A 72,089-nucleotide genomic window follows, 5' to 3' on the forward strand; every position below is an offset into this window, starting at 1 on the left:
GCCTTCAGGTGCTGTCGAAAACAATGGTACTTCTGAACTGTACGTACAGGTCACATACAGTTAGTGAGCATGCATGGCTCTGATTTTTCCCTTCTTGTAAATGTTATTTTTGTTAAGGTTAGCCATACTTGCTTTTTGTCAGAAACTGTATTGAGTAAGAAGATGATTTATGCACATTAAGCAGTTTATTGCAGTTTACCTGAGTATTTACATTTGACTTTATTTCCACAGGCAAATATTTCACCTTTTATAGTCTTTATTTGACTCACTTGTTATCACTTGCATTATATATTTAGTTCAAATTAGCTCCACCTCAACCACCTATAGCACTGAAACACTGTATGTATGTTCAGGCATGTGTACTTATAATATACTGTAAATAGGCTTTTCTGCAGTACTTTTATTGTGATGCCTAAGTACATTTTCCTGATATTTTATGATGTTTTTGAATGCAACTTTTACTTGACTTAAGTGAACTATCTTAATATACTTCCAGCACTGTCTATGAAAATGCAGAAAGAGACCAACAGAAATTCCTCTGATTGTCCTTCTCTCATTTGTAATCATCCTCACAGCAGAACAGTCTGTGCTTAGTAAAGAAATCCCCTGAATGTTTTTTTATCAGAGTTTCAACCACAAAAACAGAAATGTTCTGTGTAAAAACGATGACCGCTTCATCACAAAGCCAACTTGAGCATCTTCACATCTGCAGCCAGTTAGGAAAACCTCAGTGTAACCCAGTTAACTTGTGTTTTGACTGCACCATTTGTGCATATGCTGCATATTTATACAGTAATAGGTAAAACACAAATATGGCCATGTTTTGAGGAGCATTGGGCATGTGTAAGTGTGTTATTAGCCTGGAGGCATAAAAAATGGTGGACTCAAACTTTAACTGAAGAACCATTTTTTTCTCCAAAAAAATATTCCTGAGTTTAAGTGAAGTTCCCAAACAAACTGATGGGAAAAGAAAAGAAACAAACAAACAAACAAAAAAATCCAAAACATTTACCTCCAAAACAAATGACACAGAGCTTACAAGGAACACTTGAAGGCAGCATCTGCTTTCTGAGAAAACATGTTGAATTCTTTGAGAGGGGAAGAACGAAGAAAAAAAGTCATCACCACTAAATGTGTTGGGTTGGGAAATGTGTTTCCAGGAAATAGACGGAGAACACAATGATCGTAAAAACAGTCCGAGCAACACGAACAGCTGATCACACGCACGCACGCACGCGCACACACACAGCTCAGTACTTATCATTTAAAAAAGTGAAAATGTGACTTTAATAACAAGCACGTGCACTGAAATAATAACCTGCCCCTCTCTTTTTTTCTAAAGGAGGAAAAAAAACTCATCCGTGTGTAAATCTGGGAGGAGTTAAAAGTTGTAGTGACTCCAGCTGCTCCTCCAACCCGGGTCACAACAATCAGACTGCTGAGGGAGGAGGAGGAGGACAAGTTGGATTCTGTGATGAAGGAAAATAGGGGAAAACACACTCACACTCACACACACTCTCTCCGCTTATTTCTCCTGATCCTGGAGCAATAAATCCACATCCTATCCGTCTCTGTTTTTTGACGATGAGCTCAGGCAGAGCAGCCCGGACTCACTTTGTCCAACTTTTCCCCGAGTTTGGAGGAGCTGAACTTGAAGCTTTTCATTCCTAGAGGTAAGAAGATCAAACTTTTTTTCCCCCAACTCAACCTTTGCATGCAGATTTCCACCAGATTGAAGTTATAATCATGTTTTACGCACAGATGATGCTTAAGCAGGTAAAAACGAGCAGCTTCTACAGGTGTTCAGGGTTTTACAAGAAAGAAAAGAAAAAGACTCAGTCATCCAGTAATAATGAAGGAGATAAACAGTGGTGGTAAAAGCAACACCATAATGTAAAATACTCCATTCAAAGTAAAAAACCTGCAGTTTAATGTGCATTTAAGTAAAAGTTGGGAAGTATGATCAGAAATGTGTACTTATAGTATTAAAAGTAAATGTTGTCATTATGCAGCAGGATTGTCCCCTCTTTAACAATGCATTGTATTAACTATAAAGTACAATATTTCCCTTTTTAAGAGGAGTGAAGTGGCATTAAATGGTCATGTTCTTTGATGTGTGAGTTCAGACTAAACATAGTGTAGGAACGTAATGGAATATATGGAAACTAGATTAAACACTGGATATAACAGGAACATGTATAGGCATGGTTTTAATAGATTTTTCTGTGTTCTGTTTGTCTTTGTTGTTTGAACTTGCAGAGTAATGTAGAGTATGTAAGATTGGACTGAAAATGTATTGATGAGAAGTTTGTGAGTAATTTATAAAGTACAACTGCCAAACAAGTGACTGCTTCCTACAAATAATGACCATTTCTTCCATATTTGACTTATTTTTTTTTACTGTTGGCCGGACAAAATTGGACCATTTTCAGACATGACTTAAGTTTTTGGTTAGTTGATGAAGAAATGTCTTACTATTTTCACATTAAATCTACTAAATAAACTTTACACTAGATATTTAATGCTTAAATGGAGAGCTGGGCTATATGACCAACAGGGAAAGTAGGATGAACCACCACAGAGGTCTGCTGGTTGATGTTCAAAGTTTAGACATGACCTTGGAAACAGCAGTTTTAGAAAATTAATCTCACCATATTGTAGCTGTTCTGAAGCTTTCAATGACATTACATGATCTTTGCCAGCAAATTTAGAGGTTTTTGAAATGTTTTATGTTAAAATTTTTGTCTTTTTCTTGTGTTTTTTTCTCATCGATGTTGGCTTAAAAGCAGAGGTTCAAAGAATTAAAATTATACTTGACAATATTGACAATATGCTCCACTAAAGGACAATATGCACTGACTGATACTGAGGGCTTTAATGTAGAAACAAACAGGTTTTATTATTTAATCTCAGCATCATCTTCCTGTGTCAAAATCCATGTTGCATATTCTTACATGTTTATTCAAATAGAACTCAATACTGGGGTATATACATTAAAAAAATACAGTGCACATGGCAGCAGCAGGGGGTAGAGGGGGAGGTCAAGGGGCCCCGCAGCAGAGGCCCCCCTCCCAGCAGGGTAATCTGTGATGACTGTACATTCAGTATTTGTTCTGTGATGCTCAAACAGTTCAATACTAGTAAATGTACAATGTATCTGCAGCACTACACTGATCCTGCCTCCTATGTCCTGTCGTGTATCTGCAGCATGTATACAGACTTCATGTAACAGACTGGTGTGTGTGTGTGTGTGTGTGTGTGTGTGTGTGTGTGTGTGTGTGTGTGTGTGTGTGTGTGTGTGTGTGTGTGTGGCTGCAATTGTTATTTTAATGATGATAATTCAATTAATCATTTCATTTCACTTAAAAAAAAAAAACTTTAGAAAATAGTAAGAAATCCCGAATGTGATGTCTTTTAAATGTCTTTATTTGTTTGATGCACCAATCCAAAAGCCAACGATATTCAATTTACAGTCCTATAAAACAGAGAGAAGCTGCTATCACAGTTTGTCCTTGATAAACAGCTTCAAAAGTTATAGATAGATAGATAGATAGATAGATAGATAGATTATTTAAATTCAGAGGTTGCAGAAGCACCACCCAACTAAGAGCTACTAAGCAACAATTTCATGAAGAGAAAACAAAATCTAAGAAAACACAACCAAAGTTTCAAGTAGCTATGATTTAAAACTGATGAAGCCATTAGTGCATAACTGTTGATGCTGGTCAGATAAGTGGAAGTGCCTTAAAATATTTGATCATCCTGAGAGGCCAGAAAAATGTGCAAATTTACTAAAAACCTGCCAAATATGCTGATAGGGAAGCTGTGCAGATAAGAACTAAGAAGTAAATATAACAGCAGATTTTTAAATGAGTTTTAAGTAAACTATAATTTTTGTTTTCAACCACATGAACCTCCTGAAAGTGATTCTAGTTTTATGGCCTGCTGCAACTCTTCACTGATGTTTGTTTGTTCTTCGTAGCGGAGCTCTCCAGGTGGTCATCATGTCCCTGTGGATGATCCTTCCTGTCAGCCTGCCGGTCTTCACCATCACTGGAATATGGGTTGTGTAAGTACCTCCAGAGTTATGTAAATAAACATAAACATGTGCTGGGTTGCAGGAGCTTCTTGTATTCCTACATCTCAATATTCCAGTTTCTCTATGCATTAGTCAGGCCGTGTGTTATCCCTGCTCTGACCATGATGACCTCAAACGACTGTACAAAGGTCACATATGTGAAACCGTTTCCTTTTTTGGAAGGAAAGCGTAATGGCTTTCTGTTTATTCTACAATCGTGTAGGAGTGCACTCATCCTTGAAATTCCTGCTGGCTTGTCTGGTTCATGTGTCCCTTCATCTGCCCACCCCCCTTCTTTTTCTTTTTTTCCCCTTCTTTTTTATTTCACTTGTCACTTGCCCACACACATCAGTCACATCTGTAGCTCTTCACATGACAACAGGAGCAATAAGAGCTGCTTTTATGGTGGAAATGAGCGAGCAGAGCTGTTCCTTGTTTGAGCCATTCAGCATCTGTCACACTACCAGCGGGAGTCAACAGGTGGTGGGACTAAAACGACCTCGTCTCCTAGAAATCTGGTTCATATGTGACTGAAATTCATCAGCAAATATATTGTGCTGGAAACGTAACACTGGCTGAATCATGTTTTCTCTCACAGAATGAGAAAATATCCATTAAAGCATCTGGCGAGTTGCAAAAATGTTGATACTGAACATATGAGTGAAATGATATTACACCAAAACGTTGGATCTTGCAGCAAAATATCTGCCAGTACAAACTACAGCATTATTTTTTATGTTTTATGTTTTATGTTTAGACACTGCTGCACTTGGTTGAGTTTCAGGAAAGATCAAGTTGTTGGCATAGGCACAACATGTTTATTCACATTTAAATGAAACCACAATCTTTCACTAACTTGAACCAAAGTGCTTCTGTTGCCTAAACCTGAACATGAGTTATATATTAATGTTCATTCATTTGAAAAAAAAACATTGCCTCCATTATATAAACTTGTCACTGGCTTTATGAGTAAAATCTGAATCCGTAAAACAAAGCTGTCAAATTAACGTATAGTGCAGTAAAAACTGCAATATTTCTTTTTTGAGACATGGTAAAGCAAAGTAAGTGAGTAAATGTACTTAACTTAAATGTTTACACTTAAAGGCACTTAAATGTCTATTCTGCTGAGTATTTAATGTTGTGTTTGTCTTTTCGACCAAATTTTATGATCTATGGTCAGATTGTTAAGAAGTCTTATACCCCTTTTCCACCGAGCTGGAGCTGGTGCTGGTTTGGAGCCAGAGCCTGACTAAGCACCGGTTCTTTGCTTTTCCACCGCCAAAGCTCCAGCCCCAAGCCTCAGAACGGTGCCAGAGCGAGCAGTAACTCTGGTCTAAAGCAAGTTATACGTTATACAGTGACGTAATCGCGTGGCTCCTTGCCGGTGGAAAAGCAACAGGTTCGTAAGAGGTGCTTGGATTAGCACCAACTGAGCACTGACTCTAGTACTAGCTCTGAACCAGCACTGGCTCCAGCTCGGTGGAAAAGGGGTATTAGTGGTTTCTTTGCGTGTTCAGGCTTAAAATAGCACATAAACACACAGAATGTAACAGAGAAATGTGGGCATATTCATTCTTTAAATGCTTTTCTTATCCACGTCTTATTTTCTGTCGGTCTTCATGATTTGAACTGACAGACGATGAAATTGAAGGAACATGCTGTGATTGAAGATTTAGACAGATAATGAATCTATGACAATTTCAGGTCCCAAATCTAAAGTTGAGACATAAAAACTTGTACATTGAGTTCTGATATCAAAGACAAGAAGCTTTAACCACTTTTAAAGTCATCAGCAGTCATTCCTAAGACATCATTTATTATCTTAACCTTGATGAGATTAATGGAAGAAGGCTAAGAAAAAAGGCTGCAATTGAACCTGAACATTTGTGTGCAAGCTGATGCATCAATAGACAAAGAGTTGCCTGATTCTTCTTGAGTGGTCTGTGGTGAGTGTTTTGGACTTCTCCTCTTCATCTGGAGATAAAGAGAGTCTCCTTCACTCACCTGGAGGAGCTCTGAGTAGGAGAGCACTGTAGTAAACTGTCCTGTGAAGCTCAGAGAGAACAGAGGTGCTGATACCAGATCAGTGTAGCTGATTGATAAGATTGTGTTCAGACAGACCTCAGTGTTGCATGAGAAAACACAACAAATGTTACAGTAAGAAGCCTACAGGGTCTGGGTCTGACAGCGCACCGTGGAAGCCCATCAATCCTTAGCTTTCAACATCATCGATAAAATGATCGTCTCTGTGATTCCTGACTCATAATATAAACTTGTGCAGTGTTTTGGCATCTAAAAGCAGCTTCTACCGTTAAGCTGTTTATGATTTTGTCAGCCAGTGTGAATAAAATCATATAATGTATGGTGTTAACTAAATAAAAGAAGAGAGAGCAGCTGGAAAACTGAGATGGAGAAAAAGTTGATTGAGCTGTAAAGAGAACAAATGTCCTTTTTTAACTGTAGGATTTAAAACATGTATTTACTTTAGCCCCGTTTCCACTAAAGAGGTTCCTGGTTTTATGGCTACTTTTAACTTAAGATCCCCTTACATACTTAAACATACTTCAAAACATACAAAAGAGTATAAAGTATAAATGGTTAAAATGGCATCTACTCCTTTTCCCTTAATAAATGAATATATGAATATGCACATATATTTAATTTCAGAAGTTTAACAGCTAAACACTCAACCACTAAATCCCTGTAAAGTATATATATTGTTAACTTGTGTAGTGTTTTGGCATCTAAAAGCAGCTTCTACTGTTGAGCTGTTTATAATTTTGTCAGCCAGAATGAATACAATCATGTAATGTATGAAATGCAAAGTTTCAAATCTTAAATCTCCAGATCCACTCACTGCCAGTCGAGAGTTTTTTTTAAACAGGGTTTATATCTACAGAAGAATGCTTTGGTGACTAGATAAAAGAAGAAGAAAGGTTTGTGGTGTGGGAAACCACTGGAGAGAACAAATGTCCTTTTTAACTGCACGATTTAAAACTTACATTTTACTTTGTTTTATATTATCCAAAGATCCCAATACATACTTAAACACATACAAAACCTACAAAAAAAGTATTATTACCACTTTTAAATGGTTAAAATGGCATCTACTCCTTTTCCCTTCTATGAATATATGCAAATAATATATTTAATTTCAGAAGTTTAACAGCTAAACACTCAACCACTAAATCCCTGTAAAGTCCAATGTCAGTGTTTGTGCCCTGGAGGCTTCAAGTTTCCACATCACATTTGTCTAAGTTGAATATTGGACCAAGATTAACTTCCAAACTTGTTGTGATGTCACAAATGACGCTCATAGGTCTGCCCTTTTTTTAAATCAGATGTTTTAATGATGAGCTCAGAGAAACTTTCCACTTCCAGCAGATTAATGTGAAAACGTCCTCCAAGTGTCAAACTCTGCACACGTACATCATTCGGCACAGTGAATCTCAAACATCCAACTGTAGAGTGGAGAGTGACTTTAAGTAAATAATCTGGCTACTTCTTCTAACACTGGCAGCCATAAGATATCACCACTTGCTGGGAACATGACGCACAGCTTTTCACCTCAACTTCTCTCTCTCTTTACGTTGATTTCTCGACTGTTCCTTTGTTCCTTTCGCTCCTCGGTGTGAGTGGATTGACACAGTTTCCTCTCTGTTTTTAAGAAGCCTTTCACACCTCTTGTAAAGTAGGTGCAAGAATTTCTCACACCGGGCCTCCAAAGGTTTCACTGTCAGAGACGAGTCTGTAACCCCCACCTCCACCTTCCCCCCCACCTCATTGTTACAGACGTGTTGTTTCTCAAACATGTTGACACCTGCCTGCTTGTGCCATTTCAAATGATGCATAATGACCCAGAAACACAAGTGCAGGATGTGGCCTGAACTCTGGCAAGCCTGTGAAGTTTTTTGTGGGACTGAATGATGAGCTATGGCTGTAAATAAAGTCCTCTTTTAGATCAGTTATATCAAACTGCAACTAATGATTATTTTCATTATCGATTCGTCTTTCAGTTAAATTCTTAAGTGATTAGTTGTTTGGTTTAAAAAATGTGAATCACTGTTTCCCTAAAATCCCAAGATGTTGTCCTTAAATGTCTTGTTTTGTTCAGAACAATCATCCACAACCAAAAAATATTCAATTTATTGTCAAAGAGGACTAAAGAAAACCAGAAAAGTCCAATTTGATAAGCAGGAATCCTTGAACCGACCTTCAGCTTCAAACTTCGATTCAGTTTTTTTGCATCCACTGAAGGAAAATGTCACATGTTCAGCATCTGACTCTTTGAGCACCTCAGTGAAGCTTTATGACACTTCAACAAAGTCAAATATTCAAACCCTGAGAATTAATTTCGTCACAGCTGCATCATTAAATCAAATGGAAAAAGAGGATCTAATCTCTGCAGCTCTATGTCACACTTTACAGGAATGATCAGTAAGTAGTTAAAACCAAAATGATGTGATCCCCTCTGCTGCTGTTAGTGAGTTCAAACTAAACCTTTTGTTGATTCAAGTAGAGGAATATCACTTCTTAGGACCTGACTGTCCCCTTCTTATCAGCAATCAATACTCTACGTCTATTTCTCAGTTTTCCTACGTTAACCTCTGTTCTGTGGATTCCTGTGTGTATCTTATCTCTAGTACAGTTTGTCTTTTTAGCTGCTCTGAAACAGTCTCTCCTGATATATTCAAGCCTCTGATAGCAGACTGTGACCATCTGCCTTCAGCTGACAGACAAATCAAAGAGAAGAGACGCCGAACGCCTCATGCTCTGTCTGTCTGTCTTCTTCTGGACAAGACACTCCACCTGAAAAAGTCTGATTCAAAATGTAATCAAGTGTATAATGAATTATCTCAAGTGGTTATTGTTTAGTTGGCGTCACAGTGCAGGTTAAAATACAGCCAGCAGGCTCTGTGTGCACGTATGAGGAAGGAAGGCTGTGAAAGCAACAGTGGGAATAATCATGTGACGTGTGTTTTGTTAGTGGAAAAAATATGTTGTACTTTACAGCCTGAGCTGGCATGTATCTTATCTGTACTTTCAAATACCAGTATAGATATTGTATGAATGAATGTGTAGTAAATACATATCTGTCCTGTTCAGTTCTGTGACCAAAGTGTCTTCTGTCCTTTTTCACTTTTCAGATATGCGATGGCCCTGTACAACCAGCACGTCTGCCCTGTGAATAACTGGTACAGTACACACACATACACACACGTACTCACACATACACACATGTATACACACACACTATGTAATGTAATGCTGGTGACACATACAAATGTGTAAATGTTGAAGGATTTATCATGCCTGTCACACGGTGTAACTGACAGGGCCTGAAGATGTTTCTTTGACAATTATTAATAAACTGATGCTGTGGTTTCACACCCGAGAGAGCCTCCCACCCCCCAAATAACTCAAAACCAAAAAAATTCATACCCATTCTCCTGCAAAATCTTTTTTTTTTTAGATCTGAAAAACCCAATTTTTAAATGAATAATAGATCAAATGATCATCTAACTCTACAGTTCCCCTCAGCTCTTCCTTTTTTAGATGATTGTTTTGGTTTTAGGACCCACAAAGTAGCCTACTTCGTGTTCAGAAAGAATGAGAAGCAAATATTCAAGGCTGTGTGATTACACATAAAGTCGATGGAAAGACTTGAATTCGCCCAACGTGGTGCAAATTGACGCCAAGATGTGTGTGTGTGTGTGTGTGTGTGTGTGTGTGTGTGTGTGTGTGTGTGTGTGTGTGGAGTTGAAAATAACTCACTCATTATGAAAATAACTCGTTGCCACACATGTGCCCTCAGTGAAAACTGTGAAAAGTACAGAAGTAAAAACATGCTTTCTCAGCTGGTATGTTTATTTAACACAGATTCAGGAAAAAGGTAATTTACTTTGCACGAGGATTCTTTTCTCAACCTACATCAACAAGATCCCGCTCCCCACTTCCTGCCAAGTCTGTCAAGTCTCAATTCAAACACGGTGAGGCACGGGTCGGAAAGAGGAGGAAGGGGAGTGGACATAAAGAAAATAAAGAGCTGTGAGGGGCAAATGTTGGCATGAGGGGAGAAGATGTAAAGAAGGATTGTGTGTTTTTAAGAGGGAGTGACATCGAAGTTTCAGCAAAGATGAGGAATGCAAACAGATTGCTGCAAATAAAAAGTCGAAGCCAAACTCGTGTCAGAGCTGCGGCTCGATCAATCTTTGTTATCAACTGACTTCTGTGGTATGTGAAACTTAAACATGGATTAAAATCATCTGCTTGTTTAATAAAAGTACATTCCCAGAATCAAAACAGGCAAACAGGCCCAAATATATGAATAACAGTTTATCTTAGAGCAAGATAAAACCTTATCAGTAAACATCTGCAGAGACAAAACACCTGCACTACCTCAGTTAACCTGTCAGACACACTGTGGAGACTGTTGATAATAATATAAATAAACTGTAAATGAAAATGCAACACAAAATACTTTACATAAAAGTAAAGATTCACAATATTTTCTATGAATAACAGCGTTTACCATGAAGCAGCTGTGACTCAGGAGGTCAAGCAGGTCGTCCACTAATCAAAAAATCAGTGATTTAATTCCCAGCTCTTCCAGTCCACATGTCGAAGTGTCTATAGGGCAATATACTGAACTCCAAATGACTCCTGAGTGTCTGTGAATGAGCATAGAAACATTGTGTGGAGCTTTGGATAAGAAGAGCAGTATCACTCCTGATGAGCAGGTTGGCAGCTTGCATGGCAGCTTCTGTCATGTTTGAATGTGTGTGTGAATGTTGATGGTCTAAAGTAGCATAAAATTAGTTCATTAGACTAGGAAGATGCTATATAAATGGAGTCCTGTATGCATTCTATAAAAAAATACAATAAGGAAACCTATATCAAATACAATTGTAATTAGTCCAGTTTGAGACTATGCAAGTCTGCAAAATAATGTGGACACGCCTGTACATGTAATTTTGTTCTCGGGCTGTTTTTATATCTTTACACTGTGATTTTGGGGCTTGTGAGAGAAATGTAGTGAAATCTTTGAGAAATTTAAGACTACATTCTCACAGTTCTCACTGCTACAATACAGGACTACAAACCAACTCTGAATACAACATATATGACACTCCTTAACATGTCCACTCTATAAGTCTGTTCTATTAACATCATTCATCACATAATCTGACAGCCTCAAAATGATGTAATGTGAAATAAACCGACACCACTGTAATTGTCTGTAGATATCTGAAGACGTTTAAATTCACCTTTAAAGGTCTGCCACTCAGAGTTTCCCTTTCTGATGATGGCAGCAGTGCCAAAATGTGAAGGTTTGTAATGAAAACCGCACATGCAGCCGAGCATTTAACTGTTATCTAAGAGTCCTCTCACCTACAAATATTTTGGGTTAATTTTCTACCGTGTTTTGCGTAGAGCAGCAGCTATGATGCTCCCAATGTGAGAGCTGATACTCAACCATTAACAGTTTTAACTCAGCTGTTTGCTTGGTTTAGTCGCCCTGCATATGAGAAATTCATTATGCATCATTGTGCTGGCTCTTAGTAGGTAAAGGTAACATTTTAACCTAAAATGGGGATTTTTAAATAGAACCTTTAAACCATCTTGCACTGCCATGTTTCTACAGTAGCCTCGCTTTTAGCAAGTTTCGTGGCCACTATATGCTCTCCTACATGCTTAGATGAGGAGGGGGAGGGGTGATCAGTTGGTCGCAATCTGCAAACTCACCGCTAGATGTCACTAAATCACATTACACACTGGTCCTTTTTAATGGATCCAATTTTGAATTTGGTTTTCTATATCAGTGCTGTACATAAAATATCCGTCTTTAGACTGAAGTAAAGAAAACATTAGAAACATGTAAACACCTGAACATTAAACTCATGTGTGATTGTTGAACATCTCTCTCCTAAAACCATGAGCTTGCTGCTTAAACAGCCTCCACTCTTCTTGGAAAACTGGCTGCAGGGATTTACTCCCAATCAGTCACTGACTACTTGAATCATATTTGGCATATATAGTGTTTTTAAATGCAACATGACACACCTGGTTATTCTTATCCCTATTTGATAATTCGTCTGCAGGTATGTCTAGATTTATCCAAATCTCAGCCGCTATGTTTTTGTACCAACAATGATTGTTCAGAAACCTGGATAAAGTGTTTTTAAATGCAACAGTGTCCTGGTTTCTATTTTAGTATTCCAAGTAGTATATCCATGTTTCTCAAAACTGACATAAGGCCTTATCCAGTTTTCTGAAAGCAGGATAAAGTATTTATTGGAAGACTGGCGTTTCGATTCCCGGCTCCTCCAGTCCAAATGTTAATGTGTCCTTGGGCAAGACACTTAACCCCAAATTGCTCCCGTTGCTGCACCAACGGTGTATGAATGAGAATTAATGGTTAACTTCCTCCTGATGAGCAGGTTGGCACCCTGCGTGGTACCTCCTGCCATTATGTGTATGAATGTGTGTGAATGGGTGAATGACATGTAATGTAAAGCGCTTTGAGTGGTCTAGACTAGACTAGAAAGGCACATATAAGTACAGTCCATTTACTCTACCCAATCATAACCAGGATGCTAAACAAACTACTTCATTTGATGTAGCAGGGGAATTAAAAGGCCTATGACTAAGACCGTTACACACACAAAAAAAACAAGCTAATCATTTCAACCCTGCTGCAATGTTTTCTGTTTACATTTTATTTCACCATCTCACCAGTGCCTAAAAACATTAGCCAGCTATTTGTGAACACTAAGTTGTGATCCAACAGATGATGGGTGTTCCAGTTCATCCCAAAGGTGTTGAATAGGGTTGAGGTCAGCGCTCTTACACACCCAACTGTGGAAAACATTTCTTAATCATTTGGCACAGATAATAGCTTTGTGCATGGAGGCATTGTCGTGTTGTAACAGGAAAAGGAAAAAATATGATTATTTCCTGTTATTGGAAAAAGTACATGGACAGTTTGTTAACTTGTGTAACTGTGTTTGTTTGTGTGTTTTCAGGCTTTATAATGAGTCATGCGCAGAGCAGCTTCCACTACAGAGGGGTCCCGTACTCTGCTGCACCCTGGACAACGTACCACTCATCAGGTTAGTGTCTAGTCAGATTTTCCACTCTAGTATCCCACACTGTAGTATTTGAGTAATTGGCCTGGTTCCTGCATGTGACCTTTTATGAACCAAACAATGGTGTATTGTTGACACTGAGCTGCTGCCATCAGTGAAGCTTCTCAAAAACCACGGTCGTAAACTTCATCATAAAACTGACCGATATATGCATGATGTGATGTGAAGAGAGTTGTTTGGCCTCGCTGCGGTTTGCGGTTTCTTCCTGTGCGCTCTGCTATGTCTGGTTTCGTTTTCTTAGCAATAAATAGTCGGATTATTTTTAAGTCTTTTCTAAAAATTCTTGCGTGTCATTTGTTTGAAGACTGAACCAAAACAGGAATATTTAAATGCTCATTGTGTTTTTTTTGGACAGATTGTACTGATACTAATACTGCTAGTGAGATTAATTGACAAAATGTGCACTAATTCATCCTCAAGTCTAAAACAGCAGGCGGTCTTTACAGTCTTTCTCTTGTGTTTTGAGTTGTTAAACTGCTCTGATAGTTAGCGAGCATCTTGCAGAGGAGAGCGTGTTTCGCTGACATGTGAGATAAGCCCACACTTGCCCGGCTGTGAGGCTCGCAGCCAGCGGGGAAGGGGAAAACTCTTCACCTAGACAGGAAGAAGAGGTTTTTGTTGTGTGCAGTGGATCCTTCACCGCTCTTTGAAATGTTGACACGCTGAGTCGCAAAATCTAAACATAAGGAACCCCCGTCTTACCCCCTCTAACTCACCACCACCACCGCTTTCCATCCGCATACAATGAAACCTCAGAATGATGAATAAGGAGTTTTATCTTGCTCCTGAAGACATGGGAAAATAAGCGTTGTAGTTTACGAATACTTTTTATGGTGCTAATGATCTAAAGATAAAGATGTCAGCGTCTTTCTTTCCTCGACCTCCCAGCGAGACCGCTCTTTTCCAATTATAGACAATCGTTTCTCCAGCTAGAACCACGTTCCAAGAAAAAATTGCTGGCATGGTTTTGATGCCACAGAGTCACAAAAGACACATATATGGCCTTTCTACCCCTTGTTACTATTTTGAGGAATTCCTGCCTGAGAATACAGCAGTTTAGTCATCCGCAGAGTACAAACAACGAGAGAGGATATGTAACAACTAGCACTGGTGGTCACGGATCTCATTTGAACTTTAAACTCACAAGAACTTGATTGAACGTTGAACTTTGGCCCACTGAGTGTTCAGGCCAGCACATACTAACCACCTCTCCTCTCTTCTCCTGTCTTGTTTGTGTCCATTGCAGTAAATGTGGAACCCTGCCACCCGAAAGCTGCTTTTTCAGCCTCATATGCAGCACCGGATCCTTTATGGGTAAGTATCAGTACGGGGGCAGTTGGGAAGAGTTATTGAAGAGTTGGCGGAATAATCCTTTAAAAAAAAACGTAGTTACATCTTTACCTTCAGACACATTTAAACATCTTTGCCGCTCTCGGTTGAACCGGGTTCTCTTCTCTCAAGATTTCAGGCTTGTTTTTTCAGCTGCAGTGACTCCAGCCAAGTCTCTGTTCCCCCAGTATGCACTGCCAGGTCCTGCCTCACACCCCCCCACCCCCACCCCCCCTTCTGTTTCTCTCTTTCCCTCTGAGGGGAAAATTTACTCTATGCCATGAATAGTGCATTTTTATGCCTCACATGACCAACAAGCGTTCACCCATGAACCATCAGGGCAGCTCCTTTGCTTTTCAAAATACTACTTCAAACCATCAATTTTGGACAGTTGACTCAGGGTTCACTGACATATATAGATTTTTTTTTTTTTTGTATGTGCCTATAGATTTTTTTTTTTCTCAGTATTTGCTTCCCAAAGTTGGTCTGGATTCTGGGAATTTACCATAGTAAGCTTTGGTCCGCTGAGATCGTTAAATGGGCTCGTATCTATTTAGTGGTGTAACTTGGCAAAGTGTGTTCACTCATTCTTGGAGGTTTGTTGGGATTTCACACCAGCAAGTGCAAGTTTAGCCATGAAATGACTTCCAAAGAAGAGAACAGTTAGCGGGAATTTCTGGTTTTGCATCCAAAGTTAATTTTGTGCATCTCTGAATTTACAGTAATATAAATCCAGGCTGCATTCCTAACAGAGCTTGAGTTAAAGATGAGAGTATTTATAAGAGCGGGACAGAGATATGAGGTTAGAAAAATAATATAATAATGTGTGTAGCATCCCCAGAAAGAAGATGGTCGGACTCTTTGACTGATGTTTTGTGAATTTATTCAAATCCATTCCACACCGTAAGAGCTGAGTGAAACAAAAATAAACATGAATTCACTACGCATTTACAACGATATTTCTGTTAAAGAAAACAGCTTGAATGTCCTTTAAATGCTTTCTTATGCACTAATATACACAATCACAATGACAGCACATTTACATATGTAGGAACTCAAAGTGCATAATACATGTTAACAAAACAAACTGGCCTTGAATCCTTGTTACAATTAGTAGTATTCATGCTAGCGGCCGTTTAACATTTAAACTTCAAAGAAAGTCATAAAAATGTACCTTGTTCTCTCTCCAACTGAGGTGCTAAATCCTAATTTGTGTGTGGACATCTCCGTAGTAATTGCAGCGGCATTTTCAGCTTATTTGATGACAGTTCTCATAAGTTTCTCACTCGTTTCTGGTGGGTCAGGTAGACTGTATTGGCGCAAAAAACGCATTGTTTACTTCCGCCGGAAGTTTCAAAATAAAAGTCTCAATTACAAAATAAAATACCTTCTGTGCTTTATATGCAAAAATAAGAAAATCATGTTATATTAATAAACTAAATCATGTGCATTGATATACACTGTTATTTACAATGTGATTATTTACAATCTGTACGTATTTTGGAGCTGCTTTGGAGGATTTTGATGTTTTTCATTCTTATGCTCTTCCTCATTTTCCCTCATGGGGTAGCTTTTTTCTTTAACCCTTTCTAAGAGTGTGATTTTAAGCTGTCATAATAGTGAGAATGAAAAGGGTGAAATCTTTGGTCGTCAACAAGTCTGAAAATATGTGCTGTTATCATCGCGTTTGAATGAAACTGCATTTGTGGCTTCAATGACTTTTCACTCTTCCCCCAATTGTAGTTTTAAAGAAAACCACAAACACTTATGATTTTCACAAATTATTTCTGACTGAGAATAAACCAACCGTGACAATATCCAAAATTTAGCATCAAATTCTTGCTGCTCACTGCTGCTACGACGACCCACATCTGGAAACCGACCTCATCAGAATGTGGCGTGAAATTATATAAATAATAATACTCTAACCAAATTCAAGGAAAATAAATTTTGGCTCTGCTGTGGACAAGGTTTGTTTTTTTTAAATTCTTTTTCAAATCATGAGAGCCGCACAAATTAAGTTTTAAAAATATCAGTTTTCATTGTAGAGTACAGAACAGACTGTACTGTGATGTTTTGTGCTTTGTTTAATTTGTCTAAACAAAATTCTAGCTGTTTTAAAAAAAGAAAGCATTTGAATAGAAAAGGGGGCGTTGAAGGTTGAAGTGGTTATTAGATAATAGTTTTATAGAGTTGGTGTTTTGTAATTTGTCACACAGATGTGTTTGTTGCAACGGCGCTGTCTGACTTTTTGATGTAGTTTTTCAGAGGAGTTTTGGGGGCGGGGGGGCGTTTGTGGATGAATGTGGTGTGAAGTGCTGCGGATCACGTAGGCTTATCACAGCACGTAACACAGCTGATGGTAGACTTCCATCATTACAACGTGAAGGAAGATAATAATAATACACACAACAGAAAATCACTCATCATTAAAACTAGCTAATAAAACACAACTATAGAAAAACCAAAATCACAGTCTGTGCTCAGTTTGCATGTTGGAGTATTAAAAACTAAAAAGGCATTTTAATGTTAGAATAAATGGTTAAAGGTTGACTTCAGTGTTCTGACTCTCTCTCCTTAAAGGTTCAGTGTGTTTACCGTCTAGCTGACCTCTCACCGGAGCACACCTGGTTCTTTTTCTGAGAACATGCTGGAATTCAGGAACGTTTAACAAGCCCCATTAACCTGTCGCAGCTCAATATTTTTTCTTTGTCAGCTGACTGAGTGTCCTGCCACTTCTTTTTAAGACTTCACAAGAGTTTAACACTTACATTACATTACAGTGCAAAACAGCAATATTTAAAAATGGTATCTTTTGTTTTAAAGCAGTTTATATTTAATTTGTCCAGGCAGCAATTCATCAAAATAGCTTAATTTTTGAATGATACGCAGCAGTGTAAACAAAACCTGTGTGTTGTGGTTGCGTCACATAGGGTCAAAGGTCAAACTTCTTTCATAAAAGGGGAGAAATAAGTGAAAAATACACATCACAGTTTTTCAGAGGCTCACCTTGATGTCTTCATGTGTCTTGTTTTATCCAAAAATATTCAGTTTACATCATATGTGGCAAAGAAAAGCAGAAAGTCTTTTATTTTTAATTTTTCTTTATTTTTTCACTTAAAAATGACCATTAATCAATTGTCAAAATATTTGCTGATTAATTTTCTGTTGATGGACTAATTACTTCACCTCAAATGAAAGTTCATGCACACACTCTAGACATTTCTCCAACATCAAAAGCTTTCCCCTCTCTCTAGGGTCAAAGGTCACGTGTCAAGCAGTACATGACCAAGTTCAATTTGGAGAGGCAAAAAACTTCTTTCATAATGGGAGAAATTAGTGAAAAATTCACATCACAGTTTTTCAGAGGCTCACTTTGATGTCTTCATGTGTCTTGTTTTATCCAAAAATATTCATTTTACCATCATATGTGGCAAAGAAAAGCAGAAAGTCTTTTATTTTTTATTTTTTCACTTAAAAATGACGTTTGCTGATGAATTTTCTGTTAATGGACTAATTGCTTCACCTCAAATGAAAGTTCATGCACACACTCTAGACATTTCTCCAACATCAAAAGCTTTCCCCTCTCTTTTTTTTTTTTTTTTTTTTTAAATTCCACTCTCATAAACAATACTCAGTTTATGTTTGTGGGGCAGTTTATTTAACTCAGAGGTGTGGTGTGAGTGGAGATGAGAAGAATGGTAATTGTTGGAGCCTGCCGGATCAGAAAGTACATCCCCTCGCTGTGTCGCAGCAAGTGAGCCGGACAGATAACCCACAACCCAAAACAAGGAGTCTTATCGCTGCGTACACTCAGTCATCAAAACCCTGACCACTGAGCCTGCTGCTGGTCTCCCAATATGAACATCAAAACACTCGCTCTCTGCAGTTTGTGGCCTAGTGAGCGCCAGATGTGCTCAGATGGGAGAGAGCAGCGGAGCGGCGTGAAACTGCTGTGAGGCTTTGATGGAGCGTTTTTGGTAAACAGACGTCAGGAATCTGCTCACACAAAGATTTGCAGCGTCATCATCATCGTCGTCTTTACATCGCTCCCCCTCCCGATGTTAAAGGAAGAGTTAAGCTCTCTCTGCTTTAGTGCTGGGAAGTAGGTTTGGGTCATTTGTGGGTTTCCATTTTCAGGAAATTTGTTCAATGATTAGTTAATTAAATGATTATTTGATCCACAGACTATTTTGCTAAGTAATTTATCGCTTTATGTCATTTAAAAAAATAAAAAAGCTAAATTTATCTTTTCCATTTGGATAAAACAAAACATTTTAGGTTGTAAGTTGGGTTTTGAGTTACAGTAACTAGAGCTGGGCGATTATGGCAAAAATAAAAATCACGATTAATTGAACTTTTAACCTCGATTACGATTAATGGACGATTATCTCCACCCTTGATGAGCAATGATGTATTTTCACAGTTTCTTTTTCTTTTGTATTTTACACTGCTGCCCTCACACATGAGTATCTTTAGGGAGTGAAAATAATGATGTTTTAAGGTGTGATGCTGTGGTTAATGTCTAGTTTACTTGATTAGAACTATGTAAAGATCATGGTTTGGGTTAAAATGAAGGAAGGAAGGGAGGAAGAAAGGAAAAGTGGAAGGAAGCTGTGGTTAATGTCTAGTTTACTTTATCAGAACTATGTAAAGATCATGGTTTGGGTTAAAATCATCACTGGAGACAAGTCTTCAAATTCCTTAAAGATATGCAACCTGTGTTGTCATGGCAACAGTGAACACCATGATACCATGATTAATTGACATGAGCAAGATTAAGTCGATTAGAGTTTCTAAATGTCGGTTTTGATTATTTTTCGATTAATTGCCCAGCCCTAACAGTAACCCACATTTTTCACACATTTCTGACATTTTATAAACCAAATAACTGTTGTTTTTTTGTCAAATTAATGATAATGAGTTGGTTGAAGCCCATACATTTTTAGTTTGCACACAAAAAATACATTTTAAAACAGTTTGTATTTTCATCTTATTTCTGTGACCAAAACCCTCGAATATTGCAGGTTTAAGAAAAATAATGTTTTTAAATTTCCACTTTGTTTGTTACTTGCTTAACTTGAAGATGCAAATCGTTCTTTCCAGCTGCACAAAATCTCCATAGACGTCACCAATCAGTTGAATGTGTAGGTAGCCTGAGAGGTGAAACTCAGGGAAAAATGCCCATAAAGCGCTTACTGCTGCTTGTAAAGCTTCTAATTGTGAGTGACAGGAAACAGATGAGCTGGTTGTATAATCTGCAGGTTTTTGTATTATAGCCTCTAAACTGGACAGAATGAGGATTTTGAAAAGTGAGGCAGGAAGTAGAAATGACACTTGTGTACTCTGCAATCAACACTGTAACAGGTGCTTCTCCTTTTGAGAATAAACAAAGATGATGAAAGGTGGGCAGCAATATAAAATATAACTCTTAAATCTAAATGGCTTGGTTCTTTTTCTTCTTTTTGGAAAAGAAAGGAAAAACTTCTACCATTTTAGATGCAGAAGAAGAAGAAGTGCCAGCTGTATAATGTGTTACCCTCTCTCTCCTAACTTTCATTTCTCACCTCTGTCTCTTTACATTTGTTGTTCCAGTGATGATGATCGGCCTGCTGCGTTACGCTCATGTGATCGAGAAGCACCAGAACTGTATTCTGAACACAGCCGGCCTCTCCACCGCATGGATCTGTGCCGCCGGTCTCATCATGGTCGGAAACTTCCAGGTAATCACAGTTAGTCAAATTATAGGATATAAAACAGCAGTCAGGTTTCCACGTGAACAGTGAAATTCCTCCTGTTTATACTGGCTGTTAAAAGATCTCCTTCACATGTGCTTATATGAAGCTTCTGAGTTAGTCATATCAAGTGGATATCTGACACTTTTACAGTCTTTATAGCTTCAAATTCCCTCTTTGTGTTTCCCTGTTGAGCTGTGGTGGAAGTATAGTAACAAAAAGAGGGATTTGGGCATTAAAAAGACTGTAACATTGAAAGATATCTACTTGATTTGACTCATTTGGACGGATGAAGCTTCATATTAGCTTCAGATAAACTTTTCAACACATTTCTTCACAGGAGGAGGACTATGGGTTTTGTCCTCATCACTTTTATTGTAAGTGCGTTATAAATTGATCTTCTAATGGTCAGTATGAACAGGAGGAATGATTACAGCAAAGAAGAAAAACATGTTTCAATGTTGATTTGGATTCCTGACGCTGTGTGAAGCAGCTCAAAGACTTCCACAGAATAAGCTGACACACATTTTTATCATTATTTTTAATCTGTTATCTAAAGGAGATTGATTTGAAGGGTTTTCTCACTGATTAATTGTCCAGATTTTATTAAACTGCTTAGCTTTCCACACTGCTGGGTTTAATAAACCCCCTCTGCAAGGGTCTCAGGACAAGTACGGCGGACACAACTCGGTTCTCCACACGACTTTATTGCACACATGCATCAAACATTGGCACTAATTAACTTGTGCTATGGCTATCCTAGTTAACTAGTTGTCCCCTAGAATAATTCATAAAACTAGTAGTAGTAGTAGTAGTAGTAGTAGTAGTAGTAGTAGTAGTAGTAGGTTGTAAACCTGCAACATAAACACAAAACAAGGTATTATTCCCCAAATAACACACTTATCCTTACACTCTTAATTTTAACTTATACATTTCTACCACTACTGTTCCTTACTCACCGACAAGCTTACCGGTCCTGACAATTAGTGTAATGACAAAAATGAAACTTAAGCACCTGCCCTTAGTAACGTACAGCACATGCCCCCTCCCACACAGAAACTGCCTACTGGAAAATCCTACATTAACTAAGCCTTCATTATGTATTTGTCTCTATTTATTTTTTCCAGATTATGTTAGTAATTCATTACAGTTTTTAAGGAATCAGGAATCAGATCAGGCTGAAAGATAGTATGAAAAAAATGGTTATGAAATGCTGAAATGTTCCAAAGTAAACTTGGCACAAGAAAAAGTGTTGTTGTATAAGAATAAATCTTTATTTCACTTTAATTACACCTTTTTAAAGTTGGAGCGAACAATCAATCTTTGTTTAACAGCTACAAAAAAACACAATTAAATACAAACAATCAAACTAATAATTAATAGATCTCCTTCCAAAAAGGGCCACATTTTCTAAATAGTTAGTTACATAATTTCTTACATAATATCCAGACATTCACAGAGGGGGACTGCTATCTCACTGCTGGTGATTTTCACCACCTCCGGCTATTGTGAATCACAATTAAAGTGTTTGAACTTGAGTTGGATGTTTGATCTTTTCTGCACAGTATCTACATTAGTCAGGGAGAATATTCTTACTGTAGGAGTGTAACATATGTCCTTTGTGCAGTCAATATAACATCTATTAAAGGCTTTTTCAATTTTGCTCTTATTATTGTCTAGAATAAACTAGAAATTGAATTTCTGACAGACTTCGTACAGTGATGTAAGCTTGCTTCTTAGATAAGACTTCACATGATTTATGGGTCAGCGCCATGGCAACTGAAAGCAGGGGGTCTCCATGTGATATACACGATATGGAGGTCACATTAGAGAAGAGGCACAAGGGAGCTGAGACCATCCTGCCTCTCTCTTTTAATTAGCACACAGACAAACTCTCTGCTGCAGGTCAGAGATTTGTACTAAATCATCTTTAGTGTTGGTTGCTACTCTCTGCATCACTTACTGTACCATCACCATCACAACTACTGCTATACCCGGAGTGGAATTACTGCAGCCAAAAACAGTGATTTATTATTTAGCGAATGCAAAGTCTTTAAGCCAAGCAGTTGCCTCCTGGTCTGCTGTATGGAGGGTGACTAATCCTCCCTTCAGTCTTTGGAGAGGACAAACTTCTATGATGTGCTCCATAGTCTGCTCCTCTCCACAAGCACACAGTGGGCTTGGGCTACTGCCCCATTTGTGAAGGCAGGCCAAGCAGGGGCCATGTCCAGTCCTGAAATGATTTAGCGTAGACCACTGTCTCCTTGGGAGTTTGGTGCCAGGAACCTGTTGGTTGGGGTCACCAGATGTTTGTTTGAAGTTGTGATTTATTGATATCACTATTGAATTTGAAAGAAATAAAAGGGAATTTGTTTTAGCTACTTAAGACATAAACGCAATTTAAATTTTGCATAATCTGCATTGTTTTAAAGGGGATTTTCTGTCATTTACATACTGTGGTGAAGTCTGATGTTAAACACGGTCCAAGTACCGAAACTTAAAGTCAATGTATGTGTGGAAAAAAAGCTTCCTCCATCCTGCTCTGAGTGTTTCATTCGCATTTGCTTCTTCTATGATGCCCACAAACAGATGCCTGTCCTCTAACTTTGGTTGCTGAAGTTGTTGATACAGTTGTTTCACTGGTTGGTCGCGTTGTCGACTTGTATATTTTGAATCATATTCAGGCCTGAACATGTCAGGATGTATTTAAGAGGTTTCTATTTTGAGTAAAGAAAGATATAAATAATTAAAATCCACTTTTAATGAATAGCTGGTTGTTGGTGAGTCACTCCATCTGTCCAAGACATCTTTTCTCCATCACATCAATTTTAGTTACATAAGAGTAATCTATCTATTAGCTATTGCCATGAAACAACTGAGCATATTATTTTGTCTTTATCTCGCTTTTTTCTTCATTTTCATCCAAGTTGTGCTTCTCCCTTTGACGCACCTGTCACAAATACAGGTATGGATGTGTATCTCACAAAATCAGAAGATAATTGAACCAATTGTTCACATTGTTTGGTCTTGTCTTTACTATCAACAATCTTCACCAGCAACAAAAACAAGGAGCACAAGCTGTTCAGTTCTCATGTTCTCCGTGTGGTATTTCAGCAGATACCGTCTACAGCCCTGACTTGTAGTTACATATTTGAGGAGGTGAACATCAGTTGTGGTCTAGCCTACGGCGTCTGTGTTCGAAGGCGTCCAAGTCAAAGCTTTTGTCTTCTTCACAAAATCAGGAAGCTTTTATATCAGTAAATTAAAGTAATCCATTGGATTACATCCTAAAAACACATGTATGTGACTCCTCTGTGTGGTGGCTGCTCAGCCTCTCTGATGTGCCTCTCCCCTGCAGTCTCTCAGCACTTTGTAGACCTTCCAGGCAAATTTCTTTTGATGTTCTGTTTGTTCTGTCTGGAAATTGTCTGGCAGCCTCTCTGTGGTAGTATGATCTTAAAGTGCAGCTTGCAGCTCTTCGTAAAAACATCTCACAGTGGCTGTTTCTGCTACTCTTCCCTGTTTTACTTCTCACTGCACTGCTGAAGAAAAAGCGCCAAATGTCTTCATGTTTTGTTGTGTTGATGGTTTTTAGCACTGCTAACGAAGCTCCGCTAATTTGGTGTGAAACATGTTTCATCTCCTGAAGTAAAATGGTAAATGTCGGGTTTGCATCGGCAGTAACGTAACGCGACTCTGATGTGGCTGCCCCTCTGCAGAAAGCTGACCAATCAGGAGGGGGACTTAAGGAGGCAGGAGCTAAAACTGGCTGTCAGAGACGGAGGCTAAACTGAGGGTCTGCATAGAGGGCCAGTATAAGAAAAGAAGTTTAAAAAAGGAGATTTTTGAACTGTGAATCAAGCAAAGCTATTCTATTACAGCTCCAGGATTAAATATAGATGTTTAGGCTGATTGTTATGTCTCTGTTCGTTACTGCAGTCAGGAGAAGTTCAATTTATGGACGTGCCCTCATGTGCTGATTTGTCATAGTTGTAAATAGCTGTTGAAATAAAGACAGATTTACAGAGATTTACTGCAGAGATTCAGAAACACAGTACGTTGTACTTCGTACTTCTGTACTTCCAGTGTTGAGAGTTTTCATCGCCCCAGGTTGCTGTCTGTGCTAAACCAGTGGCCGAACATGTGCTAACTGTGGATTTTAGCCAGGAATGTAGCTCAGCATGCATGTGTTTATCAACTGAGATTTGCAGTGACACTTATGTGTTCAGGCATGTGCAGTGATAGTTTTCTAAGTACATTTGCAAGACGCATGCACTTTACTTTAGTCTTACTTACTTTCTTACTTCTACTACATTTCAGAGGCAAATATTGCACTTTTCACTTCACTACATGTATTGGACAGCTATAGTTATATGTGGTAGATTAAAGTTTTATGAAATAGAATACACTGATATAGATTAAAATATCAAACCGCATCATCAGTATGAACAGGAGGAATGATTACAGCAAGAAAAACAGGTTTCAGTGTTCATTTGGGCTCCTGGCTGCTGTTTTAAGACACACTTGAAATATTGTGAACTCATCCTTTTAAACACTGTATAATTCACACCTTTTTATGACTTTTGTTTTTAGCACGTTAGCCATGCTAACTCCCTGAGTTTCTGTTTACAACCCCACCCACACTATTTCCTGTCCCCCATGCTCTTGGCCACACCAAGAACATTTTGCCAGGCGGATTTCAGTCAGACTGGATCTAATCAGGCGAAATACGTTAAGACACCTGTGCAGGTGGATCAGGGGGCTTTCAAAAAATCTGTTGATTTTCTTGTTAGAGATGCCCTGATGTTTTTCCCACAGCTGTAAACATTATGAATGATGTTTCTAGTGATATTTGATAGATAGAGGGAGATTTGGCGCAAATAGTCACGCTCCCCTCATAATTAATTGTATTAACTTGCTTTTTTTTTTACTAATAATACTCTATATATAAATGTACAAGGTATACTTTTACTCACATAAGGGATTTGAATAGATTGACTACTGTGTGTGTGTGTGTGTGTGTGTGTGTGTGTGTCTATCCTGGAGGGGACCGAAACCTGACATATTACTAACCCGTGGGGACCGATTTTAGGGTTTCAATCCAACATTTGTTCAAATACTGAATATGAATTGTACTGTGGTCAACAGTGATGTCAATTGTATGCTAATAGTTGTTAGCATTATGGGTCCCAACAAGGGGGACAAAGTTCAGGTTTCAAATTTATGTGAGAGTTATTGATATTTCAAGTCATTGTTTTGTTCAAACTGAATTATGATGAATTTAGGAGTTAAAATTACGTCTCTAGGCCCTTTAGAAAGGCTGGACCCCACGGGACATCATCCAGTCGGGTGTCCCCACGAGGTAGTAAAAACGTGTGTGTGTAGATTGACTAGTGTGTGTGTGTGTGTGTGTGTGTGTGTGTGTGTGTGTGTGTGTGTGTGATGTATCAACCATCAATCTTTTAGGATCTAAGAAGTATACTCAGGCATTTGTGTGTGTTTCACTTTTGTACAGTGTGTGTGTGTGTGTGTGTGTGTGTGATGCTGCCGACTCAGATTCCTCCTGGTGTGTCGGTACACGTCTGGGCCCCTTCAGATACATTGCGGGACACAGTTCAGTCTTTTAGGGGGTTCATCATGTCATTCCCCCCTCTAGTGGTTAAAGCCGACCCTCCTCTTCTCTCTGATTGGCTGCAGGACTCTCTCCTCCCTGTCTGCGCTTAATCTTATATAATGAACCTCACTGTTTGCTTCACAGTAAACATAGCAGGAGTCCTTGAGTTGAGTTGTGTGTGTGTGATGGACTGGATAACGCCACATCTGCGGTGCGATGAACAGCCATGAACACACACACACACACACACACACACACACACACACACACACACACACACACACACACACACACACACACACACACACACACACACACACACACACACACACACACACACACACACACACACACACACACACACACACACGAGGACCACTGTTTACAACTTGGAGATTCAGTTTTGACGTTGAATGAAAGTTTCAGGAAATCATGAATGAAATGTGTAAAGGGAGGCTGTAGGAAGTGAATGTATTGTAGTGTTATGACACATCAAGTATTTTTTGAATAAGAATCCATTAAGGCTAGAGTCAGTAGTGATTTGCTCAAGTAACTTCTTAACATGCAGTTCTTCCCTTTTGTCACTTTAAAGGGTTTAAAGGGCTCATTGAGGTTTTCTGTCATTTATACTGCCACAATGTTGGATGTCTCTATTAAACAAAGTCTAAGGTCCAAAACTTGAGGTCAACATATGCTTTTAATGCTCCCGCTCCATTTGCAAAGCTACCTCTATTTCCTCCATGTGATGATGTCAGATCATTAGCACCTGCTCAGGCTCAAACATGTACAGATGCATTTGAGAAATGTATAGTTTGAGTAAACGATGAGAAAAAAAGAAGTGAAATCTGTTTAGCTCATCAGGAAGGGGGTATTAAAGAGGGATGAGCTAAAACGGCTTGTTTCAGACAGAGGCTGAACTGAGGGGGTTGCATAAAGAGCCAGTATTAGATAAATAAGAAGATTTTAAACTGTAAATCATGTAAAGATATTCCAGTAGAGCCCCAGATTATAAATATAGACCTGGAAATGTGCATGATACGTCCTCTTAAACCTTGTCAATGAACATCACATCTTTCCAGAGCCGATAGTGATGTAGTTAGATGGTACATTTGAACCAACAAACAGTCCAAAAACTCAAAGGTATTCAATTTACAGTGATATATAGATAACGGAGAAAAGCAACTAATTCTCATAATGAATAAGCTGGAACCAGAGGAAGTTTATTTTTGCCTGGTAAATGATTTATAATTATATTTATCTGTGGATTGACTGTTCTGTCAATCTCTTTGTTTCAGCTCTAGTTCCCACTTTTATACCTTATGTGTGTCATTTTGCATATATTTCCCAAATATTCAGCCAGACATATTTGATATCTTTTGAAACTTTGGGATGTTATATGGGTTTGAATAAAATTTAGCTGCACAGCATGAGGTTATAATTGTTGGGAAGATGGAGTCAGCATATAATATCTGCTCTGTAACACATGTAGCCAACGCTCTGTAAAATACTGAACGACGAACTTTCGGGTGGTTTTTGTGGAAGCAGCACACATAAATCGAGCAGGGTGTACTTTGTCTTCGTCTTTGTGTCTCTTCCTTGTAATTACGCCGCTTTAAACAGCTGTGATGTCTCCCACAATGCACCTCTGCCATTCATTTTAAAATCCATGTGCAGGATGTGTCATCATCATACCAGCTGCTGCATTTGAAAATACATGTACAAACACAGAAGGTTTTTATATTTATAAATGTAGGGGAGATGAGCTTCCTGATGTGTGTGTGATGTGTTAGTGCGCATCTCTCTGCTTATCAGCTCTTCAGTTCAAGTTGACACATGCGTCATTTCTCTCATAGTGAAAAGTGATAATGGAGATGTTCTTGTTGCTTTTGTAAATTGGTATCATTACGTTTTTTTTCTTCCATTTTTTCTCTTTCTCTCTCTCTCTAGCTCACTCGCTCTCTCGCTTCCTCGCTCTGTCTCTCCTTTTCTCTCATATTTTGTATTTTAGCAGTGCAGATTGTCCTGTCCTGTGTCATTCTTTGTCAGATGATATTAAAAAAGAGTGTAGGGTTAAGGTCTAGATGACCGTGTGTGTGTGTGTGTGTGTGTGTGTGTGTGTGTGTGTGTGTGTGTGTGTGTGTGTCGTGCCTCCAGATCCACAAGAAGTTTCCACAAATAATGATGCTCACATGTGGCAGATTGTTTGTTTGATCCCATCATAAAATAAATGATTCACAGGGCTGAGGGTTGGACTTGCTTTTTAGGTTTTTGTGCATGTTTTGGAAGGTTATGGTTGTGGTTAGATAATCCTTGTCTGTGAAGAGACTTTTATTAAATGCATTAATGTTCTGCTAAAGAGGAAGAGGAAGAGGGGAAAGCATCAATATTTGGGCAAAGCACATCTGAGAAAACTTTCAAATTTTTCAGGAAGAACAAGACAGAAAATGTGTTTCCTTTCACTGCTGTAAAGACTAAGAGTTAAACACCAGGTGGCGCTAATTCTCCAGTCAGTGCCATTAAACCATTGCAGAAGTAGGGGACAAGTTTTAGCTGAAATGATTTGTGGAAAACCCAAATCAGACACAGATTATTATTCAAAGCATATTAGATAGGATCTTCAAGTCAGATTTTAAGTATATCATCATTTATTCACTGTCTGTTTCAACTGTACCTTGTTGCATTTTCTTCCTTCCTCTTCATATTCTTTAAATATTTTAAAAAGAGGAAAAATAAGATAGAAAAAGGAACTAAAAATGCAAGAAATTGTGCAGACATAGTAACTAAAGTAAGAAACCAGAACAACTGATATTGTACAATGATGCTCACATGTATGAAAGACTGTTTGTAATGTTAGTATATGTGCTATAATATATCCCCAAGCAGACAAAGTTTGGTGATAACAGAATAGTAAGACCTAAATGTTGACCCCCAAATCTCAAAAATGTATATTTCTGCTTACTTTCCAACATATATCAGTCTTTATTCTACCTCTCTGATGTATCAACCTTCACTCAACATATTTCTAGATTGACGGTGAGTTGAAATTAAATGTTTTGTGTGTGTATTTGTCTGTTTCTCAGGTGGATTTTGCCAAAGTCCTCCACTACGTCGGAGCTGGAGTTGCTTTCCCCTCCAGCATGCTGTTCGTTTGTCTGCAGTCGGCCCTGACCTACAGACTGGCCAAGACTCAGGAGGAGTACCGGATAGGCCACCTCCGTGTGGGGATGGCCCTGCTGGCTCTGATCGCCCTGGTGCTCAGTATCCTTCCAACATGAAGCAAATGTAAATGCTCAGGCGGCAGCTATAGGAGCTGCAGTGTTGGCAAAAAGTATCTAGATATGATTTAACCTGATTACATTTACACCTGCTATTAATGTTTCCAGCATCCATAACAAGATCCAATCACTCTGTCCAAGTCAAACATCAGAATGTCACATCCTCTTCTTGTTTGCATATGCCCTAAAAAAAAGATACATCCATCTGTGAAGTGAAAGTGAGATATTGTACAGAGTTTTGTTTGCTTTTCCAAGTGGGAAAAGACGCCGATACTTGGTTTCATCTTGCCTCCATCCACGAATGTCTTGAATATCCACAGCTTTATCTTGCTGTCTTGTCGCTAGTAGCTTAGCTCGCTAAACTAACTACCGGCTGTTACCTTGCTTGTTTGGAAAAGTTGCACACGATTACCAAACCATCTGTTGCAGGACTCCTTGTTCTTCTTGTTAGTGACGATATATTTCTTTATGACTCTGGCTGTATGTTTGGACTCATTGTCATGCTGTAGAATAAATTTGGGACCAATCGGACGCCTCCCAGATGTTGCTGCATGATGGATAATAATCTAAACATCTAAAGCGCCTAAAACCTTTGTAGAGTATTGCATATTTATCATTTTTATGAACATAGCATGACTCACATTCACAATAATTCATATTAAGTTCATATGAAAGAAAAGGGAAGGAGTAAAAGTGTTGAAAATGACTTATAATGTTTAAATTTATGATATATAAATTATGTTGCCAGTGGATTGAGAGGTCATGTAGGTAAATTATGATGTGTTGCATTGCCCCCTGCTGGTGAACCAAGAGTTTAACATCCTTTCACAGAATATTTTGGGTTTTATGTGTTGCTGCCGTTATTCTCCTTAACCTCCGATCACCAGGTGGAGTTTTCTTTTGCCAGGAGAGCTTCAGCCTGCAGCACGCCTCCGCCATCTTTGAGTGGGTCTACTGCTCGCTCATCATGCTCTTCTATGGGACTTTTGCGTTTGAGTTCGGGGGCATGTCGGGGGACACCCTGATGGTCCTGTCCAGAGGAGGAGGAGTGCACAGCTTCTCCACCTCCGAACACAAAAGAGAGGTGGGCGGAGGATCCAACTGCCACCAGCCAGAGAGTTTATCAATACTGTAGTTGAACTGCAGCGTGCTTCGGCGCCCCTGGAGGTCAAAGGGCAACACATGGACCAACGTCTAGAGCCGGGAAGCTGCATCCTGCATATCACCACGCTCACTATTGCACAAAGCCAAAGCTGCTCTCCTCAGTAGTGACCAAAGACTGACAGACAGACTTTATAGACTTTAATGCTGCTTTGTAAAAAGTGCAGGCGACACTGCAACGCATTGCACAACATTTGAAGTGCCTTTTTTTTAACTCAAAGGCCAGCAAAGACACACACAGTTCCTGGATGTTTGTTTTAATTCTCTTAATGTAACAATCAGTGTGTGGATTCTTGGCCGCAGTTGACTTTTTTTATCAGATGGAACATCCTGAAAGTGCCTCAGATGTCGCTCCGCAGCGTCAGTGTCGGTGTTTGTTTTTCATGTTAAGACGTTCAGACACTGAACTACGTTTTTTGTTTTTTTTACTCAGGAAGTTTTGTTACGTCATCAGCTTTCACTCTTTACCTCAATAGGGTGAGGTAAAATGAGGTGAAGTTTTCCAAAAATCCTGACAATAGAGGAACAAATACTGTGTGCCAAGAATAAGTTTATCCATTAAAAGTGGTTCTACTTTGATAAGACATTTTATGTGTTCGCCAAAAAAACTATGGCAGGATTATCTGTCGTTGTGTTGAACAATTTTAAGTGTTTTTCTTAGTTTATCTTTATAATTAATTTGAGTTCAACTCGCAGTATCACCCAAAAAGCTGTTATTGCCTAAATAAGCTCTGTTGTATATTTGGTTGTCACTTCAGCTCTTTGCCAAAAAAAAAGTTGTATCATTGCTCTCAGTAACAATGACTTATTACAGCTTTAATGGGACCAAAGTATAAAGAATGCTGTATTTGATTATATACAGAAAATATAATAATGTATGCAGAGAACAAAGAAATAAATAAATGGGGAAAAAAGAGTGTTTCTTTTTGTTCATAATTTTGTGTTTGTTGAAGAAGAATTAAATGTTTTTGTCATAAAATGTTTTGTAGTTCAAAAATCATTTACATCATCAAGATCTTGAGGCAGGTTTTCTTTGATTCCCGACTTACTTACTGACATTTGAAACTTCTTTGGGAAATCTGCTCCTGTGTATCTCCCATCTTCGGTGATCACATTTCATCTTTGCTGGAGATCATGTGTCTGCAGGTCTTGATGAAATTCATAATATAGTAACACCAAATAGTTTAAAACCTAAATAAGTTTTTAATCTCAAAGATAAAGTAGAGTTAAAGTTTTTCCAATTATTTCTTACTGAAAAACAAATAAACCTCTAAAACCTATGACTAACGGTCAGCACTGTAATTTTTAGACTTTTAAAGGCCTCCAATCATACCAAGTAACACTACACCTTGCTGTCAGCTATCTATCATATAAAAACTGTATAAATGTTCAGAAGCATGTCTTTAATTCCCACTTGATGAATCACTGACATTTAAAATGTCTTTGGGATCTCTCTGTTTCTCCTCCTTTTGAGATCACATCTTATCTTTGTTTTGCAGTCACTTCTTATATACAAGTTTTTAAAGGTCTTTAAGAACTTTAAGACCTTTTAAAAGCTTTGTGTTGCACTGAAACTTGCAGACACCCTGCTAGCAGCCAGCTATTTATTGTATTATATAAAAATACAGACAACAATAAGAAAAAAAAGAGTAAATGTTAAGAACCATGCAGCAAAGTCACCAATTGTTTCCCACATCTTGAGTGAACTTAAGACATTGAAGTGGCTTTGAAATGTCTCTGCAAATGTATGCATGGCTACTCTTCCTTAAAATTTGGTCATTCACTTATTTCTGGACAAAAAAAGCCTTTCTAAACCAAATAAAGCAACCTGCATGCATGTGATTGCACACTGAATCTAAAGCACTAAAATGCCAAGCACATCACTCAAATTTCAGGTTACCATTACGGGGCTTCAGAGTCATAAATTACAGACGAAAGATCTGCACCCCATCCAGTGACCGGAGTTGATCTGCAGCCCACCCCCGACCCACCCCTCCGTCCCCTCTCCTGTTCACTGGCAGCTGCCTTTCTCTTATTGGGTTACAGGAGCATGAGGGCAGCTGTCGATATATCACTGACACTCTGCTCGTTCGCTCTCGCACACACATATATACACACACTGGTACATAGAAACTCTAGAAGTTGAGGTTTTTCGGGATCTCCCAGGGAAAGTCCTTTCTCCCAAAGTGTCCATAGCAGGCCGTCTTTTGGTAGATTGGTCTCTTCAGGTCCAGGTCTCTGCAGCACAATCAGATAATTCATTACAGGTGCATGTTTTACAACCACAGCAGCAGATATAGAATTAGTTTAAATGCCAACCTGACAATGATGCCGGGTCGGAGATCAAAGTTCTTATTGACGATCTGAAGCAGCTCCATCTCGGTTTTGGGAGAGGAGCCGTATGTAAACAGGGAGATGGAGAGTGGATGAGCCACTCCGATCGCATATGCCACCTGAAAACACCGATAAGAGACACACAGTTAGCCTCTGAAGACACGTGAGTGGAAAAATAAGTCTCAGTTACACCAAAAATCTGAGGTCAGGGGTCGACTTGTTCCACACCAAACTGGGAATACTATTTCTTTACGGGGCTGGCCCTTTGCAGAGGGGTATTGTTGTGTTGACAACAGGAAAGAGACAAACTGCTGGAAACATATGATTTATATTTATTAATGTATACTGTGGCACTAAGATTTCCCTTAATTGAAACTAAATGCACCTTTGGACTGCAACACAATGTTCATATGGGTCTATTACATGGGTCACATTGTGCGAGACTGTACCTATAATAAAACCACAATCAGAAACTATTGCCCAAAATATTATTGTATTAGAATCAGAATCAGTTTTATTCCCATGTATCCTTGGTGTTGTGGTGCATATTGAGAAAAATATACACAACAAGAGAAAATTGCAAGAGAGAAGTCATCAGATATGATATAAAATAGAAACGTACTATATGGGATTTGCAAAATATATTGAAAAAGAAGAGGATGTGCAAAATAATCAGGAATGTGCAAATATACAAAAGCATTTCCAAATACAACAAATGCAATTTAATCTTCTGAAATTACCTGGTGTTGTGCATTAGTCATCTAACAGATTAAAGAAAAGCTGAAATAAGACCCACTCTAGATCTAACAGATGCCTGGTACATGTTGACAGGATTTAATGGGATTTAATGGTCTCACCTGCACCAGCACCCTCCTGCACAGTTTGGCCTTCACCAGAGACTTTGCCACCCAGCGGGCGGCGTAGGCAGCCGAGCGGTCCACCTTGGTGTAGTCCTTCCCGGAGAAGGCCCCTCCCCCATGAGCCCCCCAACCGCCGTAGGTGTCGACGATGATCTTCCTGCCCGTCACTCCAGCATCACCCTGACAGAGAGGAACACAAACATGGTCTTGAAATGCTTGTGCAGGAATTATGAGCTTTATATGTGCAGCTGCATGAAGGTAATTGATTCAGTTACTTCATATGATGCTCAACATAATTGCAAGATGACAAATTAAAACTGCTTGTTCAAAATTTAGGTTACAATAAATACAATTTTTGTGTTTGAGGTGCCAAAAACAACAAATGTTTGGCCTTTTTTTGTGATAATGTTATTCAAATTATAGACAGTTCTATTAGAGTTTTAGAGCACTACACTAAATCATCATATTATGCAAAGTTGCTTGTATACTCCACTAGTGAATCAGGTGCTAAAGTAACAAAGGACCAAAGTGAAACAATAACTCGCCTAACCAGCTGGAAGAATCTTTTTTTTTACACCGATATCTTGGCACACGGCCTTTGTGAGGGTGTTATACAGAGCTTGTGAAAATACAGCCCACACATGCTCTACAGGATACAGGAAGGCTGAGACAAGATATTTGAAGCCTCCAAACAACACAATACAATAAAATATGACATAAACATCATCACACAGTCACAAAATCAACCATAAAGTTTTGAGACATTCACTGTAAACTCTGTAAGCTTCTAGGTAGGGCAAAAATCAAAATCACGATTAATTGAACTTTTAACCTCAATTACGATTAATGAACGATTATCTCCACCCTTGCCCTCACACGATCTTTTGTGATATTTTGGCAGATGAGTATCTTTAAGGAGTGAAAATAAAGATGTTTTAAGGTGTGACGCTGTGGTTAATGTCTAGTTTACTTTATCAGAACTATGTAAAGATCATGGTTTGGGTTAAAATCCTCACTGGAGACAAGTTTTCAAATCCCTTAAAGATATGCAACCTTTGTTGTCATGGCACAGTGAACACCACCATTAACTGACATGAGCAAAATTAAGTCGATTGGAGTTTCTAAATGTCGGTTTCGATTATTTTTTGATTAATTGCCCAGCCCTACTTCTGGGACACCTTAAGGCTTTTACCTGTGGTCCACCAATCACAAAGCGTCCGCTGGGCTGCAAGTGGTAGACGGTGTCCTCGTCCAGGTACCTTGATGGAACCACAGCCTTGATGACCTTCTCCTTCAGCACCTTCTTCTGCTCCTCCAGGCTCACGTAGTCGTCATGCTGCACTGAGATCACCACAGTGTGAACCCTCTTTGGGATCACAGCGCCGTTCTCCTGGCCGTAATGAACTGTCACCTGCAGCGAGTGGAAGGGAAGAGGGAGGACAGACTTTATAATATGCCAAAACTGGGATGTAACACATGTGAAGCAAAGAAACTAAAAACAAGCTTTTTCATATCTCCACATTTCCAATAGAGCCAACATTCCTCTTTTCATGTCTGAACTTTTGTGAACTTTTGCGGTGTCTCGTGTACAGTGAGCTCACAGGGAGCGCACATGCTTGAACTGTTGGTGGATTATTGGAAAGGCTTCTCCCAGCTCACATGTTGCATACCAGCTTTTTCTGGTTGGTGTCTGCTGGTAAGCACATTCTAAGGGTCACTATCACTCTCCCAATTACTAGTGAGCAGAGCATGCTCTAGTCTAGAAACTCAGATAGAACACCTGCAGATGTGTTTGAAGACAGAAAAATACTGTGCCTGGCAAAATGTGTGAAATAGGTAATGTTTATTTTGTTTTTTTTTTATTTTGTTTTTTATTTTACAAAAATGTTCTATCTGACCTTCATCGGGCATATCATGACCGAAACGTTGTAATCTATCAAATATTCCAGCTGTAAGTGAGACGAGTGTGTGGGAGTTTTTTCTCATTTTTACCAAATCTGTTGAATATTTAGGTGCACAGAGACTTAAAAAAAAAAATCAACAGTTTAACTGCTGTACACAAGATATCTCCTGCTTCATTCTCAGTGCACTGGAGGCTTCAAGTTTCCACGTCACACTTGTGTAAGTTGCACACTGGACCACAATTAGTTTTCACACTAGTTGTGATGTTGCATGCTCTGATTTAAGGTGAACACAGAGAAACCACTTTTAGCAATTAAATTACAACAAATTACTGAAACTGAAACTACTGAAAACTAACTACATCACAAACTGAAAAACAAGAAGAAAAACACATTTTTTAAAGGGGGGGGGGGGCGGTTTAAAGATACATTTTTAGACCATATGCAAACTGGATACTTACACCAATTCTGTGCATACTGCTTAAGTGTATTGTAATCCTACTAACCTGTGTCTTGGAGTCTGGGCGGAGCCAGGGGACCGTCCCATTTCGTCTCAGTTCGGCCATCTTTGCATTGAGTTTGTGAGCGAGCATTATGGTGAGGGGCATACACTCTTCTGTCTCATCTGTGGCATATCCAAACATCAGACCCTGTCCACACAGAATAGGTAGAAATTAAGCAGAGTGAATAGTAAGTCTGTGAAATGAATGTGGGTGTTGAATCAGGCATTTCTGTGAGTAACAGCTTGATTTTAGGATCACGAGTTATTGAAATCTGAGTTTAGAAGTTTAAGTGAAAAGAAAATATTTGTTCACCTGGTCTCCAGCTCCAATGTCATGCTCCACGCGGTCGATATGAACTCCCTGTGCGATGTCAGGGGACTGCTGCTCCAGGGCCACCAGCACATTACAGGTCTTATAATCAAACCCTAACAGAGAGAGAGAGAGAGAGAGAGAGAGAGAGAGAGAGAGAGAGAGAGAGAGAGAGAGAGAGAGAGAGAGAGAGAGAGAGAGAGAGAGAGAGAGAGAGAGAGAGGACACATCAGAATCAACTTATCCACATCAATTTGGACTTAAATGGTAAAAAGTGTAGTCAAAGAAGGAGAATCAAGCTCACCTTTCTCTGAGCTGTCATAACCAATGTGTCGGATGGTTTCTCTCACCACTCGCTGGTAGTCCACGTTGGCCCGAGACGTGATCTCACCACAAAGCAGCACCATGCCGGTCTTACACACGGTCTCTGTTTCAGCACACAGACAACATCACATCACTTTATTATGTTTTACATTTTTAATTCATCCTGCCTGATTGTTTGTTGTCTGGTTTTATATATTGTAGCCTATGTTGTTTCTTGCATGATGTTGTGTGGGTGTCTGACAGTAGCTGTGTCATGTTCTTACATACATTGATTGTTTGGTCATGTGTTTGCTTATTGTTTGATTAAAGCTAAGTGCAGCACTTTTGGCATGAACGCACTGCTGCATGTATTCATTAATCATTAATGTGTTGTGTGATTGCAGCCGAGTGCATCACTTTTCCTTTCCATTAGTGCACCACTGCATTGCTTTGTCAGTTATGTAGTTGACTATGTACTATATTGTCTAGATTTGCTTGAGTGCAGATCTGTGAACACTTTAGCACAAGACACATTTCCCTAGGGACATTGAAGTTGATATATAGGTATATATCAGCTCATATCAGGTATATTTTGGGGGGAAACAACTCTATAAGATTGATGTCATGATGTCAGTGTAGGTTCTGCTGTTATCATCTACTACGAAGTTATCTCAAACCACATGTACATTTATTTTATTTTGTTTGTTTATTTCTGTTTGTTTTCGATAGTTTCTTACATCAGAAGCACAGACTGTGCCAGAGTGACGTAAAGTGGACATATGATGCACATTTCCAGTTAAATCATTTTCATTCTTGGGCTTCACAGAAATACCTTTGCATTATCTACAAAACACTGCTTAAAGAACAGTATTTGGCTTCTTTTTCATGCTATGTTTGTGGAACAATCTTAATCTTAATGACAACTTGATGGCATCATTAGGAGAAAGTAGAGGAAACTTTGCACATAAAGTATTCAGAGGAGGTTGAAACTCTTTTGACTTATAGTGAGAATTTCTTCTTAAGGTAAGGTAAGGGGTAAATATACTTTATTTGTCACACATACAGTTGTACAGTGAAATTTAGTATCTGTATTTAACCCATCCTAAGTATTAGGAGCAGTTGACTTACCATAACTTTGACCATGTTAAACATCCCACATCATAACAGTATATAAATGACTGAAAAACAATACAAGCGTGATACTGTATGTCACCTTTAAGGAAGCCTACAAACCAGATTAGGTTCAAACAGTGCTTGCAGATAATTACCAACACTCTGTGACAAATTATTGGTCTTAACTTTTATTCTTGCATTTTTCTTTTTATTAAAATCAGTATTGAGTCCAAATACGCAAAAGCTTCTAGATCTGCCTTCCACACTGAGAGTTGGCACCACTTTTACTCCAGAGTGTTCTGCATCTTAATGGATATTTAATATCAACACAGAGATAGTTCCCAATAAATCTGCCAATAAGTTGTATCAAGAAGTAATAACAAGAGGGTTTGCTGTCAGCTTCAGTGAGTTTGTTCTGCTTGCTTTCCCAAACTTGTTGCAACATGTAATCATGCTGTACACTGTATTTCTTGGACCTTGGAGTTCTTGGATTTCTCGGTATGGATTACTGCTTCTCTTTGCTGGAGGAAAACACATTATTACTCACCACAGGCTACCTTAGCATCCGGGTCTTGCCTCAGGTGAGCGTCCAGCACAGCATCACTGATCTGGTCGCATATCTTATCTGGAAAGCAAGAATGGGATATAAATATATACTGTAAATATATCTGCATCTTTGCATGTGCCAGCTGGGTCGTTTCCTCATGCGACCTTCTGCTGCACATCAGATTCCTCATCTGGGCAGAGCCTGAAAATATCACATTTCACCGCTCCATCAGAGTACTACACATCATTCCTAATAGGAGCGATGAGCCTATGAATAACCCTTGAAGGGCAAATGCATGCAAGTGTGACATGGTGCACTGTAACCCTATTAGCTTACTATAGTGAAAGTGAATTATTTTTGAGCAGAATACTTGCAAATGACTGAATCACCTCCTCAAAGAAGACTGAAGCAACAGCATTTTTGTGAATAGTCAAATAGTTAATAATGTAAAGGTTTGTTTTGTGTGTCAGTGTGAGTGAAAGGGGAAGAGAGGTGCATATTTACCTGGAGAAATGTGGTTACCTCTGTTTTATGCAACAGCACCATTGTTATGCATGTCAGCATCAAACTGAGAATCTGCATACTGCACATGCAACACATGTAGAAGTCCAATCAGATGTGTGGTATCTGCACGATTATTCTCACCACACTGCAAACTAGCTGATAATGTGCTAGTTTCTTAAAGGTTAGTGGCCTTTGTGTCAGCTAACATGTTTAGTTAAATGTCAAGTACATGAGAGTGAAGCAAGAGTCACGTGTGGCTATTAATACCAGTCAATCAGACACCTGCAGCTGCTGAAGCCCATGAGAAAGTCCAGCTCATAGGATCATTGCTACTGATGGTTTATAAAGCACTAACTTGTCTATGATCTGCTCTCCAAAAGCTGTCCAAAAACCGCCCATGTGGGCTGAGACAGATTTGGTGTACTGTCTCCAGAAGATGCATCCAGGAAATTAAATCTGGAGTTCTTTCCCAGAACATATCTGGAACAAACTCCCAGAAAGCCTGAAGATTTACTCCAGCTCTGTTTTCTGTTTTCCTCAGCATGTGATTAAATTAAATTTGGAGCTTTTCATTCATATCTTTCACTATATTGTTTGTTTTCATTCAGTTACAGCTTATTTGCACCTTTGACCCTTTAAATCCTCTTGGTATGTGTGTCTTTATATCACCACGTGTTGCTTTTATACCTCTTTATGCCTTTAATGCACTTTGAATTGAATTCCACGCCACATCATGGATACAGACCGTGACCGCTTTTTCAGTATGAGACATGTCAACACAATACTTCAGCCCTCCAAAACCATCCATAACACTTTGTCCACTTGGGTTTAAAGTAATTTTTAAAGCTAGAGTAAAATTTCTATCATGTATGTCTGTCCTGGAAGATTAATCTCTTCTCCGTTGCTTCTCCTGAACTTTCTCACATGTTTTTCTCCTTTAAAGGGGTTTTTCTGGTGAGTTTTTCCTTCCTTAAATTAAGGATGTTGTATGCTGTACATATTGTAAACCCCCTGAAGCACATTTGTGATATTGGGCTATATAAGTAAAAACTACTAGAGGATGTTGAAAAACAGCAAACTATACTTCCACACCACATGTGCATTTAGGAAATAGAAAAACACACTATTCAAACTGCTTTTTTATGCTGCGGTGCCTTCATGCACCGCTCGGGATTCTGCACATTCCACAAAATCATCAATGATCACTGAAACATAAAAGTGTTTAACACATGATTAGCACTACTCTCCAGCTGCAGGTGAAAAGCACGCTTCCACATGCTGCATGGAGTCCTCTACTCACCAGGATGTCCCTCTCCCACAGACTCGGAGGTAAACATGAAGGAGCCATCCTGGAGGAAGCACTCGTAGTTCCCTTCCATTGTGCCATTCATTTTGTCCCTCTCAAAAGTTTCCTGACACGGTGTGAACTGGACACAGATAGCAGAAGTGATGGGAGAGTGTTAAGAGCACGAGATGCGTCCTTGTGTTTCTTATCAAAACTTGATAGTAAAGACGGGCAGATTGTGGGGCAGATTTTAGCTGCGGTGTAATCTCACAGTCCCAAAGCAGTGCAGCGGGATAACTCTGCACTATATAAGGCAAAGACAACATACACTCATACACACACTGGGGGAGGGTGCCATGTGAACCAGAGGGTTAGACCATTCAGAGGCAAGCAAGGGGAGGGTGGGATTCTGTTTTTTTTCTTCTTGGAGACACTTTTTTTAACTCCTCCCGTGCTGAATGTTCCCTGATCCTCAGATGCTCATGTTGAACTCATCAAACTCCCTGTGACAGTCCCTCCAGTTGTCCTCGAATCAGAGAGCGTAGCATTAATTTCATCAAAGGGTTACTTTGAAGCTCCTCCACCGATTCATTCATGCTTAGTCTTTGTTTCTTTGTACCTGGGGGCCCCTGAGGTCTCTGATGGGGCACCCGTGGCTGTGTACACACAGAGTTGCCTGCCAATGGAGTATTTTCACCACTAAGTCAGAGCTCAGATATAAAACCATTAAAAAAAGATAGAAAGTAATGAAAGTTATATATGATAAACAAAGGATCTGCATTTTGATTTACTTTGAATAATGATAATAATAATAATAATAATAATAATAATGATAAGAAGAAGTAGAAGAAGAAGAAGAGCACATTTCATACTACTTTATTATTATTATTATCATTATTATTATTATTATTATTATTAATAATAATAATAATAATAGTAAAAACCAATAATAACAATAATAATAATAATAATGATAATAATAGTTGTAACGGTGCAATTATTATTTTTTTCTTTTCTTTTCTTTGGTCACTGTTACTTTTTTATAGTTTAAAGGACAGGTTCACAGTTTTTCAAAGATCTAGCAGTGAGGTTGAAGAGTACCCCTCCCCTTCCAAGTGTGTAGGAGAACCAACAGTGGCTGCGAAACTCACTTAACCCCCCCACACACACACACACACACACACACACACACACACACACACACACACACACACACAAAGGTCCTCAAAAGTCCACAAAACTGCCTCAATGTTCATTTAGTCACCTGACTGCTGTTTTGAGTTTTAAGATAGAGTTGAGAAACTGTAAACCAATCCTTTAAGCTACCCGATTACAAAAACAACAACAACAACAAAAATCACATCTGCAAATAAATGCAGGGCGTCTGATCAAATGCTCACAATGTGAAAACAATTTTTTAAAATATCATTTTTTTTTCTCGTTGCGAAATTGGGTAAACCACACAACCAAGAAATTCTCTCACTGAGGTTTTATTGATAAATATTATAATTAATATAACTTACTTAATCAAACTAGCTGACTAGTGCTCACACCTAGCTAACACAGACCCTAGCTTTTGACTGTGCCTAACAAATAAAATAAAATGAAATTAAAAATAAATAAATAAAATAAAATAAAATGAAATTAAAAATAAATAAATAAAATAAAATAAAATAAAATAAAATAAAATAAAATAAAATAAAATAAAATAAAATAAAATGAAATAAAATGAAATAAAATAAAAACCAGCTCAGGTATTTCGCCTGAGGTCTCCATAGGTTTGTGCTGTTGTCACTATGTGCTCTTCTTCTATGTTACCATGCACTTTTATTATTAATATTTTTGTAGTATTTTCTTTAATCATCATTCTGATTTCTCCTTATTGTATTTGTTTTTTTCTTTGTGTAAAGCATGTGTTGTGTTAGAGTGCTGTATAGATAAAGTCGCAGTTGAAGAAGTTGACCACTAGATGTCAGCAGGATGAGGAGACACTGTTAATGTCTGCATGACACTAAACTGAGTTTCACTACTGTGGAGTCATTTTCCATCAGAGAGGCAAATTATGGCAGAAAATTAAAAACTGATTAGTTTATTGTCATAATGAGAAACCATATTTGTTATTTCTAGATACTTAATTCTTACATTTTAATAAGAAATTTCTTTTTTAATAGAAAATCTGATCTTTAGGCACTGAGTGGGCCTTTATCGTGTTCTGACGGCATGAAAAACAATTTGTTTAAATGAGACATGTTTATTTTGATATTTTGTTATTACAAGAAACATTTCTTGCAAAACTGAATAATTTAGTGTCTAGGCTGCTTATAACCAAAAAAGGATGTCAGTATAACATGAAATTGTTAAAATGAAAATGTTTCTGTTTATCACAAGAAACTGAGCAGCAGTCCTAGTGGCAGAAATACGCTGCTGTAGCAAACTTGAGAGCTTAGTATTGCTTTCTGTTCTGCTTTGAATTTCTTTAAAAATGTTATTCACTGTGTTTTCATGCGTTACAGTCTACAATCTGTTAGAGTGTGCTGTGATTTTACACTTTAATCTACAAGATTTGAGCAGAAAATTCAACAACAAACTCCAACAGTGTACAGTAGACACACAGCAGCACTACTGGAGGAGTGAACAAACAGCGTGGTTAAGCCAATTGATGCAGTTGTGATGTAATATCACATTTCCAGAGCTTTACAGGCTTTGTCACTCATGAAGAAAGCTTGCATTTGTCTTTAATCCTGTTAGTCCCTGTTATCCTGTTATTTCTGACAAACCCAACGCTAATGAAATTATATATTTTAGGAACTTGAACTCATCATTTAAAAAGTAGCACAACACAGCAACAATAACATCTTGTGAGAACATTTAAAATCCAAGTTAAGAAAGAGGTCTTAGCACTCTATAAGACTTTATCAAACATTGTTTCAGCACTTGTACGGGACACTTAACAACCAGATAAATTACTGACATACCTATTGGCTGACAGTATGAATAGCCTGTTACCAGGAAGGAGCTGTACACTAATTCCAAGCAGAGCTGAGTCCTCACGCCAACACGCTCTGGAAACACAGCAAACATCATTTAGTGAACTCCAAACAGAGGGATCAGCAGCAGATTGGAGCGAATGAGTCTTCTGAGCAGCAGATGACAGGATGAAGGAAGAGACACAAGTCTTACCTGTACAAGTGAGTCATACTCTGGTTCACCTGTGTGGCCTTTGTCTTCTGAGCAATGATCCTGCTGATGATCAGGAAGACCATGGTTAATCTGAGGATCATGAAACATACAGAAGATACTAAACTATGGTGGGAAACAATTATGCACATAATCCTTAACAAAATATGCATCTAGATTAATTATTAAATAATCAGCTCAGGCGTCTTTTTTTAATTTTTTAACTGGTTGCTGCAACCTGAAGATATTGTAAAAAGTTGCAGAAGAAAACATGAATGCTTTCTGTCCTGTTTAGTACAAGAGGTGGTGGTGTAATTAAGCCCTCTTGTGGCTGAAATGAGAATTACAACAACAAACACATGGAGAAAAAAATCACATGGCAAAATGTTTTTTTTCCACCTGTTTCACAGATGAAAAAAAAAACACACAACAAAAACAGAACATGGAAATATTATCCTGGCAAAACCTTTTTTCCACTTGTTCTTGAGTCATAAACACAGGAGAAATTGGGTCTCCAGGAAAAAAACTAAAAACATCACTTGTCTTTCAGGGCTCTTGCACATTTAACTATAAAAAAATTATGGTTTGTTTTTTGTCCCCTGTTGAAAGGTTTTCTAACTTCAAAACAAACCTGAAGCAGCAGAAAACCAGAACAGTGCTGAGGAGAGCAGCCAGAGATACTCTACACACTATCCAACACTGTAGATCAACTTCAGAGTATCAAAGTGATTTTTCTGAGGCAAAAAATCAAAAGGAGGAGATGTCATTTTAATCATCTCTAATGAGGTAACTCAACTATTTGTGGAAGAGTAGAGTATTATATGTGTCTTTTAAAACATGTCAGGATGGGTTGTAAAGGCAGCAGCAGTGAGTGAGGAGTGTCTGAAGGAGGTTTAATGTGGAACAAGAAGACACCACTGATGCTGCAGTGTCTCCCTCTAGTGTTTGATATCATATTTATTCCTCAACAATCAGCCCAGTCAGGTTATTGTCCTCATTCATTGCAGTAATCCAATCTGTTAGAAATAAATGCATGAATAAGTTATCTAAATAATGATCATTTTTCACTATAAATACCTATTGATAATGGAAGTTATTGTGCAGGTGCAAGAGGAAGGTCAAGTGATGGTGGGAACGCGGAGGTTACTGCAGGGCATGTGGGAATGTCTGGATCTGGAACAACAGGAGCACATAGCAGGAGGAAAAAAGCAGAAAAGGAAATGTGAGACTAGAAATTGGCTGTGATTCAAAAATACTGAATTAGAAGAGCAAGTACATAGTTATAGTAGCAACACTAATTCTACAACAGGCATATTTCTGCAGGTATGCTGATAGAAATAAAACATTCACACAGGATTGGCTGTTAGGGTTTATTTTATCTTTGGATACTTCCTGTTTACATAGCTGGTGGCTTCTTATTTGACAGCGCTACAGATGTTTCTAAACAACTGATTTACATGATGTCACTTAAGTGTGAAGCGATTGAGTAAATCAGAAGTTTGAAACTAGCTTGTGGTTGAACTGAGGAAGAACTTTACACACAAACTTAGGGATGGATGTGCAAACAGCTGCTGCAACCTGGTGGTCCCTCCTTGAACTTAACTTTAACTGGATTATATTACTTACAGAGACATGATGGGAGTGAATGTGAGTTATTTAACAGCAATCCAGAGGAATTATCACTACTTGTTAGTCTGATTTGGATAAAGCCGTGTTACACAACTTTCTTTTTTTCCCCTCCTCCTCTCTGAGTTAGGGGCAGATGGTCAGTTCGTCTTGATGTATTTTTTTTTAAATGATACCGACAGAAGAGTCTGAAAACCAACCTGGCATCCAAAAAACTCTTAACTGTGATGTGAAGTGCTTTGTACAGTCCTCACTGATCTGCATCTACTGTCACAAGCAGCTCCCAAATACTTAAGCCAAGTCTTTCACTCTGGCGTCGCTTCAAAGAGTCAACTGTTGGTATCTAAACATGCCTGTCATGGTTAAAAGATGTAATTATCCAACGGCAGAAAAAGTTATCCGTGCAGCATCGTTTCACCGCAGGACTCTAAACAGAAACATTGTGGGAGAAATCCAACTAAATTTTTATTTTTTTTTTACAGTTTGAAAGAAGAAGAAGAAAAAAAAAGCCTGTAAATCATTCAGCCGTAAACAGCACATTCATTCTTACCATGCGGGCTGGTCTGTGTTCACTTTATAAAACAACACAGTTTTCTTTCACTGGAGTTCTCACTGGCTTCAGGAAACAGCTGATGTTCCTCTTTTGCATGTTTTAGGCCATCTACAATGCAGTTATACATGAAGCTGTGCATATTATACATAAAAATATGTCAAAAATCATTCTATTATTTGTTTTCACCTTAAATAGTTCAGTCAAGCGCAACTGGACTGGAGCCATATCTGTTTAACCTCTGCAGGCTGGTTGGCACCTTCGGGTTGGTTGAGGTCACACGAGGTTCGTTAGTCCTCTTGTTTGTTATGTGACAGTTGTTAAAGTCATTAGAGTCACACGAGTCCAGGTGTGAATTGGTGTTAAAGGAGAAATTCACAATTTTTCATGTGTGTCTTAAAACAGCAGTCAGGTGTCTGTATATGAACAGTGAATCCTCGCTGTAATCCTTCCTTCTGTTCATACTGACTATTAAAAGATCTCCTTTAAAAGAGTTTAAAAGTTGATGTGACACTTATATGAGGCTTCAGCAGTCTGAGTCATATCAAGTGGATATTTGCCACTTTTACAGTCTTTTTAGCATCAAATTCCCTCTTTGTGTTTCCCTGTTGAGCTGTAGTGGAAGTGTAGTAACAAAAAGAGACACTAAAAAGACTGTTATGTTGAAAGATATCTACTTGATTTGACTAATTTGGACAGCTGTAGCTTCATATTAGCTTCAGATAAACTTTTAAATCCATGTATACATTGTGGATTTTGTCTCCATCTTTTAGTTAGTAAGTGTATTATGAAGGGATCTTCTAATAGTCAGAGTTGATGATGTGTATGCATGCAGGGTTTAGTGCGGGGCAGATGGTCTGTAGGAGGTTGGATGGTATCAGGTCCATTGGTCAGATAGTGGGATGAGAGTCCAGCAGAAGCTTGGAGACCTCCTCTTCAGTCAGAGGGGAGAATGAGAGGAGTGCGTCCCTGTCAGAAGAAATGGTAACTGATGGCAGAAACCTCATCAGAAAAGAACGAGGCAAACATGTCTGCAGTGAGCAGAGTGGAGGTCAGAGGAGGGGGCGGTTTGAGCAGTGAGTTAAAAGCATAAAACATTTTTTCGAGCATCTGTGGCGCCACAGATCCTGTTCTGATAGTAAGTGGTCTTAGCTGTTTTTCTCCTAAGGGGGAATGATGCTAGGAGACACTGATAGTCACTGAGGTCAGTGGGCTCTCTGGATTTATGCCATTTTCTTCCATTTCCTGCTGCTCTGAGCCCCACCCTTGGCTCTCTGATGATCTCAGTGAGCCATGGACTAAAGGAGGCATTATGGGCAGGTCTCGGATGTTAGAGTGGGTGTGGGTAAGATGTGTTTTGGCTTGTGTGTGTGTGTGTGTGTGTGTGTATTAGTGTTATGTGTATATATTTCATATCTTATTTTATTTTTTATGCTGCAATTGGACTGCTTAAATGGAGTTTCATTGTATACTTGCAATGACAATAAAGATCTATTGTAGAGGACTGAGATTGTTAAGAGAGGAAGGAGCAGAGTGTGTCTGTAGCCTGTACCAAAGTACAAAGTCAAGAAGTTGTGACATGTAGCACAACGAGCTAGCGAAGCCGCAAACAAAACCACGTTCCTGCACATGCTCAGTAGTGTCCGCCTTACACAGAACTACTCTCTGGAGACTGAAAATGTGATTGTTTAGAGTTGTTTATAGAGAAACTAACTAAATCTTTGTGATAAACATGTCACTCAGTGCAGCATTAATGCTCACTGACATGCTTTGAACAGCTTTTTGGATGACAACAAAGGTCTACAGAACAGAGGAATACGATAAATCAGGCTTTGGATACACGCACAACAATCTTAAGTAGATCAACCCATTGGTGGTTTGGCTCTGAACATGAGATCTGTTGACAATAAGAGCCAAATCCTTTAAGTGCAACTTTAAACCTTCATGTAAGACCATTAGTCTGAACTCCACTCTTATTAATGTGGGTGGGAAATGTCCCCTAGTATCTCCTCCAGGTAGCCTCAGATTGCTCACCACATGAGGATTTAAAGGGTGTGTAAAGGGAGATTTTCAGCCTCGGATGGATCCTACGGCAGCACCTGGCCTACAGTGAACTCTCACCGCAGGATCAATCCAAATCCTCTCCAGCTACGCAGCTAGTGGCAGCTGTTGTACTGGGCAGGTTTCCAAAAGAGGGGAAAAAGAAAGAGCAAGAGAAAGAAAGACAGAGAGAGAGAGAAAGAAAGAAAGAAGGCACAAAGAATCTTGTCTCGCCAACACATCATGAGCGCCTCAACATTCCCGAACAGATCTGACTGTCAATAATTCCACTGCTGTTTTCTGGAGCTGAATGGTTTCTCAACTTAGTGTAAAAGTTGGCAGCCAGTGTGTGATAGTGAGAGGCCACAAGCAGGCCAGTGAAAGAGAAGTGACACAAGGGTGCACTGTTCAGTCCTCCAGGCCTCAACTGTTTTATGTGCCAAGACTCGACCTTTGTGTGCCGGCTACACTGATCTTTTACAGTACTTCTGTTCAGTCTGCCTGTTTCTCTCTCTTTCTCTCACACGCACAATCACTGCATGTTTTAAAATAAAGCTTTTGAAACATTAAAATAGATGTGCTTGGTTTTATCCCCCCCCCCTTTAAAGTCCAGTTGAAATTACACCACTTTTCACTCGTCCTTTCCTGTGTCCTCTTTTGAGAAACTAGAAAGGAGGCATTTATATTTAAGTACAATTAAATGTGATTTTAGTTTGACTTATTCATCTTTGTCTGATATTTCAAACAGATGGAAATATTGCAGCTGTGTTTTGCATCAATTTAAACACTTTTCTTTAAAATCCTGCCTGAAATATTCATGAAACTTTATTATCCGTAACAGGAATATTCCTCTATGACGCAGCTCAATCAAAGACAAACATAACAATAACAAAGAAGAAACAGTAAAAATAATTTATGAATGCTCACATCAAGTTGATTTATTTAAGGCTTTAGTTTGGAATTTTTTGGAAACTTTGTGCTCTCCCACAGAGCTTAAATAAAGTTTTATGGTTTTGAACAAAGCTGGCTGCACAGCATGAGTTTATAATGACGCACAGACACCAATTAACCATGTTAAAGGGTTAATTATTTGATTTAATTAGCTTACTGACACAGAAAGATACAGACCGTGTCCATAAACTGTAAAATATATACATAAATTTTTTTTTTTAAATAATTAAAAAACACTGAATTCATGAGCAATTTTTAAAGATCACATAACTCAAGATGTGTTTAGTGAAAAATGATAAAATAAAGAGTACGATCTAGACTTACTCTATGTGAAAAGTGCCTTGAGATGACTTTTGTTCTGATTTGGTGCTTAATAAATAAAGATTGATTGATTTAAAAATATATAAATATATTTATTTAAATTTTAGGCCCACTTCAGGCACTCACTTCAATATTTAGTTCAAGTTTATTGAAATGCCATTCAAACCACATTCATAAGAAGACACATATGATAGATGAGATAATAATAATATTAATATTATTAATAATAATTATAATAATAAATGAAATATGAATATTTAATTAATTTATAAACTCGTGAGCAAACATACTAACAGTCAATCAATTCTTTATTTCACATGTGTCTATTGCAGTTCAACATACAAACACACATACAGCAGGTGTGCAGATTATAAAGGCTATATATCATATTTGTTTATTTTAGGTGCACAATTTGTGGGTTTATGACACATCATGTAAAGTCATATAAATATGATGCCATACATAAAATTGCCAAAAGTATGTGGACATAATGCTGCTGTAACAATCTCCGTCTGCATTAAAGTTCAACCTGAACCTATAGGATGGGGCTGAGGTCAGAGGTCAGTGCAGGTCAGTAAACATCTTTATTAACCTTCATGGCTTTATGCATGGGGGGGTTTTATCATGTTGAAACAGGAGCAAGCTGATGCCTTAAATATCAACGCACATTAATGTCTAAAATACATATTGCATGCTGTAGAATTGAGATTTCTCTTCACTTGAATGACTCCAAGTGTCCACAACGCTCCTATCCAGCAGAATTATAATGTTTGCAAATTCAGTTTCCCAGCATGAAGGTTTAATGCATTTAGATTTAATTGACGAAATAATCTAACATCACATCTCACCACAGGATCCATGTAGTCGCTCTTAGGAGCTTTTGATCCTATCACATGATTTATATCAGCAGATTGATATAGCTTCTATTTACTCAGATTAGTATTTAGATTTTGTTTTAAAGCCTTCAATACTGCCAGGATGATCATTCAGAAAGAAGCTGAATCCTTTTATTTTTATTTATTTATTGTTGTTGGGAAAAAATGCAGTTAAATTAAACTGGAATCAGAATATAAACTAATCTAAAAAGGTAGGCCTACTAAATTGTAGTGTATTGTATGTAAATGTTTCTAAAACATCTACATACATATGGCTCAATATTGTAATTAGAGATGTCCGATATTATCGGCCCTCCGATATTGTCGGCCGATATTTACTTAAAAATGTAGTATCGGGATCGATATCTGTTTTTTATAACCGATGTTTGTTCTTTAGGCTTCAGCATTTCCGATCCTGCTTGAACGCAGCATGGGACGTTTTTCGGCGCGCGCTTGATGACGTAAAACAACAACGACACGCTAGACTTGTGGGTCGCTAACCGGTCCGTGGCTAACCGTGGCTAACAAGTTCATAGCGTCCACCGCCATGTACACGGACACACAAACCAGAAACAAGGTTTACCCATAGACTGTATAAAGTTGTCATTTTCTTTGTTATGTTTTCGGCGAGTCGCCTCTGTGGCGTTACCGTCAGAGTCCGGTGGGTCCTGTCCTGTCTGGGTCCAACTCTGCAGGAGACACAACAGCTGAGAGGAGCGTGAGAGGACGCTCACGTAAAGGTCCCGCCTTCAGAAACGTGGCTTATGTTTGTGGTTTGGAACTATTTCCAAGTGTGTCCTACAGATAGTAAATTTGTAATTTGCAATTATGCAGAGCAGCATAATAAATATGGCAGTGACATATTGGCACTTTTTTCAATAACTTAAGTTGAAGTTGTTCTCTTATTTTGCACAGACAGTGTTTACATGTGGAAAGCCATGTTGCATTTATGTAGGCTATGCACCAGTAGGGCATCACAATAAAATTAGGCATTATGTGTTAATTCAACTGTAGGAGATATGTTAAGTTGTTACCTTTGGTGTAAAAAGCCTGCATATATCGGTATCGGAAATTAAGTTGGGGAATATCGTAATATTGGATATCGGTAGAAAAGTCAATATCGAGCATGGGAGCATCCCTAATTATAATGCATCATCCAGCAGTGTATTTCATCTTCATACATTGAACTCATACTGTGAAAGGAAAGCCCATATAAAACAGTGACATCTTTGAAATATAACAGTAGATATTAAAATGGCATTAAGTGTGATTTTTAGATATAATGAGTGTGTGATAAGATGTATGAGGGTTTATAGAAAGTGTAAACTGCTCTCCTTGTAGAAACACTGTCTTTGCAAAGCTTTGAAAGCTTATGGCTCAATATTACAGTGCAACATTCGTGTATTTCATCTTCATATACATTTAAAATGGGAAGGGAAAGCCCATATAAAACAGTGACATCATTGAAATATAACAGTATTAAAGGGCATTAAGTGTGATTTTTAGATATTTTAGATATAATGAGTGTGTGATAAGATGCATGAGGGTTTATAGAAAGTGTAAACTGCTCTCCTTGTAGAAACACTGTCTTTGCAAAGCTCCCATCAGCATCTCTTTGTTTATGAAAGCTGATGGAGTGAATGCAGCTCAGAGCAGACAGGTTGCATTTCACCACACCGTGCAGCGCCCCCCTCTGGCCTGCAGCTGCACTGCAACGAGAAGCTGTGAGCGCCCGGTGAGCGACTGCCTCTGAAGAGACAACACCGCTGTCTGCACTCAGGTAAGAAACCCCGACATATTTCTTTTATTTAACCGATCCAATCTCTGCGCAATTACACCGAAACATCTCCGACTAGACGACCGACACACGAACCTAAACGCAGCGTCGTAATTCTCCATCGGCATTCGTCTTGTCACTTAATATTTTTTGCATGAGGTGGGAGAGGTTGGGCCTCTGTGCGTTACACGTATAGAAATATTATGCACATGAATGAAATACGTTTTCTTACATCATATGGCAACACAGATCCTCCTGCTGCGGCTTATTTCACATGCTTAAGGATTTTAATCAGACTGTAATTGCGTGCGTGCTTCATCTCCATCGATCCTCTTCTACAATAAACACTGAAACGTGTTTTTGTTGCAGCCATCATCGCCTCCGATATTGGAGGAGGAATAGTCACCTCCCCACTAACACGGCATATTGCATGTTTTCTGCTCATTCCCAGCAAAGAGAAGAGGGAAAAAAATGTCTCCATCATTCTCCAGAGCAGGTCTTTGCGCTTTCGCTTCAGCCACACTGATATCGTCCTTGCTCGCTGTGACAAGACTAATCCGCCAGAATATTTAGCCTATAATCTCATTAATAAAGGATGACATGAGGACATTAATGTAATGTTATATCTGTAATGTTTGCTCCACTTTATGAGCAGTGGACACCTCTTTCCTTTGTCGTCTGATTTGAGCGCAGTGAATGTGTATGTGTGAGTCTGAATTAGTCGCTTTTCACGTTGTTTTTTTTTTCTCTCTCTCCTCCCGTTATTCTGGATCCTTCGCTTCTTTCTTGCATCTGAGGGCCTAAAGGGGTTTCCTGCATAACTGTGCGTGGCTCACAAATGGCCTCCTTTATTCTTTAATGTGAAATTCTACATGTAATCCAATGCAAAAGCAATCCACTGGTGTATTGCATGCTTTAACGTGCCTCTCTGCTCTATAGTTCATATTCGTATATTATTTAGAGAGCAGATAGGGAATCCGAATGATGCAGCGCCTGTGCGCAAATGCCAAGCCCATTTTTCATTTTCCCCAACAGTGGAGGCTGCCCGCACAGCAGCGCAGCGTCTCTGCTGTCACACTCAACCCGAGCAGTGAACCAGACTGCTTATCTGACACATATGGGCTCTACAGTAATCCGCCCGGGTTCAGTGGACATGATCTGATCCACAGAAGGTGCATGCAAGCCTTTCAAACCCCCTTCACTCAATCAGATGAAAACAAAAGGGCTCCATATGATGTTTGCATGTGCTTTATTAATACCTGTGGTCTGAAGGACTGGGTGGATTTGCGGGAATGAGAATCTCTTGTCCTCTTTTCTTCGCCTCGGACACACCTCTTTGCAGCCTCCTGGGAAGATCCTGTTTCTTGTTACATTGATGTCTGCAACAAGCGGGCATGTTGTAGTGTGTAACTGCAGCTGGAAGCCATTCCAGACGGTCAGATGATGAGCTGGAAGGAGTGAAAGACATCTCAGTGTCATTTTAGTCATGTTTTGATAGACGCAGACGGCTTTCTGCAAGTTTCTGCAGCCGCTGGCATGAACTGCACGCTGGAGAAATATGCTGGTGTGCACACAGTGAGGTCTTTGGGGTTGCACATCTGCTCCACTCTCACAAAGATTTGCTGATCTAGTTTTTTTGTTGTTTTTTTCACATCTGTCTTAATACACATAGTTGTATGAACTTGAGTTGTTTCTCCTATCTATGAGTATTGTATAAAAGGAACAGTGTGTGTGTAAGAAATGGGGAGATATATTAGCAGAAATGGAATAATATAATCATAAGTATGTTTTAATTAGTTTATAATCACCTGAAAATAAGAATCACTGTGTTTTTGTTACATTAGATTGACCTTATATCTAGAGAGCGGGTCCTCTTCCATGGAGACCACCATGTTACTACAGTAGCCTAGAAAAGACAAACTGGCTCTAGAGACGGGCTTTCAGGTTTTGGGGAGTTTCACAGCCGCCATAGGTCCTCTTACATGTTTGGAAGGAGAGAGTAATCAAGGCTAGATTGCACTTAATGTTACACACTGGTTCTTTAAAGGTGTACTCCAATGATTTTAAAGGCTGCTATCATAAAGTTGAGGGACTTACCATCAGATTACAAAAGGAACAGTCAAAACAGAAGCAGCAGATTGAACATATGAACCTCATGGATGATAAAAACTATCTTTAGTTGCAGCTCTAATCTGCATAAAATAACAATAACAAAACCTCTTGTAACAGTGTTAAAGCAGCAGTTCAGGGATTTAGTTTTACACTCAGGAGTTGTGAAAGATACATTTAGAAGATAATGGTCCAAATCAAAGCAGCAGTAGCCGAAATATCCTTCCCTTCATTTTCTATTATGGGTCAAAAACACTGCCAGCGTTTCCAATAATGCAACTCAACAGCATCTTTCCACAACACTCAGATTACTAAGGATTTCTAGATTCAAGCCCAAAAGTTAACCCCATCACTATGACATCACTGGGGTTACACAGAAGACATTAGACAGCAGTAAATACAGCAGAGGTCGTCCTCGTGATGGATAAACTGATCTTCGTGTGTAAAATGTGTGAAGTGTCCTTTTAAGACAGATTTGAAAAAGTCAGAACAGATCCTTTAATTTTTGGTTTTCATTTTTCCAGGATTGAATTTCCAATGTTTCTTTGTTCAGACATTGACTGCCTCATATTTTCATGATTTTTCTTGATGTCTTTGAAGTGAGAAAACACACCAGAGACAATGATGTAAGAGGTTCAGGATGATAATGTTTTTTTAATGAACCAAAACATCACAAATTCAAACTGAAGAATATAATGACATCCTCAAATTGCAGTGTTAGAGGCCCTTTACTGAAACAATCACTCTCCTTCATTTGGCTGATGATTTCATTGACTCATCAACGTCAGTGACATTGCCTCGGGCGTCAGCAGCATTATGAAATGAATCAACACTGAGGTGCTTCATTCTGCAGAGACTGACGGGCTCCGGTCCAGAGGTGACGATGTGCCACTCGCACAGTTTTTGGAAAGCTTGAAACCCAACAACATCGCTTCAGTTTGCTTCTCTGCAGTCAAGCTTTTAATTCAGTTATTCAATAATATATGTGGCTCAGATTTCTGCTGGAGAGCTGAAACTATTAGTGTAGATGATTGAATATTAATTGGCAAGTATTTTAATGATGGATGAATTACAAATATTCTCTGGTTTGAGCATTGAGCATTTGCATTTGAAGACTTTAGTTTCAGTTTTAGACAGTTTTCACCATTTCCTCTTTCATTCTTTTTTTTTTAATCTTACATTTTATAGTTAGAATTATCAACCAAGGAAATATCAGCTGACAAATTGATACTAAAGATAATTTTAGTTGCAGCAATCTGCTTCTTCTGTTCTGCACATTTTCTGATCATCAAACATAAATTCTCTTAAGTGAATATTATCACATTGATTCCCGGGCTTATCCTGTAGCGAATAACATCATCCGGGTGCGTCATAAGTAAAAAGACAAGATATAGAGTTTTAATGTTTTTCCAGAAGAAGCTGTTCAGACGTCTTTCCGGTTGTGTCGCCTCGTTAAGGAGAAGAAGAAATGCCACAGCGGGATTCAAACTGCATTCTTGTACGCAGTTAATTGGCACCATGCTGATGGAGGACTTTGGCTCATTGCATCAGTAGATAAGTGTGTGTGTGTGTGTGTGTGTGTGTGTGTGTGTGCTGACGGATCAGGTCATGTAGCTCCGGGTCTTGTGTGCATATTGAAACATGAAGCAGCGGGAGTGTCTGAGGTTTATGACGCGTTGCACCATGACAACGCAAAGAGGAATATTTTGAATTCCACATTGAAAGACTGTCGACTCTGCAAACTGAAACTGGAAGCATAATAATATGTAACAAATATCTGATTTTAAAAAGGTGCAATATCTTGAAGCTTGAAAGGGGGATATGTGGAAAGATAGCAGGGTGGGTTTTACATCCTGAAGGTATGAAAACAAAAAGCGGAAAAAGCTACTAAACACGTTTGTTTGTAGCTGTAGAGCAAGAGTCAGTGCTTTGAGATGTTTCCCTCTCCCTACAGCGCTTAGATGGAGGGCGAAATGAAAAGCAGCTCCACCTTCACTCCAGCCCCCTACCACACTGCAGGGCCAGGCCCACATTAGAAAGGTAGAGAGTCAGTCTGTGTGTGGCTGCCAGAGGCGGGGAGGCTGGGCGAGAAGACAGAAAAGGGAACGATGAGGAAAGTAGGTCAGAGATACAGAAGCAATCAAGCATGAGAGCAGCATCCTCGTCTCTGAGCTCCCACTAGAAGCAGCGCTGGTGAGCAGGCAGGCACATACACAGCATCCAGACAAGCCGCTTTGTTTTTAGGGTTTTCTGACGGCTTTTAACTCTGACAGGATAAGACATAGATCGACGTAAAATTTCTCAGCAATTTTAAGCTTTTATGGAGCAAAAATATATAAAAAATATGCTCTGCCTCAAGAGTCTGAAGGTTTTGATGCTTTTCTCTGTTTTATATCATCATAAAATGAATCTCTTTGTTTTTGGGGGGTCAGACACAACAAGCATTTCCAAGATGTCTCCTCAGGGGCATGCTGCTCTACTTTTTTGGCATTTTATAGGTTAACCCGTTCAGGTCCACCTGACTGAAAACACAGTATTTTTTAAGGTTTCAGTTGCGTACTCTGATGTGCATTAGTGCTTCATTAATTTGTGCAACCAACGATTATCATCATTTCCAGTGAATCTGCAGATTCTTGTATTATCCGGTTTATAAAATGTCATAAAATGATGAAAAGTGCACATTACAGTTTACTAAATCGAAAGGCGATGTCATTAAATTGCCTGTTTGTTTGGCTACAATCCAAAAAAAGATATCCAGTTTCCTGTCGACTAGGACAAAGAAAAGCATCAGATCATCACATTTGAGAATAAGAACCAAATAAATGTTACTGTTTTTAGCTCAAAAATTACATTAACAGTTAATTGATTAGCAAAGTAGTTTCTGATTAATATTCTGTTGATCAGTGTAACGAGTAATGGAGTAGTTTGAACAAGATAATCAATTAATCATTTAAATCAACTGCTTAGCAACAATGGCAAAAAATCACTGCTTCTGGCTCCTTAAATTTAAGCATTTCCTGATTTTCTTTGTCTCATACTGGAATCAACTTTATTTAACACCTAAAAAAACATTATTTTGGGGGTTTAGTTTTGAAGTCACCTCACACACTGAAAGCTTGTGATGGCATTTTTCACTATTTTCTGACATTTTGTAGTAGGCAGATTAATTGATTTTTTATTTAATTGTTAGTTGAAGCTCTACTTTGCTATTTAAAAAAGACCACAATTACCAGAAGAGATATCATATGTTTTAAAGGAGAGATCAATTGAAAGAGGTGAGCACAGAAAGACCCAGGTGGTGTGAAACCATGTAGATCAAAGAAAGGACAGGATCCCCCCTGAGTTTTGATGCTGGGTGGTAGCGCTGGTGGAGGTTTGACCACTAGGTGAAAGATGGAGGATCAAAGATGAATTTCCTGAGACATCTTTGAAGGTCATGGTGGTGATGGGGGTTGGGGTGATGAGCTGCTGATATTTAAAGAACAATATCCAGGGACCGATTGGCTCGACATGCACAAACATGAGCAACCTTGGCCACATATGCTGATGGGATTTTGATAGAAGAAATGAGCATAAAGTCACCTATATAGAGGAATAAAGATAGAATATGAAAGGGCAGATCTTCAGCGTTTGATGTTGAGCTCCAGAGTGATAAATAATAATAATATCATAATGAAACAGTGCTTTCCAAACAAGTTACATATATCACCATTGCTAAAATTAACACACTTCACTATGGTTAAGGTTTGGTCGTGTTTACTTTAGGCTCACACACGGCTTCATTCTGGTTGAGTAAACCTTTTTGAGCGTTGGGTAAGAACAAACAACTCAACCACCCTCGACTCCATCTGCTGCTACTTCCTCCTTTGAGTCATCATCATTACTACGACCGATAAAAAGGCTTTGTCCCTTTAATGTAAACATATCATGCTGAGAGGACAGTCTGCCTTCATCACATGTTCATTTTTAACTACCAAGCACCACAGAATTGCTGATCCAGAAGTTGGAACCATGATGTGATTCTACTAGATGCCAGATGTATCGATTCACCGCCATTTTGATTTATGAAATGAGCCAACAGTAGTCAGCAGAGGTCTGTGGAAGCTGTTACTCATTAAATAATTAGTAGTTATAGGTTAAGCTAATGCCGCACCAACACTGCCCTGGTCAACAAAGAGATGATGATGATGTAGATCATGCTAACATCCTCTAGACACAGCTGTGTAGTTTAATGTTATTATTAATCAATATAGTAAGAGTATAATCAACAATATAACAGTATAAATACTTGTGTGATTTAGTATGGCACTCAAAACTGAAGCAGTAGAAGCTAACACATCCTCACTTTCAGTCTTTAGTATGCAAAAATCACTGGATCCTACATTTCCCATAATGCCCATCTTTTCATTAGATCCACTCATTCCACTGAATGCTTGTATCTCTCCAACTCTAAACTCTTCCGCTCTCTTAAGCTCCCATAACCGAGCATTTTCTCCGGTCCAGATGCTTCGTCGCCTCTTTGGTGCATCTCATGTTGTGTTTAAGGTCAGGAAATACACACAGTTGCAGGCAGTGTCATTGCAGCACGCTTGGGGCTCCTGGAGCTGTGTCAACATCCCTGTTGACCGAGCTCCTTGCAGAGCCATCTGAGCGGTTTGCTCGAGCGCCGGGGCCTGTGCCAAGATTACATTTTCACACGCCCCTGAGAGGAACAAGCTGCATCAGCAGACCTTTGGGCCTTTTCCCCTTCATGAGACTGCAACAAAGACGGCTGTCATGTTCTCTTTCTGCAGCAGGTGAAATTTGTGTGCGTGTTTTAGCCTAAAGCAAATTATCAAATGGGTCTGGCCCCAATGCAGTGAGTGACAAACTGGTTTGTTAATGGAAATAAAAAGAGTAGACTGCTCTGAGAAGCTTGATTCATGGGAAGAAATACACATGAAAAAGGTTTATTTTTCCGCAGTCTATTATTTTGTGTCTTTTATAAAAGCATTAGAGAAAGTTTTTAATGTAACCATGACTTACACAATTCCCTCTGTGCGTTTAATCATCAGCTGATGGATCCAGTTCTTATCAGCCTTGAGTTTGTTTGCTCTCTAACTGTCGGAGCTCCCGGATGCAGGGTGAACGGCCTCTCAGAGGGATTGTCTTTGTTGGCAAGGGTGCAGCTTTCTTGTTGTTTGGATTCTGTCATTTGTAATGCCACAATGAGAGTTTTGTCCGGGAGCTCTCTCTCTCTCCCTCTCTCTCTGTGTTTGTGTCAAGATGTCAGAGTATGCCATTCATTGGAATTTCTATGGGGCACAAAAATGTCATTCTGCTTTTTATAATAAATTGGGACTTCCTCTATTTTTTAATGTCATTTCGACCTCTTTGAACATTTATGGTGTTATTCTATATTTTTCTTATTGTGAGCAAATCCCACCAAAGAAAACCCTAAAGAACGTCCTCGTGCGTCTCTCTTTATGACCTCCCTGCCCTGTCTGTGGCTCTCAGCATAGCTGGGTTGCAGACCTCTGAATCGCTGCCCACATCTTCGACTTTTTCAGCACTGGCGGCTGTTTTTCCACCATTTGGAAAACCAACCGAGCCAATCAGAGCTGTGTGGGCAGGATTAAGACATGGGGACGTCATGTTCCTGTGGCAGAGCCAGAAAAACTGGCAGGAAAATTACAACAATCGTGGACAAGATCGATGCAGCCGCACAGGTTGTTGTAAGTCCGCTAACAGAAATAACAACTCTAAAACCGGCATATTACTGCAATCCACGATACAAACGTTAACTGCTACTAACAGCCTCTACTTCTGTAACGAATTAAAATGAAATTGGTAGGTTAGATATGTAACTTGCAACTAATTGGTTCGAGAAAAAAGGCTAACATGAATTCAGTCTGATGAGTATCCAAATATTTTTAAAAAACAGGTCATAAATATAAAGTTTCATTTTTTAAAAACAGCTGGGCATTGTAGTTTTCAGCAAATGGTACTAAAACTGGGGACTATTTTCAGCGGCGGATGTATCCATATTTGGTATTTCCCAGCAGGGTTAAGTTTAGGGTTAGTAGGATAGTGTTTGTGGGATTGAGTCAAACTAAATTATAGTGTGTGTTCATGGTGATGAAGGAACATGTCACCAATTGCAACACTGATGTGTTTTTAAAATAGTTTTTGGATAAACTTTAAGGAATAAGATAAAGGCTTTGGATACAGAAAATGTTAGTAGGATCAATTTATTGTTCTTTTAGGTCTCTTTTTAAATGGGACTTGTTAACAATTTAAAAAGAAATACAGCGTAGCATCAGACTTGTCCTTTGAAACAAACTGGGCTTTTGTCATCTCTGTGTCTCATTAAGAAGCATTTCGAGTCCTCTTTGTGCTCTTTGTGGTCTTTAGCGTGTTTTTTTTGTCCCATTCATGCCGTTTGTGCCGACTGTGGAATGTTGTTTAAACATCAAGGTCAGGAGATACGAAAGGTACGCAGTGAGGGAAGGTCACATAACTGAGCCTAGTGTGCCTTTAGAGGAGTTTTTATAGGGTGGAGTAACCACGGCAACGGCATAGGCATTGCTCCCTGTAAAGAGACAGTTGTATCAGAGGCCGTCACATCACTGAATACTATATGAGGGAAAGTGTCTAAACATCTACAGGCTTTAAAGCAGCAGCAGCTCTGAGAGATTAAACTGAGTCATGTTGATGTGCCAAAACTGAAAATAAAGATCAGATTCTGGCAAATCTGCATCGCAAACACAAACACGGAAAGAGCAGTTTGGATGCAGAGACTGATAATGCCATAAGCCGTCTGCTCCCGGGGGGGGCTCTGTTTGTGTGCGTTATTTTATAGTGTGTATTTGAGTGTGATAGAGACAGCAGTTGTGTGAGTGTGAGAGGGCAGTGAAGAAAAAGAAAAAACATGATTCAAACTGAAAACTGCTGATGTAACCAGAGGCTTGGGTTTAATCTGATATGTAATCCTCTTTTTTTTTATTTTATGAGATTTGACACAATTCACATCTCGCCAGTTGATGGGGGGGAGGGTGTCAAGGACTGTATGGTTTACTTCCTGTGGAGCTGTATACAGTATTAGCATCTTAATGACTTATTTTATATGGCGCCACGTGCACCGCAAGTGACAGTGACTGAGACGGTTCAGGTCATTGGTTGTTTAGGATGTGCAACTTATCACAGTGCAGACAGCGTGCACATGAGCAGGAGGGACTATTTTTGTCTGTGAGGTTGTAACATGAAGCTCCGACCCCACGTCAGGATGTATAAATAACTCTTTTTTCAGACTCAGTGTCTGTTTACATTTTGTGGTGACAGCCTGGATTTTGCACACCGAAAGATAAAAGTGTCCATGAAGTACGGCATCATTATGTTTAATCCTTAAAAAACTTTTGAATTTTGTAGCTTGTTTCATATGTTTGAACCCCCATCATGTGACCCGTCCTGGACGTCCTGTCCTGATCTTCACTTGCTTTGGGGTTGTGCTCTGTTGTAGCCTGACCTGCGACTGGCAATGGACTACACGAACAACGCCTCCAACAGCTACAGCTCTGGAGACACCATGAGCTCCTCCTTAGCCAACATGACCATCAACGACCAGCACCACCAGGAGAACGGGGTCCAGATGGGACACAGAAGCCCCGGAGATGCCAAAATGAAAGGTCAGACATGAGAAAGAAAGACAAACCAGCACAAAGAGAAGCTGCCACTGTGAATATTTCCAATAAGTACGACTAAACAGTAAACACCAAGGATATAGAAAAAAATTACATCATTATTCTGACATCATTTATGAATCATAGAGATGTGTGGTCAACTCTGATGTCTTAATTTAATCCAGAAATGTACCAGACTCTTGGATAAAGCCACATGTTTGCTGCACAAAATGAAAATCTGTTAATTAATACTAACGTTTCCGAACAATAAAAGGTTAGTAATAGGCCAGTGTTCAGTTTCCAAGGCAACAACAGGCTTATCAACTTATTTAGACTATTTTAAAGTAGCATTCAGCCCTATAAAAGTAGGAATAATTGACTTATTTAAAGTAATTACTTATAGATCATCTGATTAAATTTGCTTATATTTTGAGTGAAATTCTGAATGTATATTAAGCAGCAATGAAATAAGTAAAATATAATAATACGCTGCAACATAACCTGGATTATATTATAAATGGCATTTATTTATATAGTTTATATTTGGTAATAGGGCTGGAAAACTGTTCTAGCAATGTTAAAAGACATTTTTAATAGATATACAGTAAAACACAATATGGTGAAAGTATGCTAAATCACACTGATGCTCAAAGCCGTACACTTCGCCACTGTTTCTGTTCATATCTGTGAAACAAAAACAGAATTAAAACTCAATTAAACTCATTACTGATGCACCATGGGATATGTAATATAAGCAGGCAAACAAATAATTAAACTAATCAAATAACGCGCAAAAGAAAGTACTTTAGTCTAAATGAGCAAACATCTAGAATAATCACACAATTAGTTTTATTAATGCTTTATTTAAAAAAAATACAATAAACAGCTCCCTCATTAGTGTTAATTAAAACTTAAAGCTGGTAATCATTCGTTTATACAGCAGCAGAAATGTGTGGAATGATAATATAAGAGTTAGGATAAATGATAAGTGATAAACGATGGCGCTTGATTCTTTACTATTTATCACATGATTTTATTATCAATAAGCTCAGTAAATAAATCCAGATGAGACGGCATTTCAAGATTATTGTCACTTCCGTATCGTGACGTATTTCCGAGTGAAACGGGACAGAAAAGGACGTAACACCGGGAGGAATTTGATTTGAACGTGGGAGTAATGAATCTGAGCTCAAAGACGCTAAAAGTTGAAGACTGATTGATGAGTGGACGTCATGATGTCATTGGTAGAAACTGGTTGGTTCAAGCCTATGTAAGCACACGACATTTTGATACAAGAATGCAAAGAAACTGATTTTTTTTGGGGGGGGGGGGGGGTGTGATCTAAAAGGGTTAAAACACTTCAATATTATTATATATTCTCTACTTTTTCCTCTGACCCAGCTGACTCATGGATAAATTAGCGGTCGACAGGTCAAAGTTCAACCTCAGTCTAGTGTATATAAAGACTTCATGTTAGAGGAGCATTTACATTTCTATGTATAGTTTTTCCTAAAAGACACTGTAGTGTATTTAGAGTCGGGGCAGAGGCCGTGCACCCAGAGTTTCAACTGTGCTTTGTTTTAATCCCTCTTTACATAATGGATACAAGACATGCTCGACTGGCCCTGAGAGCCCGACTGCAGCTGCACTGTGCTCTGTAATCCCGGCATCTGGGTCAGACCCCCTTCAGAACGAGCCCTGTCTCCATCCTCGCTGCCGATTGAGCTAAACAATCAGGCTTTTTAATGGTGCAACACAGCATCAGAGAGAGAGAGATAGAGAGATAGAGAAGCAGACTGAAAAGAGTTATTAATGTGAAAGCAGCGAATAAACAGCAACTGGAGGAGCCGCTGTGTTTGTTAAATAAATAAATAAATAAAGCCCCGTGATAGCTCAGCGTGTAGCCGATAGTCACTGTGTTTTTCTCCTTCTGATCCCAATCAACCATATGGCCAATTAGTACGTAGCTTAGAATTCCCCAGTTTAAAGCCTTCACTAGTGCTGTCATTCTTCCCGTTTCCATTTCCCATCGCTTCATGTACGAGCAGGAAGCAGCACTCAGTGTCAGGGCCGCCAGCAGAGGTAAACAGCACATTAATCAACGGGGAAACACATAGTGAGTATCTCTATTGACCTGTTTGAGTGTGAGACGTAGATGAGTAGAACATTGTGAAGTATTAGTAGTGTAAAGTTAGTTTGTGTGGGTAGTTTAAAGGGCAGAGTAGAACAGTAATTGTGTAATTTAACATTTAATAATGATCATCTCGGTGCTGATGAGGGTCGTCATTTTCCTTTTTTAAAGCCCCTGCACACCCACACAGGTGTTTTCTGTCACTCTGTCTGATTGGATGTCTCCTCAGGGCTGTATGAGTTTGTACAGAGTGTGCTTGCCTGCTGGGAAACTTTCAAATCAATGAAATTCAGGCGGCACCCCTGTTTCCCAAAGTCCCATTCGATTTCCCATAGACGATATTAAATGACTCACAGTGGGAGCTCTACTACAGCTGGGATTAACATACAACTCTCCCATATCTGTTTCTTTGATACTTTTTTCTTTTACATTTATAATCTGGCAGATGCTTTCATGAAAGTTTAAATTTAAGAGGAAGAAAAAGAAATGCATTCAAATTCATGAAAAAGAAGACGTTCAAGAGCAAAAGGTACAATAAACATATATTGGTAATTGTTGGGGAGGAAGTTAATTGTCTAGCTAGGTTTTTACTTGGCTTTTAAACATTTTTCAATGAGGGTGCTTCTTTAATTTCTGTTGGTAAAGTATTTCAGATTTTAGGTGCCTAAGCAGAGAAAGTTAGGACAATGAAGTCTTTAGAGGACAGCGACTCAAAACAGCCATGCTACAAAATCTCAAGTCGCTGAGCATGTACAAATTCAATAAGAAAGATTTATTTGCTTTTTATTAAAATAGAGAAGTGGACAAGAAATAAAACTAGCAATGCAACAATCAACAGAAGAAGTTAATAAAGTTTTCCCCCTGTACTGTAGTCTGGCACCTTTTTAAATGTGGCTGTATACTTCTTCAGACATGCTTGTCTCGACGGTGGAAAAACCCATTAAAGTCTCTCCACCCGCACCTTTTTACGACGTCTGTGCACGGTCATTTCTGTAACTTCCCGAAACGGACAAACCGACATTCATACCCCCACACACTGCATTGTGATTGGTCAGCTGTACAGAGATGAAAGGCGTCTGGGTTTGAACTTCATTTTTTCATTCATGACACACGTATTTCCGTGAACAAATGTGCGATGACACAATGCCGACGTCTTCCAAGAGAGACAGTCTGATAATATTCGCAGTTTCCTCGTATTTAAGCGATACCGCGTCTCCCCCGCCCCCCTCTTGTTGTTCGAATCGTCTGTTTGATTCCCGATGTGGTCGTTCAACACGTCATAAGAACCAGTTCTGAGCTTTTAAATGCACCCAACTTCAACCTGAGCAGAGGTCCAATCAGCGTAAAACTGAAAACACCTGTGATGGTGTGAAAGGCCTTTAACGACTGTCTGCAAACAGCTGGTTTAAACTCGACATAAATCATGTTGTAATTATGTCACAGTGCAGTATTTTATATGTGGGTTTTTTTTCTGTGTTTATTTGACCGGTCTGGAGGGAAATTAACAATGAAAGCTTGTTTCTCTGCATTCCTTGTGTATATATATCATTCATCAAATACTGTCACATGATTTTAAATGGTGCCTTATTTGATTTTTGTCCCAATGTGTTTTTTTATTCACTGAAACAGAAACAAGCAAACGTTTTCTCACAACTCTGAAATAAAACAGATTGTTATCATGATGGGGTTTTTGATTCCTGTGCTTCCTGGTTAGTGTCATCTCCTTCAACGATTTCCTCCAGTTTGACCTCCAACTTACCTTTTTTAATTCACAGAGAGCGAAGCGGCAGAGCTCAATGAAAATGGGGTGAAATCTGTGTCTGAACTCTCTGAACCAGAGAGCAGCCACTGTGATGACGAGGTGGAGCCCGGTACGCCTTTCCTTGCATGCCTCACCTCCTGAAGCTTGAACACCTAAAGAACCACTGTTAACACAACTTAACCCCTTATCTTAACACCTTTTTTAGTTTCAAAACTTCCCTTCTTTTTTTTTTTTAACAAATAATTCTCCTTTGTTTCAGAGATAGAAATCGGAGAAATGTTCCTCTTGGTTTGTTGGTTTTATTCTTCCTCACGGTTTTTTTTATTATTTTCAGCTGTCCAACTCTAACACCTCTTGGTTTAAATATGGGTTTTCCTGCCTGTGTGCTAATGTATGCTGTGAACCTGCTTATTTGCCTGATATTTATAGCGCACTTGTGATAGCGAGGCACATGCAGTTGTGTTGTCACCACAAACAAAGTGCAATAAGAGCCGATTACCCAGGGAACACGTAGAGCGACCTCTTCACGAGCCGCAGATCACTGACTAACAAGGGAAATAATGGCTCTCTGTGCTTGTAAGAATTAGCCACAGTAGCTGGTAGCTCCACTCCAGTTTGGGTCAAGCATGCTTTGATCATAAGTATCGAGAGTGACGGCTTGTCCAAAGCGTAGTGGGAGGGTTTGAAAAAGGCTCCTTGATCTGTTAAACAGCTCCGAACATGAGAAATACCACAGCTGACCCGTCGCTGCAAACACAAGGTCAGGAGCTGTCATTCCTACGCAGATTAAAGATGAGTAAACTTGAGGAAAGTCTGTTAAATAAGGGTTTAAAAGGGAGTTTAACAAATCCTATTTTCTGACTTACTGACATGTATTTGTCTGACAGCTGAAGTGTCTGCAGAGAAAGCTCCGTCTGAGCTCTCCGAAATAGAGAGCGCCTCATGTGAAGATGAGGGCCAACTCGGTACGCCTCTTGTCTCTGAGCTCTCTCTCCTCTCTTTCTCTTCCTCTCTCTCTCTCTCCTTGTAGCCGCTTGCGCATTTGGTTTTTTCCCCCCGGCATGTTTTAAAAAGGAGTAGTGTGACTTTTTTGGGGAAATGGACTTATTTGCTTTTTTTGGTGAGAGTTTGATGAGAAGATGGATACTCATGTTTTTGTGTGGTTAATGTGTAAGTGCAACAGGTCAGCATAAAAACTACAAACAACGGGGAAACAGCTCTGTCCAAAAGTGTCTAAAGCTCACTAATTAAGGTTTATTCAGACTAAAAACAGCCCTGCATTAAAACTGATCCACATTTTTTATTTAGTTTATTTAGTTTGTACAAAATCTGAAGTGTGAAAACAACAATTTGGAGTTTCACAGGAAGTTAATGCCAGACTTTTTCATACTAATAACTTAATTTTTGTTGCCATCTTGAGTTTAAAGAGGTCAAAACTCCACCAACTCATTATAAAGTTGTTCTTTATATTACAAGTTTTGACCTCTTTCAGATTTCTTTTCTTCTCTGTGCATCTTGAAAGTAGGTGAAGATGTGCCAGAAATCTCTATTCTGCGTCATCTTGAGGTTTCCAGCTGGCCAAGAAATAGTCCAACACATAAACCCCCCAAAAAATGCAACTATTTTTACATTCTGAGCATCACAGGTGCTGGTAGGCAGCTTTTGTTACCTTTGGACAGAGCCAGGCTAGATGTTTCTCCTTATTTCTCCAGTCTTTATGCTAAGCTGAGCTAACTGCTGCTGGATATAGCTTCACGTTGAACAGAGTCGTCTAACTCTCGGCATGAAAGCAAATGAGCACTTTTCCCGAAATGCCGATCTTTCGCTTTAAGTTTTCTGACCAAAGTGGTCTGCTGCTCTTTTGTATTTATTGTTTAATAAAGCTGACTCCCTTGCTTTTATTTCAGCGCCATGTTTGGAATACAGTGTGATTTTGGTTTGTCTTCACTTTGGCTTCATTTGGGTTTTTTTTTTAAATGCTTGCTCTGATGGTTAAATCTCTGCTGCTTTCAGAACTGCAACATGATCATAAACAGACTGTAGAGGCAAACATGTCTCTCTCTTTTTTTTTTTTTTTTTTTAAACAAAAAGATGGTTACATCCTGGCTATTTCAGAATGAAAGGAATGGCCAAACCACAGGCAGATTTAAGACTCCTGTGATCTGTTAAACAGATGCACTGCTCCCAGTTGTGGGGAATGCCAGAATAATGTTAAAAACAGCTGAAGTACCACATCCAGCACCAGCTTCAGTGTGGTACTGCTGCAATATGTCAGACTTAAATCAAAACTGTGTGGCGAGCGTTTGCATATTCATCCCTGTGTGGTATTTTTTTTATTTTTGGATTAATCTATTTTTGCTTTGGGCTTTCTTTCTGCGCTGACTGAAGACATGCTGTGTGTGGGCTTTCTATCGATTTCTTTGCAGTGCCTGAGTGTATTAATCAGTCTTGAATGACAGTAACTCATTACTGACCTGCTCTTATGTCTTTTCCATCTGTCCCATCATGTTGAAACTGCAGCAGGAGGAGCAGCTCCAACAGGTAGGCTGTTACATATTTTATTGATTTCACTTAGACTGTATTTATTTACTAGATGGGTCAATACACTTTTAAATGTCAGTAAGTAATCCAGAGGGGGAAGAGCCATTCTCTATAGTCTGCTTTATATGCTATGTTTATTTATATTGACTGATCATATAGAGTCTGCAGTGTGCCACCTGAATAATTAAAAGACTTTTACCGAGTTTAAAGGACCAGTGTGTCTGATTTAGTGACATCTAGTGGTGAGGTTGAAGATTGCAGCCAACCGAATACCCCTCCCCTCACCGCTCACCATGATGGCCCTCTCTAGAGTCTGTGTTTTGTTTGTCCGTTCTGGGCTACTGTAGAAACGTAGTGGTGCTACATGGCAGCTTCTGTAGAAGAGGACCTGCTGTTTATTTAGATATTTTTATATTGTTATATTCCATTTATGCCAAGTCCATTGTGCTAGGCGCCACTCAATTCTGCAGACTGCACATTTAGATATAATAATAGAGTCGCCATACTAAATTTAAATTGTGTAATAGTAAACTAAAAAAGAAATATCAGTAATTATTGTTGCTCCATAACTGCTGGATATATAAATAGGCAACTACTTCCGAACACATTTCCCTTATCAACTCAAACGTGCATTAACTGATTTTATGTCCATTAGTTTTCAGCAACACTGATATATAATCAGCTTTTAGGTTGATATCTTGATCCTGTTATTTCCACATTCAGCAGTTACTGATTAACATTATTGTTCATTCAGAGTCGTGTTTCTGTCCACCTGGTGAACGTAAGACCAATATTCACTTTCTTTTAGCTCCGTATTTGCTCTCTACCAACCAACTGGCTCTTTAGCTGCTAAAAGCTCCACTATGTTTACCAGCTAGTCTACAGCTAACTGTGTCTGTTTGCTGTTTAGTGCTGATAGTGTACAATGGCTTTATAGAGCTATTTATCTCAAAACTGCTGCCTACTGTTGCCAAAAATGATGCTATGAGAGCGCTGAGAGTGAACCACAACAGTGAAGTTATGATAGATGCAAAGGCCCTTGGTAGCACATGAGTCCAAAGCTAATGCTAATGTCTGCTGGATGTGTAAATAGGCAGTAGTTTGCTAATAGGTTTGCTTTATTTAACAATGTGATAATACAGTATCTCACAAAAGTGAGTACACCCCTCACTTTTTTGCAAATATTTTATTATATCTTTTCATGGGACAACACTATAGAAATGAAACTTTGATATGCATGTACAGCTTGTATAGCTTATGGATTTACTGTTAAATTGTATCAAAGTTTCATTTCTATAGTGTTGCCCCATGAAAAGATATAATGAAATATTTGCAAAAATGTGAGGGGTGTACTCACTTCTGTGAGATACTGTATGTGTTGCATTTACAGAGATTGTCACCTCCCCCTAATAGACAAAAATATAAATTAATACTGCTTTAGATTTAAAAGCCCTTTCAGAATTAATTGGCTATTCAGTTTTTAAATTTGATTATTTGTTCATAAGCTAAATACAGAATAAGGAAATATAAGTGTTAATTCATAAATTTAACATATTTTGATTTATTTATTAGTTTGTTAAATGATTATTATATACTATACACTGTTAAAGTACATATTTATTCTACCAGCACAAGTTCAAAGATTAGATATTTTAATGTATGATGGGGAGTACCTTTTTTTTTACAGTGTTAAAATCCAATTAGGAAGATTTAATATCACATTTAAATCACTTTTTTTTTTACTATGAAAATGCATAATTTAGTGGTCTGTCGTTCATTGTGTTCACTGGAATGCATCATGTGTTGTCTGTCAGCCCGGTGTGATGCATTACTGTCCATTTCCATCTCATTTTGTTTCCATGTGAACCGAGTGAGTTATGTTTCATGTCACTTCTCAGTTTGTGGTTCTTGCATTATCACCTTTTTTTTTATAGCTCTCTCTCTCTCTCTCTTTCGGTTGTTTGGTGTTTTTCTGGTTAGTGAAATACCGGAGTCTTTTCTTTTCCTCATGGACATCAAGCTCCCAGTTTTGTTCACTTCGTCTTTCTTTTTTTTTTTTTCCTTTTTCAATGGGGAGATGGAAAACAACTGCTATGAATGTCATCATTAATCTGCTTTCCAAACAAATTAGCAAAGCCTGATACTGGAGTCCGCAGTGAGTTTTCGGGTGATGGATCAAAGCCTGCTGCACACCAAGCCGACGGGGCTGGCGTTGACTTCATGGGAGTTTCGTGCTCCCCGGACCCCGGAAATGAAGCGGTGGGGGAGTGTGGGAAGAGGCTAAGTGACTCTTTATGGTCCTCTGAAGACCTCAGCCGTGGGTCGGAGATTAGACGAGATGTGCTGGCCAACAGAGGGAGCCCAGAGTGGAGCGGAGCTGTGGATACCCAGAGGGCGATCAGCCTCGATGCCTCCGAGTGCCTGAGTGAAATGAGCAACCTGTCTGAGGCGTCTTTAGTCCGGAGTACGGCTTTGGAAGATCTGACATCCATCGGAGACAGACGCTTGTGGGTTAATCAGGGAAAGGAGGTCGCCTCTGAGCAACCATCTGATGAACTGACTGCTGATGGAGCTGCTGTAGAGTCCTGCACCAAAAATACCCCTCCAGAAACTCAAGAACAGTCCCCATGTACCCAAAACTTGCCCCATTTTGGCTTTGCTTCCCATACAGAAGATCCTCATCCAGCACATAGCGGTAGCAACATTTCGGAGACGGATAACCTCTTGACCAAAATGCCATCTGACACGGCTACTGAAAACGGCAGCGGTGACTCATCATTACATAGGCGCAGCTATTCAAAGCCTGACATCTCTAATGACTCAGAGATGAGGAGCAGTGTGGCTCAGACCACCAGTACGGCTGAGCTCCAGAAAACACCCCCCCAAAGCTCTCCAGCCAAAAAGTCTTTGGTGCCGGTCGCTATTTTCAAAGGTCTGTTTCCTGTCATGTTCACCACTTCAGAACAAGCCCTCCTCAGTTAACTCCTTCCACCTCTTTGATTTACAAAGCAGCTTCTACTGTATGTCATGCAGCACTCTCCCTCCGAATTATTTCCAATGGACTTTAACTTTGACCCGAGGAGAAGCTTGTTGTCCTCCCTCCCCACTTTAGCTTTGTTTTTGTTTTATTTTGTTTGGTCATCTTTCCATCTGGCTCACTCTGCTGGTTATGCAGCCCCCACCCAAAAAAAAATCCACCTATTGTTTTTTTCCATGATCACTATGTGTGTATGTGTCACGACGCATGCTGCATCCCCCTAACATCACCGGCTTCATTTCATTTCTTTGTGAATGTTAATAAACACACACTTTATTTCACTTAGGAGGATATAAAGGAAATTTAATTTTAAAAAAAAGCATCAAACATCTTAAGTCTGCTTCTCTCTTCTTTCTATAGCTCAAGCAAAGATGGATAACGGATCTGCAGATAAGGTAAGTGATCGAGAGCAATGACGATGTGTCAATCCTTTCTTTTAGCATCAGACTGTTAAAGGATCATTCTACTTTAAGGCAACTTGGGTCTTATTTTTGGTAGTTTTGTCCATCATTTCCATAAATTACAAGAGCATTGTACTCACCAAGTTCATTTCTGATGTCTGGAAATGTGACGACATGAACTGTCAGCCCATTGCACAGGTTTCAAACATGATTGGAAAAATGATTACCTAAGCTTCCCCTGTTGGTTCAGCTTTGATCCACCATACTTACTTCCAGTGCAATGATGGACGGTCCATTTAACCTCCAAATTAATGAAGGGATATTGAGTTAATCTTTATTGTCTGATCGACTGACTGCTCATATTTGAAGCTTGACCTCAAAAGACAAAAAGGGCAGAGTTCAAAATAGTTTTGCATTTACCTGACAAGGACCTCCAACAGCTGTCTGAATTATGACAGTCTGTCAAGAGCAAAGCCATAGATAGCTTAAGGTTGTTTATTTTTTATTAGAGTTATTATTAGAGGTTAGGATGGATAGCTGAGTCACAAGCAACCAAAAATACATGTTGGTTTCTTTTCTGGGGTCGACTGTGGCTCAGGAGTTAGAGCTGGTTGTCCACTAATCGGAAGATCGGTGGTTCAACTCATGGCTCCTCCAGTCGGCATGTCAAAGTGTCCATGGGCAAGATACTGAACACCAAAATGGCTTTTGAAGGCTGTGCCATTGGTGTGTGAATGAGTGAATGTTGCTTGTAGTGCAAAAGCGCTTTAAAAGGTGTCAGAAAACTAGAAAGGCATTATTTAAAAGTAGTCCATTTACCATATCAGCTTTTAAAACTGTCAGCAGATGGATCTTATTTCCACATCTAGCAGTTACAGAGGAACATTATCATTCATTTGGAGTCATGTTTCTGGTTATCTGGTGAATGTAAGTCCAGTGTTCACTCTCTTTTAGCTCTTTTTTTGCTCTCTACCAACCCTGAGGGAAATATCTGGCTCTTAAGCTGCTAAATGCTGCTTTTTCTCTAAAAACAGCAGCTGCCTGTTTAGGCGGAAAATGATGCCATGAGAGAGCTGAGAGGTGATAATTATCTGAGAGTTTGTCACTATTTTTACATGAGAAGTCAGTTTATG

The 72,089-nt window shown here is 39.0% G+C and overlaps 3 protein-coding genes across 4 annotated transcripts in view; 2 read left to right on the top strand and 1 right to left on the bottom strand.

Annotated features, from left to right (window-relative positions):
• Positions 1-1,449: 1,449 nt before the first annotated feature.
• LOC128381300 (transmembrane protein 150A-like) lies at positions 1,450-31,173 on the top strand. The gene is made up of 8 exons (XM_053341279.1): positions 1,450-1,673; positions 3,983-4,069; positions 9,226-9,273; positions 13,105-13,191; positions 14,474-14,541; positions 20,152-20,279; positions 28,986-29,163; positions 30,068-31,173. The coding sequence occupies exons 2-8, from the start codon at positions 4,005-4,007 to the stop codon at positions 30,313-30,315; spliced, it is 822 nt and encodes a 273-aa protein (XP_053197254.1). The 5' UTR covers positions 1,450-1,673; positions 3,983-4,004; the 3' UTR covers positions 30,316-31,173.
• Positions 31,174-32,328: 1,155 nt separating this feature from the next.
• LOC128381412 (S-adenosylmethionine synthase-like) lies at positions 32,329-40,147 on the bottom strand. Its single transcript, XM_053341423.1, has 9 exons — positions 40,016-40,147; positions 38,212-38,289; positions 36,553-36,675; positions 36,252-36,364; positions 35,943-36,086; positions 34,728-34,946; positions 33,533-33,715; positions 32,661-32,794; positions 32,329-32,579 (listed from the first exon to the last, which is right to left on the bottom strand). Exons 1-9 carry the CDS (start codon positions 40,104-40,106, stop codon positions 32,477-32,479), a joined length of 1,188 nt encoding a protein of 395 aa, XP_053197398.1. The 5' UTR covers positions 40,107-40,147; the 3' UTR covers positions 32,329-32,476.
• An 11,133-nt stretch (positions 40,148-51,280) lies between these two features.
• Positions 51,281-72,089, top strand: part of mapta (microtubule-associated protein tau a) — a 32,816-nt gene continuing 12,007 nt past the window's right edge. For both annotated transcript variants that reach the window (XM_053341729.1, XM_053341730.1), the window contains exons 1-6: positions 51,281-51,320; positions 60,925-61,090; positions 64,991-65,086; positions 65,865-65,942; positions 67,498-67,518; positions 70,916-70,950. In XM_053341729.1, the coding sequence (XP_053197704.1) occupies positions 60,943-61,090; positions 64,991-65,086; positions 65,865-65,942; positions 67,498-67,518; positions 70,916-70,950 (378 nt within the window). In that variant the 5' untranslated portion in view covers positions 51,281-51,320; positions 60,925-60,942. The remainder of the gene's footprint in view (positions 51,321-60,924; positions 61,091-64,990; positions 65,087-65,864; positions 65,943-67,497; positions 67,519-70,915; positions 70,951-72,089) is intronic.

The sequence above is a fragment of the Scomber japonicus genome, chromosome 20 (genome assembly GCF_027409825.1).
Source record: "Scomber japonicus isolate fScoJap1 chromosome 20, fScoJap1.pri, whole genome shotgun sequence".
Lineage (NCBI taxonomy): Eukaryota > Metazoa > Chordata > Actinopteri > Scombriformes > Scombridae > Scomber > Scomber japonicus.

Bases quoted from the DNA above. Each gene is read 5' to 3' on its own strand.
- LOC128381300 (XM_053341279.1), top strand. From the start codon at position 4,005: ATGTCCCTGTGGATGATCCTTCCTGTCAGCCTGCCGGTCTTCACCATC. The intron at 14,542-20,151 runs GTAAGTATCAGT...TTGTTGTTCCAG, and splicing joins CAGCACCGGATCCTTTATGG to TGATGATGATCGGCCTGCTG. The intron at 29,164-30,067 runs GTATCCTTCCAA...TCCGATCACCAG, and splicing joins TCTGATCGCCCTGGTGCTCA to GTGGAGTTTTCTTTTGCCAG.
- LOC128381412 (XM_053341423.1), bottom strand. From the start codon at position 40,106: ATGAATGGCACAATGGAAGGGAACTACGAGTGCTTCCTCCAGGATGGC. The intron at 38,290-40,015 runs GTGAGTAGAGGA...CTTGCTTTCCAG, and splicing joins TGTGGGAGAGGGACATCCTG to ATAAGATATGCGACCAGATC. The intron at 36,365-36,552 runs GTGAGCTTGATT...TCTCTCTGTTAG, and splicing joins TTATGACAGCTCAGAGAAAG to GGTTTGATTATAAGACCTGT.